Source organism: Spermophilus citellus (assembly GCF_964194105.1).
Source record: "Spermophilus citellus genome assembly, chromosome: 3".
NCBI classification, from domain to species: Eukaryota; Metazoa; Chordata; class Mammalia; order Rodentia; family Sciuridae; genus Spermophilus; species Spermophilus citellus.
In genome coordinates this window covers 82,285,703-82,356,924 of record NC_138184.1, presented here as the reverse complement: position 1 = coordinate 82,356,924, position 71,222 = coordinate 82,285,703, and the positions used below count along the sequence as shown (strand labels likewise).

The following is a 71,222-nucleotide window of genomic DNA, read 5'->3' as shown; positions in this document are numbered from 1 at the left end:
GCCTCGCTTGCCAGCTCTGGCCATGGGCGAGGAGCAAGATGCCCAGCCTCCCGCAGCAGTGACCTCCCTTATCTCTCCCATGTTGGAGCTCTGTTCCAACCCCTCCCCCAGGCTGGGCTGACAGGCTCCTAGTTTGCACTTTTCCCAAGAAGTGTTCACTTTGGGAAGGGTGGCGGGGCCCGAAAGCAGCCACTTCCTTTGACAAATGCCAGTGCTGACAGCTGGACACTGTTTTACAAACCCTGTCCCCCACAGAGCCCCGGGGGGGCACTGGGTATAGCAGGAAGGTGAGGCCATTCTCCAAGGATGGAAACCCGAGTGGGCGTGTGTGGGCGGACTCTGCCCAGAGGACAGTGCATTCCAGGCCTGATGGCCATGGTGGGGTCACGCCTCCATGAGCTGGGGTACCCTCAGGAAGGCTGCACACCTCTCTGAACTTCACTTTCCTCCTCTGTAAAGTAGAGGTAAATATCTTGCTGTCTGTCTTGCTAATTCTCCTCAATGGATCACCACGCTCTGTTCACAATAGCCCACATTTTTCTGTAGGTCAGACCATGAGCGTTGGTTAGCCAAGCCTCTGGAACAGGGTCTCACGAGGCGGACTCAAGGTGCCAGCTGGGGGCTCATCAGAAGATTCCACTATGCCAGGCGCGGTGGCGCACGCCTGTAATCTCAGCTGCTCGGGAGGCTGAGGCAGGAGGATCGTAAGTTCAAAGCCAGCCTCAGCAAAATCGAGGCCCTAAGCAACTCAGTGAGACCCTGTCTCTAAATAAAATACAAAATAGAGCTGGGGATGTGGTTCTGTGTTCGAGTTCCCCTGAGTTCAATTCCCAGTACCCTCTTTAAAAAAAAAATATTTGTGCATAACTGCTCCAAGCTCCTGAGGTGACTGGCAGGATTGTCTCTCACAGGTATTAAACTGGGAACATTCAGTTCCCCGCTGACTGCTGGGTGGAGGCTGCCCTTGAGTCCTTGACACATGAATGTCGCCAACATGACCAGCTTCATCAAAGCCATCAAGGGAGAGGGTCTGCTGGCAAACGGCCGTCATTGTTGTCTGTAATGTAGTCATACCCATATGCTGTTGGTGAGAAGTAAATCTCAGGTCCTACTCATACTCAACGAGGAAAGGACTTACAAGGACATGAGTGCCACCGGGGACCTTCTTGAAGCCTGTTCACCACACTCCTCGGCTCCTTCATTTGGCCTCCAAATTGAGTAAGTACATTGTGGGGGGATTGCTTCCTGTCAAGCCTGGGTTTTGTTTTAATTCTAACATCAGGGTCCCTGCAGGAATCGGGGCACACCTGTTTACTTGATCGGAGCACAAAGTGACAAGTGTTGGAGAAAAGTGCTCTCAGAGGTTTGGTTTATAAATGCACTCAGCTACTCAGGAGGCTGAGGCCGGAGGACAGCAAGTTCAAGGCCAGCCTCAGCAACTTGGACTCTACCTCCAAAATGTCAGTCAAGGCACAGGTAACCCTGCCATCTACTTGGTGCACTGTGATACTCAGTCCTGTGTATTCAACAAGAATGTCTTTATATTTGCAGTGGATGATTCTTTTTTTTTTTTCCGAAAGTCAAATTTTTATTTCAAAGCTTCCTTTTATGGATTCCCCAGTTCTTGTGAAAAACAAACTGGGAACAAAATAGTCCAAGTTCGTTCATTCAATGAACATTCTACCATCTTGTTATGGTGGGTACCCAGGTGCATGCTGGGGACACTTGGAGATGACAATCATTAGTTCCTCTGAGTCTGAATCTGAACCTCAGCTGGCTCCCTTCCCACCACCTGGGCCCCTTCAGTCCTGTTCCTTTCTTCCCCAGCCTAAGCCCCCACCTCTTTTTCAACACAGTATTGGGAGGAAAGGAAGAGTGTTCTGCAGTGCACCCCGGAAGCTCTCCTGCTCTCCCCAAGGAGCGTGCTCCTCCCCCGCCCTGGGCAAGTCATCTGCCACCTCCTCTCTAGGTGGAGCCCGGACTGTCACTCCCCTACTTCAGCAGCTGAAGAGACGACAGGGGAAGCCAAGTAGTGTGTAAGCTGCCTCCTGAGAGGAGCTCGATCGGCCACGGTGGGAGAATGTGGAATGGCGTGGGAGGAAGGGCTACAGGAGCCGCTGCCCCTGGGTTTTGCAGGACCAAGAGCTCTGGAGGAGGATGGTCACCATGAGGGTCGTGCACCAGTGTGAACGTCCTGAGGCCACGGGGCCATGTTTAACAGGATGGAAGAGTTGAGAACATGGGGTGAGCACTGCATCAAGGACCTCCTTGTGGGGGGCTGTCGGGCTTTGCCGCCACCCACAGCGCAGGTCCTCGCGGGCTGAGCCCTTTGCTCCCTGCAGCTGTCCAGCGTCCCTCCATCCCTCCATCCCTGCTCTCGTCCATCTTCCAGGCCAGCAGAGCCTGCTCCTCTGTCAGCTGTGCAGACACTGCCCTCCTCGCCCACTTCTCCCAGCCCACAGACTCCTCTCGGAGCCACCTGCTGCCGCACCCCCTCCCTCCACGCCCCTCACTTCTGTCCTCCCTCGTCATCCTCCAACTGCGCAAGATGCACGAGAGGGAACAAAGCAAGTGCCCTGGCGGCAGGGAGGAGACTGACCACAGGAGCTGCCAACCCCTGACTCTGCAGAGTCCAACACGATGCTCCTCAAACCCAGACACGCCTGGGAGCCACTGGACCAGGGCCTGGCCAAACTGGGGAGTCCAACTCGGGAGGCCCAGGTGGGGCCTGGGATCCTGCACTTCTAGCAGCTCCCGGGTGGTGCTGCCGGCCGGGGACCACACTGAGAAGCCAACCTGGGACACCGCCCAGTTCCCCTCTGCCTGGTCCAAAGGAGGACTTTGGAGGACTCTGAGAAGGGCTTATCTGACAGAGGATCCTGTGGGGGAACTTCGGGGGCCTCTGGAGGGAAGATGGTCATGGCGGGTGGGGTCATCGTGGGTCTCCCCTCCTCGTCCATCTTGGAGAAAGACGCGTATCCTAATGGAGGTTGAGACTCTTTACAAAGAAGCCAAATAACCCGAGTCGGCTTCCCCCCACCCAGGGGTAGAGCTCAGTCTCCCCTTCTGTCGCTCCCTGCAACCTTAAAAATGGGTGGTGGCAACCACTTTCTTCCTGTGAGGGCAGGTGACTGACGGTCATCGCCCCCATCTTCCCGGTAACCCATTGCCCCTGTCTCATGAGTGAACATCACGTCAACCCCAACAGAAGGGCCTCCTGCAAAACCCCTGACCAAGGGACATGACTAAGTACCATGTGGGTGGTTGTGGTCTGGATCTGGATTGTCCCCCAGTGTGTTACGGGCTTTTTTCCCCAGGGGAACTGTAGGAGGTGGAACCTGGCAGGAGGGCGTGGGCCTTGGGAGTATGCCTTGGGGGACTGTATCTTGTCCCTGCCCCTCTCTGCTTGCTGGCTGCCATGAGCTAAGCAGCTCTGCTCCACCCTGCCGCTCTGCCAGGATGATCTGCCTCACCACGAACCCACAGCCATGAGCTAGTGGACTGTGGACAAAAACCTCAAACTGTGAGCCCAAACATTTTTCCTCTAAGCTTTTTCTCAGGTGTTTTGTCATAGCAATGAAAAGCTGACTGACACAGGAGTCCTGGAAGAAACCTTATAACAGCAAAGACAGAACAGGTGTAAAAAGTGGTGTGTCCAACTGAAGACTGCCGTTAACGGGAATGTACTGTGGTTGGGTCTTGGTTTTGGTGACGGTTCCGTGAAAGCTGTTAACGTTAGGGGTGAGGGCTATTGAGGACTCCGTTTTGTCTGTAAATCTAAAATAATTCCCAAATAAAAAGGATACTAAGTAATTGTGGTTGAGAATATGACTTGGAACAAGAATTGCACAAGAGGCGTCTTGGAGTATGAGATGACAGGAAGGAATTAGCACTGTTTAAAATTCAGTCTCCTGCCAACTCTCCTCCAAAATAAGTCCATATAACTAGCAAAATATAGTGGGGAGCAGAAGGAAGGGGTGTGGCAGTCCACCCAGATACCAGGAGGGTGCATATCTGTAAAGAAATTAAGTTTTAAATGATTATCAATCTGCTTATTGTTGCTCTATGCAGGGAATTCTAAACAGTAATAACTGTGGACCTGAAAATTCAACTTTTAACTGTTGAAAATTGAAACCAACCTAAGTCTCGGTCCCAGTGTTGAATGTTGCTGCTTTAATCAGAATATTTGTCGCTAGAAGAGGAGGCTCATGAACTTTATTTTAAAAATAAAGTTTGTTTCTTTTTACAAGTGGCTCCTGAATTGTGCCCAGCCAGACTGCGGCATTTGGTGGCCGATATGGGGATCGAACCCACGACCTTGGCATGGGCGGGTTCAAAAACAGTTAAAAACAGATATTGGTCCTGGTTACACTTCTACCTCTTTTAAAACAATTTTGCTCATCATTTGGCATTACTCATATAACAGGAATTCTATACAATCCACAGGGACAAGACATAGTTGAAAGAGCTCATCAAACTATAGAAATGTACTTATTAAAGCAAAAAGAGGGAATTGGGAAGGGGTATATATCCCCCAAAGATAAACGTAAAATAACACTCTTTACTTTAAATTTTTTAAATTTGGATTCATCAGGGCTTAGTGCTGCGGAAATGCATATGTGTCCAAAAAATGTACATAAGCCCAAGGTACTTTGGAAGGATATTATAACAGGACAATGGAAAGGTCCTGACCCAGTAATTGTCTGGAGTCAGGGGTCTGTTTGTATGTTTCCACAGGGAGAACAGCAGCCAATTTGGATTCCAGAGAGATTAACTAAGGTCCTGACCCAGTGATAGTGTTTTCTCTTTGCTTTCAACTATACAAAGTCTAATCTGGGACAGAAAAGATCCATTCTTTATAGGACATATCAGGGCACATACAGGATTGCCTGGTGCCCTTAGTTTGGGCAATGATTTAGCAGATAAAACTACACATGACATACATATTTTTTCTACACTAGAAGAAGCTACATATTTTCATGAAAAGTTCCATGTCAATGCTAATCCTTTACAAAAGCATTTTAAAATAACTAAGGAACAAGCTAGACAAATAATAAAACAATTTCAAAATTGTGTGACCTTTTTACCACATGTTAATCTTGGAGTCAATCCTAGAGGACTGATACCTAACCATACTTGGCAGATGGGTGTCCCACACTTTCCAGAATTTGGAAAATTAAAATATTTGCATGTTACAGTTGATACTTCTTCTGGATTTTTGATAGGCTCCCTTCATGCCGGAGAAAAAACTAAAGATATTATAGCTCATTGCTTACAAAATTTTGCCACTGTGGGCGTTCCAAAACAGTTAAAAACAGATAATGGTCCAGGAAGCGCAGGATTGGACATCTGTGCCTCCACCAGAACAGTACTAACTCCAGAGATGGGGGTTCAAATCATTCCCACAGGGGTAAAAGGACCTCTTCCCAAAGGAACAGTAGGCTTATTATTGGGACGAAGTTCTTCTACTCTAAAAGGACTTATGATAAGTCCTGGGCTAATTGATCCCGATTATGAAAAGGTGAAATAAAAATTATAGCCAGTTCTCCAAAGGGTATATCAGTAATTTCACCAGGAGATAGAATAGCACAGTTACTAATAATACCCAGCCTACATGATAAATTTTCCAGTCGTACTGTAGAAAGTGGTTCCAAGGGATTAGGCTCCACAGGTGTAGACTGGTCTCTGCTTTCATTAAATTTAGATTCTTGCCTCATGCTAAAACTAAATATTCGAGGACATGAATTTAATGGGCTACTTGATACAGGTGCAGACCTTAGCATCATCTCTCATCAAGAATGGCCCAAACATTGGCCATTACAACAAGCCACTCAAACACTTCGAGGCCTAAGAGTGGCGACTAATCCCCATAGAAGTGCAATGGTATTAGATTGGAAGGATCCTGAAGGATGTGAAGGAACTATACAACCATATGTATTGGATCACCTTCCCGTAAATTTATGGGGATGAGATGTCCTAGATCAATTAGGTTAGACATTAACAAATAACATCAATCAAAATGCGCCCACTGTTATGGCTAGACAAGGTTTTAGGAAAGGAAAAAGATTAGAAAAACAAGAACAAGGTATAGCAGCACCAATACAAATAGATCAAGGAACAGACAGACATGGGTTGGATTTTCAGAACAGTGCTGAGAGCCATAGTCAAGTAGGAATGATGCATGGCATTTTGGTTTGAAAGGTGACCCTGCACAGGTATTAGGGCGGCTCCAGGTTTAGGGTGGATCCTGCTGGAATAGGGCGGCTCCAGGTTTAGGGTGGATCCTGCTGGGAATAGGGCTGCTCCAGGATTAGGGCATATCCTGCTGCCTCAGGTGCCCACTCCTTTAGAGTTCCCGTTGAGTTCTTGAGGGGTTCTAAGAGTATTGGTACACAGAGCCCGGGGGAGGGAGTGTATTTTTCCCAGAATGTGCGTGTAGAGTGTCGGTGAGAGTTCGGGAATAAAGAGTTGCTGTTTGAATCTACAAGGCTTTTGTGGTGGCTCGATTATTTTGTGCCCAGCCAGACTGCGGCACTCAATCATGGTCCGTCCACCAAAAATTCAAATACAAGTAGATCAACTCAAATCACTTAACGACTTTCAAAAGTTATTAGGAGACATAAAGTGGATAAGGCCTTATCTAGGTATAACAACAGGAGAGTTGGGGCCTTTATTTGATATCCTAAAAGGTCCATCAGATCCAAATTCACCCCGAATGTTAATGCATGAAGCAAGAAAGGCATTAAAAATCATTGAAACATATATTGAAAATATGCATTTGGATAGAATTGATATAAGTTTGCCTTTATTATTTATTGTACTACCAACCAAAAATATCCCTACAGGAGTATTTTGGCAAGAAGGTCCATTATTATGGATACATTTATCTTATTCTCCTTATACTATTCTTACTAGGTATCCTGAGGGTGTAGGACAATTAATACTCAAAGGAATAAAAGCAGCAAAGGGACTGTTTGGAATTCCTCCCAATAAAATTATTACTCCATATACTATGGATCAAATTAATGAATTAGCTAATGAGTTAAATACTTGGGCAATAATCATGTGTAAATCTAATGTTTCATTTGATAACCACTTACCATCTAATCCTTTATTGTCTTTTTGGTCATTGCATCCTGTAATTTTTCCAAAAATGACAAGAAAAACACCTGTCATGAATGCTCCAAATATATTCACTGATGGGTCAAATAATGGTACAGCATTGTTTAGTACCCAAACAATCAGCTCAAAATGTAGAGTTTAATGCAGTATTACAAGCTTTTGTGATGTTTAAAGATTCTGTATTTAATTTATTTTCTGATAGTCAGTATATACTTAATGCTATAGTATCCCTTGAAGATGCTGATAGGATTTCCCCTTCCTCTTGTCTGGAGTCGGGGGTCTGTTTATGTGTTTCCACAGGGAGAAGAGCAGCCAATTTGGATTCCAGAAATATTAACTAAAGCGATTTCTACAGACCAAAAAGAAGATGATTTGGCACAAATCCATAACAACTGATATCCAAAACTCCAGTTTGGCTATTCTTACATCTGTGACAGAACCAGGATGCTTTTTTCAATATCTATTTTATTATTACCCTTTCCCACATCATGAAGTTCTATTTTGTTTTTTGAGCTCATACAGACCTAGGTTAATGTTTTGCTGATCAGTTCTATTTTTGACTATAGAGTTTTTTAAACTTTGCAATGGAGATTTCACCTATAAACTGTTATAAGGCCTTTACTATTATGTTATGTGTTGTATGTATTATATTATGTGTGCACACTTGTATTTTGTGTTGTATGTTTGTATGTACGTATGTCCATATATCATATATGATGAGCGCTCATGAAAAAATGGATCCAAATATTTTTTTATTCACGTGATTTAAATGATTTAATTTAAATTGGGTAAACAGCTATTGAGGATTGTTTTAATATGTGAACAAAAAAGGAGGTTAACAGATCTGTTTACTTTCACCTTTCCTTTTCATTATATTTAATAATTCTATTCAAGATAATGTAAATTGTTAAGAAAATTGTTTTCTTTTAGTGCCTTCTGAAATGTTACATAATTTTTTCTTTACCCCTTATTGCCAGAATTCCTATCTTCATCCCAGTGCCAGTGAAGACAAAGATAAAACCAATCTACAGCTTCTGCAATAGGCATCACTGAACTGCTTGCAGAACTTGCCTGGACTATGTATCACTTGTATGCATTGTGAACTCACTTGTATGCATAGTGAACTATCTGTTGGTGCAGCGACTTCTGGTAGTGTTGGGGTATTTTTGCTGATGGTGTCATCAGTGGTACAATTTTTCCAAAAGGAGCCATCAATTGCCTTGGTGTATCCTCCTCCTTTCTGCTTGTCATGGTCATTCAGCTAAAATTTGGGGGCCAACAGAGGTGAGGCAAAAAACCTCACCCTCCCCCCCACTGGTACAAAGACCTATCCACAGGGGTCAGTGTATGCTGAACCAGTAATCAGTGACGGGTAAGATCCAATTGTAATGGTACCAACCTAAGACAGGAGGCTGACACCCTGAGGTCAGCTCATCTGATGACGGGTAAGAACCATATGTAGTATTGGACAACATAAGGCAGGCATGGTCCCTAAGCCACATGCTTGTTGTTTAAACAGAGAGAGGGAGATGTTGAGAGCCACGCCAAAGGGGCCCCAGCAAACTTCCAGCTGCCAGCAAACCTCCAGCTGCCGGATGATGATTGGCTCACAGCAGCCCCAGCAAACTTCTAGCTGCCAACTGATTGGCTCCTCTGTGGTGATGCTCATTGGGTTGTTTCCCCGCCCTTTCAGACCACAGAGCTGCTCATTGAGGGACTTTTTTTGGCTCTGCCCATGTGACCCAGCCAATCGGCCTCAAGAGCAGGAGGAGTGGGGGAGGTTGAGAGGCTTGTGGGAAGCCGGTGGTGGCAGTTGGGCTCTGAAGCTTTTCCTGAAGAGCTGTGTGGTTTGGCTTGTGTGTTCTAAAAATAAAGTTTGTTTCTTTTGACAAGTGGCTCCTGAATTGTTCCCAGCCAGACTGCGGCAGCGCTGTCCCCTGAGAACACCTGGCCCCTGGCGCTCCTCCTCCCTGGTGTGCCAGACTCGGCCATCCCCCAAGAAAGAGGGATGGATGGAGATCTTCAGCCCATAGTCAGCCAGAGGGGAGCAGGTTCCTTCCAAACACCGTGTCTCTCCCTCCCTCTACACACACACACACACACACACACACACACACACACACACACCCCTCTGACACTTTTCTCCATTTTACAAACCCAAAGCTAAGAGTGGCCTGCCAACCCCCCAGATGTCCCATGAGGACGAGATGAAGTCACACTTGCGAAGCACTTAGGCATCGTCGAAGTAAGAGACCCGCCTCACACTGATCCTCCCTGTCCCTATTACCCAGGGCACTCGGGAGCCACGTTGGTGGACCAGCCAGAGTCGGGGCTGGAACTCAGATCTCCTGACTCTATTGCTTTCTTTCTTAATGATGTTGTTTCCAAGGGGGGGGCCTATCAGGTGCAGGGTGGGCTGCCTGGGGCTGGGGGGCTGGAAAGAGCTTCCCAGAGACCTCAGGGGCTCCATGGAGATGTGACTGGTCCTCCCACCTGGGCCTCCCACCCAGGCCTCCCCACACAGGAACTCCTGTGCACTCACCTCCACCCTGCTTTCCTGCCAGCTAACGGTTTCTGCTTGCCTGACTCCAGAGCCATTTTTCTGCCTGAACAGCCCAGAAATCTAAATGTGCGCTGAGTGGGGGGCAGGAAAGATTTTACTTGTGAGAATCCCTCGGGAGTCACGGCTAGGGTAAGAAGAGAAGGGGGGTTTTACCTAGTGGTGACGCCAGGCCCCCTCCATTCACCAAGGGCTCAGAAGATGCCTGTCAGCGGGGGAAAGCCCTCCTCAAAGCCTGGCCAGGAGCTCCCAGTGACTCAGGTGTCTGGAGGGCGAGGTCTGCTCCTGGGCATCCTGGGCACACGTCCCAGTGAGCCAGCACGCTCTGTGGCTCCTGACGGAGGTGGCACGTGTCATGTGCCCCTGCAAGCCATTATCATCAGTGTCACCCACCTGTCTCCAGTGTAAAACCTACTGCCACCAACAGTCTGGAGCTGGGGAAGGCATGTATTTAGTGATTTCCAACAAGTTGGTCCTTTATTGTGGACGCCTGTGCTGGGCCTCCTTAGCCAGAGGAGGGTTGGGTCGGGCCCAGGAGGCTCACAGGGTTCCTGAGGGGGACATGGGAGCCCAGACCTGGAGCCCAGAGCCTCAGGTTCTTATCCAGGGACCAGTGACCTGAGTAGGGGACTTGGCCTGTAGAGTACAATGTGACACCTGGGGGTGGAGCCTCCAGCAAGCGCCTTGCTCACAGCTCAGTGGCCTTCTCTTCCCAGTGCCTTGTCCCTTCCCAGTGCCTCGTCCCCAGGGCCAGCCCGAGGCAGCCTCGCCAGCTGCTGCGGCCTGGGTGATGTTCACAGTCATTTTTATTCTAAGCTGTGTTGAGCCCTGTTCCCCAGACACTGTCAGCCCTGGGTGGCATTTGCTTGTGGGATTTGCATCCTGGGGACACAGCTGCTAGGACCTCCTGCAGTGGGGGTGCCCCGAGTCCTGTGTCTGTCCTGGAGTCGTTTACCACTCGTGTTGGATGGCGAAATGCACTGGTCATCCCTTGCTGCATGACGGACACCCTAGGACCCGCAGCTTCTGCAGTAGCAGGTTCTGTGGTCGGGGCTCGGCAGCCCTGCTGGGTTCTGGCTCAGGCCTCTGCTGGGGCTGCAGTAGGTGCCACCTGGGTCGCAGCCCCTGGAAGGCCCACTAGCACTCAGTGAGGATGTCCCTGCCATGTTCCGAAAGGTACAGCTCATGTGCTTCCTCCTGGTGCTGTCTGGCGAGCAGCCTCTGGGTCTTGTAGGGAGATCAACTTTTGTGTCCCATGACACAGCCCCTCAGACCAGACACGCTCCCCTCCCGAGTGTCCCCTGGGGGAGAACCCCCTACCCTGTGCACACCCCCTGGGTCTGCACAGCAGCTGAGCGCACCCTGACTTATGTGCCGTCTCCCTGGGGGCCACCACCCAGGGTCCCCAGCTCCAAACAAGCCGCTGTTCTCAGAGACCCGCCTTCTGCCTCCACTTCCCAGGGACCATGGCCTCAGAGGCCACTCATTTCCGGGATCCTCAGTTTCCTCACCTGTGCAAGGGGAGAGTCAACCCCGTCTCATGACCTTGCCAAGACTTAACAGAGGGAGGGACTGATGGAGGGAGGGACTTCCCTGGGACTGCTTTGTGTGGAGGGGGATGGGGCGCCATGTGGGACCCCGAGGCCCAACAGTTCCCAGGATGCAGGATCAGCTGCTGCCTGAAAATCTGCGCAGGAGGAGGAAGATCTGCTGCTGGCGGGAGCCCAGGGCTGGGGCACAGTGGTCCCAGCAGAGACTCCCTGGCCTGCTCCCAGGGACAGGAGTACTGACCCCTTCTGCCACACGGCTGAGCCTCCCCACCAAATGGCACCCACTGGATGGAGGCAGGCCCCGTCCAGGGCGAGGAAGCCGCTCCTCTGGGCAGGGGGACCCCGGTCCGGCTCCCCCTCACACTGGCTCCATGACTCTATTCCAGTGACCCCGGTAATGGTGACAACAACCACAACTGTCCAGGGTTTCCTAACTGCCAGAGCATGTGTTTCAGGGCCCAGGCCCAGGGTCACTGGGGCCCCTGTTCAGACTCCAGGCTGTCCCCTGCACCCAGAGCTGTGGTTCTGGAACCAATCCCCAGGGACAGATGCGGGGCTGAGGCTGGGCGGGAGGGGCCATCTGTGCTGATGGCATCTAGATGGGCTCAGGGGGAACAGGAACGATGAGGGTGGACGCGGACCCCAGGCAGGGCCTGGGCCTAGGCAGGAAGTGACCTCACTCATGCAGGGAGGTCAGGGGGGTCAGACTGGGTTGGCCTGGTCCAGAGCGTGGTGTCAGCAGGTCACGCTGGCCGCCTGCAGAGGGGGGTCTGCGTGGGTGACGGAGGCTGGGGACCAGGCAGCCTGGGGCCTCCATGGGGAGTGACTTCCTGTTTATCTAGGGGTCTGTCCCCACTGGCAAAGTGAGGCCGGGAGGCAGGGCCTGGGCCAGGCCGAGGACAGTGTCCAGCATGCCCACTGCCCCCGCGGCTCTGAGCAGGCCTGGTCGGGGCCGGGCTCTCCTTGCTCTGCTCCTGTCTCGGGGTCACTCAGGCCTGGCCTGCGTCCTGCCAGCAGCCCTCACTCGCACTGGGACCCCAGAGAGGAGCCCGGCGCTCTCTGGCCTCCACGACGGGGCTGCCGTCCCCATCGTCCTGCTTCAGCAGTGAGGAGGGGACGAGGGGGCGGTGGCGCTGGGCAGGAGCCACCCTGGGTCCAGTGTCCCCGCTGCGCCCAGGGTCGAGCCAGGCCGCTGAGCAGAGCCCATGCTCGGGAAGCGAGCTGAGCGCCCTGCTCGAGACCCAGGCCACCTTGGACATTGGACAAGGACCGGAACCTCGTCCCCACAAATGTACAGAGCGAGCTGACGAGAGCCCGAGGCGCCCTGGGCTCACCCGGGTCCCCGCCCAGCAGCCCAGATTAGGAAGCAGACGGAAGCGCGGGAACGTCCTGAGCTTTACTCCTCGGCTCGCTGACCGTGGTCACCCCCAATGACAGAGCAATGACCATGACTCCAGGGTGCCCGGGCCTGTGGTCAATGGGCCGGGGTGGCTGCTGGGACTCAGGTGCAGGCTGCGGCCTGGCCATCTCTGCTGGGCAGCGTCTCGCCCGCTGGCCGGCGCTGGTGCGGCCCCAGCACCACAGGAGCTCCCCTCGGGCTGCAGGGGGAGCGGACGCGCTACACGTAGGTGCCCGGCTCTGGGCAAAGCCTGGGGTTGCTTCTGGCCAGGAGTGAGGTTTGTGATGTGTCCACAGCCCTGCTTGGGAGTGGACACTGCTGGCGTTGGTGACAGGTTCGACTTGGAGCCCGAGGACTCAGTTGCTGCTCGGAGGTGTCCCTGGAGGAATCCGGGGTTCCTGATCCCACTGATGTGGACATCTCTGGCTGCATTCTCTGTTAGTCCTTCTGCTAGTCTAACTACTCACTGGACGGACGTAGATGGGAATTCTTGTACGGCAGCCCTGACGGGAGGAAGGACAGAGGTTCCTACCTCTTCAGCCCATGGCTGACCCTTTTATGGGCCACCACCAGGGAGCGAAGTGGCATCCATGTCAGGGGGGCAAGGGAACTGGGTAGGGACCTCCCAGCTGGTGGTGCAGAGTCCTGGCTTCATGTGGCTTGACTCCTGTGGCCTCTGCACCCTGACCTTCCTCTCAGCAGGCAGATGGTTAGGGCCACCTGCCCGCATGGCTGCTCCCACCCCTGCTCCCTGGGCACAGCACAGGTGTGGGCTCAGTGTCACCCGCGAGGCACCTGCCACCAGGATGCCCAGGTGTGGACATCAGGCCCTGGGCCGAGGCTTCATCCCCCTCCACCCTGGACCTGTGAGGTGGGGCACACAGGGGTGGGGGCGCTGTCCCGGTCCGGCCCCTGACCGCCTACCTCTGTGCCAGCTCACAGCTGAAGTGTCTGCTCCTCGCCGTCAAGGTCACTGTCCTCCAGCTGCTCCAGGATCCCGTCCAACACCACAGACCGCTTCTTCTTCGGGGGCTCTGTGGGAGCCCAGATGCATGAGAGGAGGACGTGGGGTCAGGGAGACACAAGTCCAGGAGGACAGAGAGACAGAGGGGACATGCACAGGGAGGAGCAGGGGAGGCGAGGCAGGGGACATGGGGAGGGAAGGAGGGGAGAGGGCAGGCGGCATGAGGAGAGGGAAGGGCAGGCGGCCTCTGGCCCCAGCCTCTCCAGCCTCCACAATCCTGTCCCCTGCCCCCCGTGGGCCTCCTTCCCTCCCCTCCCCGCAGGTCCCAGGCCAGCCAAGCACGGCCAGGGCTGAGGAGAGCAGAAACCACTCCTCTGACTGGAGGCCAGTCGCCAATGGAGTAGGAAGTGGCTGGCACACAGTAGGAGCTCAATAAATGCTGGGTGCACAGCTGCAGAACCCAGGGACCCCAGGGGCGGCTTTGGAGAAGCGGGGACATCTGGCTTGGGCTTTGATGCAGGCTCCCCCTGACGGAGCACCTACTGTGTGCCACAGCCCTGCTCCTCTCATCGGCACACAGTAGGTGTGCAGGGGGTGGAATGAACCAGATGGGAGATCTAAGGCTGTCCAACTAGGAAGTGACAGAGCATGGACCTGACCTCGAGTCACACGTAAGTCATGTCCTCTCTGCTTCTCACGACTCTGGTGCTGGCCAGAGAAGAGCCAGGAGGCCACAGCAGCCGGAGCAGGGGTGCTGGTTCCCTGGCCCTCCATGAAACGGGGTAGGGAAACTGGGCTCTGGGGTTTCTACTCTGTTAGTCCTTCTGCTAGTCTACCCACTCATTGGTGGGCAGCCTTACTCAATTTAAGGCTTTCTTTGTACAGAGGCAGCCTGAAGAGCTTCATGTACTCCCACTCCTCCTCCTCCTCTTGAGTCTGCAGGTGCCTTGTCCCCCCAGAGCCCTGGCCTCCTTCCACACTGGCCTGGGGGCTCCCCAAGGGGGGTGTCACAGTGCTTGGCCCAGGGTGGAACGTCTCGGTGCCCTTCCAGGGGCCCAGGGGGACTGACTGAGCCACCTCCCCCGTCTTACTGTCCGTCACTAAAGGGGACGTGGCCCTTCTTGTCCTCTCCATGCTGTGGTCTCCTTAAGCCCCTGTCACCTTCTCTCTGGGAACCCCAGCCCCTTGGGACCCCTCTGAACATGTGCCCCAGGCACCTGTCACCTAAGAGACCCCACGTCCTCTGGGCATCGACTGAGCTGGCCCAGGCTGCAGCAGGTGCCCACCTGGAGCCCTCGCCCAGCTCCCTGCCCACCCTGCCCACCAACGCAACAGCCTCCTTTGTCCTGTGCACCTCTGCATCCCCAGCCTGCATCTGGCACTGGGTGGGCTCCCGAGTTCCATGGAGTGAGCGAGTGGGCTCAGGTGGGGACACGCTGAGCTGCCCACGGGGAGGCGGAGGAGGGCCTGGCGGCTGCGTCATCACTGTTGACCATGGAGAGGGACAGGGGGCAGGATGCAGTGCTGGCGGCCTCCTCCCCCTCCCTGCCGCTGCTCAAAGCCAGGGCCGCACTGATCGCGAGGTGCACAATGGCCTGTGAGATTGGATCCCTGGGCAGATAACAGGCACCAGGAAATGGTAGGTGACGACACAGTCTGTGGCTGCCGCCCACCCTCACCTGGGACACCCAAGTGTCGGGGCAGGCACTGGCTATACCCATGCAGAACGCACACCGACTGGCACCCGCACCTGCGCCCCCTGCAGCTGCATCAGGTGTCAATATGGAGGGCCCAGCCACGCCCGCCTCGGGACAGTGCTTCCCAAGAGGGACCGCAGGTCTTGAGGACCCAATGCCCGGCCTCTGTGGGGCGCTGCATGACCCAAGAGCCCTGTGTTCTGTGGCTCCTCCCAGGAGGATGGGCAGCAAGAGGGGCCAGTTCAGGAGAAATTGAGGCTAAGGGACTTGTTCTGGGCCAACAGGGGTCCAGAAAAGCCCAGGTACCTGGGCTCCTGCTGTGGTCCTACAGTGACCAGCTGGTGACCAGGGAGCCCAGAGTCCCCAAGCCCCAGCCTCCACATCTGTAAAATGACGAGGAAGAACACGGGCCTCAGCCAGAACCATATCCAACAGAATTCCTAGCACACTGGGCTTCAGGGACAATGAACTAGAGCATGGGGACATGCCCAGCCCAGCCCCGAGGCCTCCCAAGTGCCCTCAGTCCTGGCCACCTCTGTCCCAGCATCGTCCCCACAAGTGCCCTGGTATGGAAGGCCATCATGTGAAACATGGGCAGAAGTGAGACCTGTCCAGCGAGTCCTTCAGCTCTGTACACAGGGGCTGGTGCCCAAGGGCAGAGGCCCCGGAGCCTGCCCTGCATGCCCCCAGCCCACAGCCTCTCCACCCGGGGGACTTTCAGGTGGAGACTAGGGAAGGGCACATGGTGGATCAGACAGGGATGTCTGGACCAAAACTCATTTCTTATTTAGGAATCTGAAGCAACGTAGGTCTCTGGGCACATGCTGGGGGCCCAAAACCCCTTCTGCCCTGCTCTGGCTGTGGGGTGGAGTCTGCTCGAGCCACTGTGCGCTGGGGCCCTGCAGAGTCTGGGGCCCCCAGCTGTGACCACAGAGCCTTTGGGCAGGTGGCAGGGGCAGCAGAACTTGGGGCAGGTTCCCTAGAGCCTGGCCCAAGGCAGCTCAGGAGGCGACGAGGGCAGGATGTGACTAGGGAGGAAGGCAAGTGGGAAGGACTCGGTCCTGCCACCAAGGGCTCTGCCCTGGGTGACACTGTTGGCAGGTCCTCCCGCCTGCTGCTCCTGCCAGGTGCCTGATCTCATCTCAACCTCTGAACAGCTCCCAGGAGGGCGGCCACGCAGTGAGGGAGTAGCAGGGTGACAGTCTGACGAACCTGAGGACTGAGGGGGCAGGGCTCGGGCTCAGGAGCTGGTTTCCCTACTGGGAAATGGGGCTGAGGACAACCCGCAGGCTCTGATGACCACGGGACCCGAGGACAGAAACAGCCCAGTCCCCTAGCCTGGCCCAGCACGCAGGACCACCAGGTCGCCCCTGCACCATCGGGAACCACGGCGCCTGCGTCATGAGCTCTGCACGGTCTGAAGCCAGGAGAAACCGAGGCCCAGGAAGCCAGTGGCCGGGCAGGGGGTGGGGCCGCTCTGCCCAGCCTGCTCCACGGTGTGTGGACTCTGAGCTTCCCACAGCAGTCCCTGAGCCGCCCACAATGACCCCAAGGAAGTGAGGGTCCGCAGGGCCTCTGGCGCCCGTCTGGGCATCACCAAGGCTGGACTACTCACGGGCGGGAGCACAGCGTGGTCAAGTGCAGAGGGCAGAGCCCTGGGGGGCCCAGCCGAGGCCTTTGGGGCCGGGAGCCTGCTGCATGGGCTCCCCCCGAGTCTCCACAGGCTCTGGGCCATGGAGTGGCATGTGGTCCCCACACGGCACCTGGTAAAAACGACAGGCTGGCGGAGGCACAGCGTCCCCACTCAGACCAACCAGGGCCTTCCAGACCCGGGAGGAAGACAAAGGGTGGCAGAGAGGAGCCTTCCCAGCCGGGGTCTGGGTCAGACCAGCTGAAACCCTCAGCCGTCGTGGTGCTGGGGTCCCAGGCAGGACTGCCCTCCTCCTCTCCAGTCTCCCTGCGGGTGTAGGGGACGGTGGCCGCTCCTCCCTCACAGGGCTGCGTGTGGCACAGGGGGACAGGTGCACAGAAGGCGCTGGGTACAGACACAATACCGAGAGCGTGCCACACGGGGGCTGGTGGTTCTTCCTACACCTGGGAGGGCAGCCTGCAGAACCAGCCTGACGCAGAGCACCAGACTGTCCCCCGGTCCTGAGGTCCTCCCCTGGCAGGTGACCTTTGCTGGCTGGTGGCTTTGTCTGAGATCTGGGGCTTTCCTGGAGGAGCCTCAGTCCTTGAGCAGGCTCACAGCGACCCCTGCTGTCCGCCACTGAGAACTGTCTCAAACCACCAGCCAGTGCCACCCAGGAGGCCTGGAGAGGGAGCAGGGAGAGGGAAGGGCCTGGTTCCCAGGTCTGGGAAACTCCACCAGGACAAAGCAGGGAGGGGACCCTGTAATTATGTTCAGGGGATAGTAAGTCCTGGTCTCCTACAATAGGCGAGGAGCTTCAGATCAAAGAAATCCTTCCGCCCTCGGCCACCTGCCTTGTTCCCCTGGATAAGTGTCACCCAGATGCACCAGGGAGCCAAGAGGAACTGTGTTTCCCAGGGACATTATTTTCTGATCAACGCATGCTGTTCTCAGCAGCCTGTGCTGATCCAGCGGGTCTTAAATTGGGCTCTTCAAGAAGCAGAAGCGGTGGAGACACGCAGACGCACACGCCATGGCCCTCACCATACCCACGACCTCAAGCTCCTTCCACATGCAGGGAAATAACCCCCCAAGTCGTGACCCTATCCTGCCAGGCAGGGCACCAGGACCAAGGGAGACCCACTGCCCAGACCAGCTCCAGCCAGTGGAGCCTGGAGATGAGGGAGGGTGGGCGGGAGCAGGAGTGGATCCCCATCCATAGCGGGGCGCCCAGGGCAGTCACACAGGTCACTCCTTGTCTCCTCTTGCACGTGGTCTGCCTTGCCAGACGCTAACTGGTGATTCTAGGGACTTTGCTCTCCTATCTTCATACAGAATGTGACCAACAGAGGCTGAAAGACGGAGGCCTGGGAGGGACACTCTCCATGGTCACCCACACGGTAGACCCTAAGCGCTCTTAGACCCCAGCCAAGCACACAGTGGCCACCCCCACAGATGGCTCTGCTCTGTGCAGCATGGAGCTAGCTGCTAGATTCCCTTAAGACTGGACGGCTGGGTCTTCCTTCAAAATGCGACAGGACCTGGTCTGAAATCCAGGTTCCTCTGTGGAATCACTATGGGCCAGCAGTGTCCCCACAGCCCCCAATCCGCTGGTCGCTGTCCCCTCCCTACCTGGCTCCTGTGCTAGTAGGCGGCGTGGGAAGTAGGTAGTCTGCTGCCTTTCGGGTGGACATCCTGTGAGGAGCCACTAAGCCCAGGGGTCCACTACCGCCTGGACAGGACGACGCCCTGGGAGCTTGGATCAAGAGGCTGGTGTCTGGTGACCCAGCTCCGGGCAGAGCCTCAGCAGAGGTGCCTGGGGTCACCAGCAATGTTGACCCACCTCCTGCAGCTGCTGGGTAGCCAGGGGGACACTGGCTTGCCCCCCTCCCACCTGAGGAAGGATGTTTTGACTTTTCCGAGGTCACAGGAGATGAATCAGCCAGAAGATGACCTCTGAACCCCACAATGCTGACCCATGGGGACAGCCCAGCCAACAGGCGCCCTGCCTAGCCGGCCACGAACCTCCCGCAGCACAGCTCACCTGAAGAGCTTGCGGATCTCCCTGCGGTCAGCCTGGAAGGGGATGTTCCGCACCAGGATGTTGGATGAGGTCTGCTTCGGGGAAGCTGCTTCTTCCGGGCAGAGGTCAGGGCTGGCCTGGAGAGGAGGGGAGGGTACAGGTCACCTTGGCCAACCCTCTAGCTTTCTCCTGGGCCTCACCCTGGGGATGTTGACCACCATGTTGGAAGGACACTCAAGCCGTCCAGGGCAGAAGCCCCAGGTGAGGGCCTGGGCCCCGTCCATGGCCCTGTGTGCATCACCTCAGAGGCCGAGTCCTGAGTGCTGGCGGGCCTTCCAGGGGCTGCGACCCAGGTGGCACCTACTGCAGCCTCAGCAGAGACCTGAGCCAGAACCCAGCAGGGCTGCCAAGCCCCGACCACAGAACCTGCTACTGCAGAAGCTACAGGTCCCAGGGTGTCCGTCACGCAGCAAGGGATGACCAGTGCATTTCGCCATCCAACACGTGTGGCAAACGACTCCAGGCCAGACACAGGACTCGGGGCACCCCCACTGCAGGAGGTCCTAGCAGCTGTGTCCCCAGGATGCAAATCCCACAAGCAAACGCCACCCAGGGCCGACAGCGTCTGGGGAACAGGGCTCAACACAGCTTAGAATAAAAATGACTGTGAACATCAGCCAGGCCGCAGCAGCTGGCGAGGCTGCCTCAGGCTGGCCCTGGGGACGAGGCACTGGGAAGGGACAAGGCACTGGGAAGAGAAGGCCACTGAGCTGTGAGCAAGGCGCTTGCTGGAGGCTCCACCCCCAGGTGTCACATTGTACTCTACAGGCCAAGTCCCCTACTCAGGTCACTGGTCCCTGGATAAGAACCTGAGGCTCTGGGCTCCAGGTCTGGGCTCCCATGTCCCCCTCAGGAACCCTGTGAGCCTCCTGGGCCCGACCCAACCCTCTTCTGGCTAAGGAGGCCCAGCACAGGCGTCCACAATAAAGGACCAACTTGCTGGAAATCACCAAATAAATGCCTTCCCCCAGCTCCAGACTGTTGGTGGCAGTAGGTTTTACACTGGAGACAGGTGGGTGACACTGATGATAATGTCTCGCAGGGGCATATGACACATGCCACCTCCGTCAGGAGCCACAGAGCACGCTGGCTCACTGGGACGTGTGCTCAGGACACCCAGGAGCAGACCTCGCACTCCGGACACCTGGGTCACTGGGCCAACCCATCTGTCTCCACCTGCCACCTGCTGAACCACTGAGGCCTCTCTGGCACCGCTGTCCAGCCCGAGGAAGGCCGTCCCAGAGCACAGAAGGGCGAGGGCCACGGCCTCCAGAGAGGTTTGGCCAACCTCCAGCAGCACGTAATCCCCGGGGTTCAAAGAAGGTGCATGAAACATCCCCCAAGTCACCAGCATTGTCCTAGCTCAGCAGGGAGCAGATGTGGCTACAACTGCCAACCCCAATCAGGAAGAGTCCTAGAGGGCGGGGCAGGCAGGAGGAAGGGACATGGGACATGGAAGGGCTGAGACACCCTCCTACCACTAATGTGGCACTTAGCTGCCCTTCCCAAACTGGTCTGAAATGTTCAAGAACAGGGACGACAGGGGCAGAGCTGTGGGCCCATGGGTCTTGCACTGGAGGCCTGACCCCAGGTGTCAGAATCTCACTTGAGACCAGCTCTTTGCATCAATAATCAAGTCAATCGAGGTCACTGGGGTGGGCCCTAAGCCAGAGTGACCGGTGCCCTTTAAAAGGTGTGTGGGGATCGAACCCAGGACAGGCCTAGGCAGGAAAGCCCCTGTGGGCACAGAGACGCCATCACAGCCAGGGAGGGCTGGACAGGCCGCCCCTCCCCGCCCAGCCCTCGGAAGGAGCCACTGCTGCCAACGCCTGGCCTTGGGCTTCTGGCCTCCAGAACCCTAAGGCAGGCCGACTTTGCCGATGAAGGCCTCAGGCATGGGCCTCTGCTCCAGCACCTGAGCAGACGGAGGCAAGGGACTCTAACTTCTATGCCATAGAAGTGTCTGCTAAAACTCTCGGTGGCTGCCCACCAGGCCACAGTCCAAACTTCTGCCAGGCACACTTCTCAACGGGAGTCTGCCTCCCTTTCCAGGGCACCTCCCGCCTCAGCCTCTGCCACCAGGCTGCTTGGCCTCCCTGCCTCCAGGCCCCAGTCTGACTTGGAGACTGCAGTCCTATGATGGCCCTCCTGGTACAGCCTCCTGCGCTGAAGCCACCAGCTCATATGTCCCCCGGCTACTGCGGGTGCCTTGTGAAAGGGACCGCATCTCCTCTGGTCTACTGTCCTGGGTGCCCACTACCTGGTGGCCCAGGGCCTATGGGGAATGAAGGAGCAGCAGACACTGTGGCCACACGCACAGGCACCCAGGACGGTATCAGGCTGACTCACACTGCACCCCACCAATTCTGCACCCACCAATTCTGCAAGGCCAAGGCTGCTGGACGGGACTGCATGGCTGTGAAAAGGACAAAGGACCGTCCCGGCTCATGCTCTAAGGCCTCAGGGCTGGACAGCACGTGGGCAGAGGACAACTGCGTCAGTACAATGTCCAGGACGGATGGAGGGGCCAGGCGGCCTCTGCCTGCCCACTACCTACTGGCCAAGGAGGTGCAGGATTACTGACGTGGTGGAATGTTCTAGAAGTTCCACATCAGGGTCATTTCCCTTGGAACTGAGGGGAAAGCCTACAATCCATCCTTTTTGCTATGCCTGAGGATTTCCTGGGTGCCAAGGTGTGGGAACAAGGGAGGCCTTGGGTGCTAATGGATGCTGATGGGTGCTGCTGCTGCCCACCACGCACACAGCTCAGGACCACCTGAGGGCCTATGAAGGCTCTGACTCCGAGCCCGGGCCAGGGACCTCTCCAACAGCACGGCAGGGGTCTCCAGGAGAGGAGGGGCTGTTCTGCACAAGCCTGCCAACCCCCCAGGTGTGGTCTCCCAGAACCATGTCCTTCCATGAGAACAGGGTACCTGCTTTGTTCTTCTTCCTGGAGACGGAGCAGCTCCTCACGGCCCCCACTTTGGAGAACACCTGGAAAGAGGAACACGCAGCCCCTGCACTCCCAGGCCTTCCCGCCACCCGCGCAGGCACAGCTCCTTATGGGAACGGGGATCAGGGGGCATGCAGACTGCCACCAGATGCTGCTCCCAGTGCGCTGGCCTGTGCCAGGCCCCCACACCACCCACCCATCCAGTGACCCCGAAGGCATATTCAGATGGGTGGCTGAGGGCCTGGGGACCTCGGCTGCCAGCCAGGCTCTGAGCCACCACGCAGCCCTGCCCAACACTGTCCTCCCAAGTTTGCCCTGTGGAGACCTGGGTCGCTCTGAGGGGGTGAGTGATGGCCAGTCCCCCAGGCCTCCTGAGGCGGCAGCTAGGCTGGTTCTTGCTCCACTTATAGAAGGAAGAACTGGGGCACGGAGCCGTTGAGGGGTTCGCTGCAGAAGCCGGGTGTCAGTCTGGACACTTGGAGCCTACTGACCCCAGGCCTGACCTCACTGCCCTCAGTGCTTAAAGCCAAAATAATTAAACAACAACAACAAAAAAAAACCCTCTAAGTCACATCCCACCCTGTATTTCCCTTTCCCTTCTGTCTCCCTGGGGCCCGGTTGGGGACAGCTCCACGTGGCTCTGTCTGCATCTTGAGGATCAAAGACAGGCAGGCATTCAGTTGCTGAGAGCCATAGCCAAGTCCGAGTGATGCATAGCCATTTTGCCAGTACGGAGTGGTTGAGAGGTGACGCCAGCAGGCCATTGGGATGATGATGGTTATGTAGAGCTGCGTATATTAGAGCACTGCTGTCCGCCTTGGCCTGCTGCTTTGGAGTTCTCCCTACTTTGGAGTTCTCCCAGGGATTCCCGGAGAGTTCCCATTGGTTGGGGAAGTGCTGGAGGAGGGATTTCTGGTTGGAGTGTGGTTCCGTGAGTAGCCGCGTGGCATTCGGAATAGTTCCCAGGGAGCATGTGTGGAGTGTGCTGGTGGATTTCAGAAATAAAGTTTGTTCCTGCTTCAGTGGCTCATGATTTGTGCCCAGCCAGACTGTGGCAATTGGTGGCCCATGTGGGGAAAGTCTGAGGGTAAGTGATAAGGTAAATTGCTCACCCCTGAGGGAAGGCAAGAGAATGGGTGACCATTTCAAAAAACAATGTGTTCTTGTTTTGATTTGTTTTGTTTTTGTTTCAAGGTTCCTATCCCTAGAACTTTCTCAGGCAAACTGGGAAAAATGGTTGGCTCAAGCTTTGAAGTTATTCGCCCCTGAGGAAGAGATAGAAATAGACCACAAATGCACATGTCAAGAAAATAGGAAAATTGATACAACAATTTTTTGTTCCATTTTTGTTTCATTCTGTGTCGGTTTTGTTTTGTGTTATCTTGTTGGGTTGCATTATATTTATAGTAGATTAGAAATTAGTAAAAAACAAACAGAAAGAGTGTTAAGTAAATTGTTAGAGTTTCACACCATGGAGAAAGACATTTTAGATCAAGTAAAAGAGAAGGTCTTTCGAGCTAGTCAGAGGAAGAAAATTTAAAGGAAGAAAGCTTAGAGGAGAAACAGCTATCAGGGGGGAAGCTACAACAGGAGGGCGTAATTCAACCAACAGCTCCACCTAAGGAGACAGATGAGTGGCCCTCAACCCCCATAGTTGATAGATGGGATCCTGAGACATGACCTCAAAGATTAGCATGCCCTGTACTTGAGCAGGCAGGAGGGCAACGAATTCACCGTGCTTTAGATTTCAAAACAGTGAGGCAGTTAAAGGAGGCTGTAACAACCTATGGTCCCCAAGTACCCTTCACTGTAAGCATGGTCAAATCCATTACCAACTTGGACATGACGCCAGCACCCTGGGCTAACGTGTAAATCTGTGCTAAATGGAGGACAATATTTGTTATGGAAGGTTGCCAATGAGGAATTTTGCACGGAGACAGCTAGGCGAAATGCAGCAGCCAGTTACCCTCAAAGAAATCTAGATATGTTGTTAGGAAAAGGACCTTATGAGGGTCAACAGCAACAAATTGAATATGATCCTGGTATATATGCAAATTGCTGCAGACGCAGTTAGGGCATGGAAGACTTTACAAGGACATAGAGATTTACAAGGTCAATTATCTAAGGTAATACAGGGAGCTAATGAACCTTACGCTGAATTTGTAGATAGGCTTATTCAAACAGCTACCAGAGTTTTGGGGGATACAGAATAAGAATGCCATTAATAATACAACTGGTTTATGAGCAAGCAAATCATTGGTGCAGAGAGGTCATTAGACCATGGAAACATGGAGATTTAAAACATATATTAAATTGTGTAGAGACATTAATGAACAAGGGCAAGTCTTGGCAGCTGCAGTACAACAGGCTTTAGATGCCAGGCCAAAAACATGCTACAATTGTGAACAAACAGGACATTTTAAAAGGAATTCCCCCTTAGGAGGAGGGTTTAACAAAGCTAGGTATTAAAGGAGAAGAATACTGGGTATTTGCCCATGATGCCGTAGAGGGAGACATTGGGCTAATGAATGCTGTTCTCAAACCACCATAGAGGGTACTCCATTATCAAAAAACGAACAAGGACCAGGTGTCTATCCACGATACCATGGAGAAAGGCATCGGGCTCCATTGCCAAAAAAACTGACAGGGGGGCCCAATGCTCTGGGGCCCATGACCACAAATATACAGGGCACTGGAGGAACCCAGAAACACCATGGAGGAATTGAGCAACACCATCAGGGTAGTGCCCAGGACACATTATCCATCAGATCTCTCATCAGACAAACCAGGATTGCACATCTGCACCTCTGCCAGAGCAGTACTAACTCCAGAGATGGGAATTCAAATCATTCCCACAGGAGTAAAAGGACCTCTTCCCCAAGGAATAGTAGGCTTATTGTTAGGACACAGTTCTTCTACTCTAAAAGGACTTATGATAAGTCCTGGGGTAATTGATCCCGATTATAAAGGTGAAATAAAAATTATACCTAGTTCTCCAAAGGGTATATCAGTAATTTCACCAGGAGATAGAATAGCACAGTTATTAATAAACCCAGCCTACATGATAAATTTTCCAGTAGTACTATAGAAAGAGGTTCCAGGGGATTAGGCTGCACAGGTATAGATTGGGCTATGCTGTCTTTAAATTTAGATTCTCGCCCAATGCTAAAACTAAATATTCAAGGACATGAATTTAATGGGCTACTGGATACAGGTGCAGAACTTAGCATCATCCCTCGTCAAGAATGGCCAAAACATTGGCCATTACAACAGGCCACTCAAACACTTCGAGGCCTAGGAGTGGTGACTAATCCCCATAGAAGTGCAATGGTATTAGATTGGAAGGATCCTGAAGGATATGAAGGAACTATACAGCCATATGTATTGGATCATCTTCCTAAAAATTTATGGGGATGAGATGTCCTAGATCAATTAGGTTTGACATTAACAAATAACATCAATCCAAATGCTCCCACTATTAGGACTAGTCAAGGTTTTAGGAAAGAAAAAAGATAAGGAGAACAAGAACAAGGTATAGCAGCACCAATTCAAATAGATCAAGGAATACATAGACATGGATTGGGTTTTCAGAAGGGGTCACTGGGACAATAAAAATTACTTGGAAATCAGAAAGGCCAGTATGGGTTCCTCAGTGGCCCCTGACTAAAGAAAAGATACAAGCAGCCCATGATCTGGTCAAACAACAATTAGAGGAGGGACATATACAACCTTCCATATCTCCCTATAATACTCCCATTTTTGTCATTAAAAAGAAATCTGGTAAATGGAGATTATTGCAAGATGTAAGAGCCGTTAATAATGAGATGGTTATTATGGGACCTCTTCAATCAGGGATTCCTCAATTGTCTCCTTTGCCAAAAACCTGGTATGTTTTAGCTATATATATTAAAGATTGTTTTTTTTTTCAACTCCAATTCATCCTGAGGATAGTCCACGTTTTGCATTTACTATCCTTGCACTAAATCATGAATGTCCCGATCAGAGATATGAATGGAAAGTACTCCCTCAAGGGATGGCTAACAGCCCAACTATGTGTCAAATTTATGCTAACAAAGTAATCAAGCCACTTAGAAATCAAAATCCAGAACTACAAATATTTCACTATATGGATGATGTATTATTAGCACATAAAGATAAAAACACATTGCTAGAATGTTATGCCACACTTACAAATTTATTAAAAAAATATAATCTAGAGAGAGCAACAGATAAAATACAATTAAATTTTCCAATTAATTATTTAGGAGTTCTATTATCCTCAACCATGGTCCATCCACCAAAAATTCAAACACAATAGATCAACTCAAATCACTTAACGACTTTCAAAAGTTATTAGGAGAAATAAATTGGATAAGGCCTTATCTAGGCATACCAACAGGAGAGTTGGGACCTTTATTTGATATCCTAAAAGGTCCATCAGATCCAAATTCACCCCGCATGTTAACACCTAAAGCAAGAAAGGCATTAAAAATTATTGAAACATATATGGAAAATATGCATTTGGATAGAATTGATATAAATTTGCCTTTATTACTTATTGTAATACCAACAAAAAATATTCCTACAGGAGTATTTTGGCAAGAAGGTCCATTATTGTGGATACATTTATCTTATTCTCCTTATACTATTCTTACTAGGTATCCTGAGGCTGTAGGACAATTAATACTCAAAGGAATAAAAGCAGCAAAGGAGTGTTGGGAATTTCTCCCAATAAAATTATTACTCCATATACTATGGATCAAATTGATGAGTTAGCTAATGAGTTAAATACTTGGGCAATAATCATGTGTAAATCTAATGTTTCATTTGATAATCACTTACCATCTAATCCTTTATTGTCTTTTTGGTCTTCGCATCCTGTAGTTTTTCCAAAAATGACAAGAAAAATACCTATCATGAATTCTCCAAATATATTCACTGATGTGTCAAATAATGGTACAGCAGCAGTAGTTACCCCTGATAAAATTTTTACATTTTAGTACCCAAACAATCAGCTAAAAAGGTAGAGGTTAATGCAGTTTTACAAGCTTTTGTGATGTTTAATGATTCTGTATTTAATTTATTTTCTGATAGTCAATATATAGTTAATGCTATTAATTCCCTTGAAGATGCTGGTAGGATTTCCCCTTCCTCTACTGTTTTTTCTTTGTTTTCCACTATACAAAGTCTAATATGGGACAGAAAAGATCCATTCTTTATAGGACATATCAGGGCACATACAGGATTGCCTGGAGCCCTTATTTGGGCAATGATTTAGCAGATAAAACTACACATGATATACATATTTTCTCTACACTAGAAGAAGCTACAAATTTTCATAAAAGGTTCCATATCAATCTGATACTTTACAAAAGCATTTTAAAATAACTAAGGAACAAGCCAGACAAATAATAAAACAATGTCAAAATTGTGTGACCTTTTTACCACAAGTTAATCTTGGAGTTAATCCTAGAGGACTGATACCTAACCATATTTGGCAGATGGACATCACACACTTGCCAAAATTTGGAAAATTAAAATATTTGCATGTTACAGTTGAGATACTTCTTCCGGATTTTTGATGGGCTCCGTTCATGCAGGAGAAAAAACTAAAGATATTATAGGTCATTGCTTACAAATTTTTGTCACTGTGGGTGTTCCAAAACAGTTAAAAACAGATTATGGTTCTGGTTATACTTCTACCTCTTTTAAACAATTTTGCTCATCATTTGGCATTACTCATATAACAGGAATTCCATACAATCCACAGGGACAAAGCATAGTTGAAAGAGCTCATCAAACTATTAAAATGTACTTATTAAAGCAAAAAGAGGGAATTGGAAAGGGGTATATATCCCCCAAAGATAAACTTAAAATAAACCTTTTTACTCTAAACTTTTTAAATTTGGATTCATCAAAGCTTAGTCCTGCAGAAAGGCATATGTGTCCAAAAAGTGTACATAAGCCTAAGGTACTTTGGAAGGATATTCTAACAGGACAATGGAAAGGTCCTGACCCAGTGATTGTCTGGAGTCGGGGTTCTGTTTGTGTGTTTCCACAGGGAGAACAGCAGCTGATTTGGATTCCAGAGAGACTAACCAAAGCAATTTCTACAGACCAAAAAGAAGATGATTTGACTCAAATCCATAATAGCTGATATCCAGAGCTCCAGCTTGGCTATTCTTACCTCTGCGACAGTGATTCTCCCACACATGGAGGCTAATGAATAGTGAACACCATTAAAGCCTATTTCAAATGTAAAAAACCTTGAGGCTTGCTTGTGGGAATACTTTCAGACCCATATGCAAGTTACAGGAAAAAGGATGGGATATCCAAATAAGAGTCAAACCCAAGTGGTAACCAGGATGCTTTTTTCAATATCTATTTTATTATTGACTTTTCCCACATCATGAAGTTCTATTTTATTTTTTGAGCTCATACAGACCTAGGTTAATGTTTTTCTGACCAGTTTTATTTTTTGACTGTGGAGTTTTTAAACATTGCAATGGAGATTTCACCTGTGTAAAGCTACAAGGCCTTTACTCTTGTCTTCTGTGTTGTATGTTATATGTGCACACTTGTGTTTTGTGTTGTATGTCTGTATGTGCGTATGTCCATATATCATATATGAGGAGAGCTCATGAAAAAATGGATCCGAATTTTTTTTATTCACGTGATTTCAATGGTTTAATTTAAATTGGGTAAACAGCTGTTGAGGATTGTATTAATATGTGAATAAAAAAGGAGGTTAACAGATCTGTGTGTTTACTTTCACCTTTCCTTTTCATTATGTTTAATAATTTTATTCACAATAATGTAAATTGTTCAGAAAATTGTTTTCTTAGTACCTGTTGGAATGTTACATAATTTTTTAGCCATCATTGCCAGAATTCCTATCTTCATCCCAGTGCCCGTGAAGACAAAGATAAAACCAAACTGCAGCTTCTTCGATAGCTATCACAGTAAACTGTATAAACTGATGCATCAATGAATAGTAACTCAACAAGTAATGCTCAATCAAGGAGTTGATTTCTTTGGGAGGAAATGGACATATTGATGGATTCCTCTGCTTTGAACTGCTTGCAGAACTTGCCTGGACTATGTATCTCTTGTATGCATTGTGAACTATCTGTTGGTGTAGCTAATTGTGGTAGTGCTGGCTTATCTTTGCAGATGGTGTCACCGGTGGTACAATTTTTCCAAAGGAGCCGTCAATTGGCTTGGTGTCGTGGCATTTCTGTATCCTCCTCCCTTCTGCTAGTGATAGTCTAACATTTGGGGGCCAACAGAGGTGAGGCAAAGAACCTCACCCTCCCACTGACACCAAGGCCAAATTTGGGGGCCAACAGAGGTGAGGCAAAGAAACTCACCCCCCCACACTGGTGCATAGGCCTATCCACAGTATGGCTGAATGCTGGACCGGTAGTCAGTGACGGGTATGATCCAATTGCAATGGTACCAACCTAAGACAGGAGGCTGACGCCTTAAGGTCAGGTCATCCGATGACGGGTAAGGGCCATATGTAGTAGTGGACAGCCTAACAGGCACGGTCCCTAAGCCACATTGCTTGTTAATTAAACAGAAGGGGCGAGATGCTGAGAGCCATAGCCGAGTCCGAATGATGCATGGCGTTTTTGCCAGTATGGAGTGGTTGAGAGGTGACACCAGCAGGCCGTTGGGATGATGATGGTTATGTAGAGCTGCGTATATTAGAGCACTGCTGTCCGCCTCGGCCTGCTGCTTTGGAGTTCTCGCTACTTTGGAGTTCTCGCGGGGATTCCCGGAGAATTCCCATTGGTTAGGGAAGTGCCAGAGGAGGGATTTCTGGTTGGAGTGTGGTTCCGTGAGTAGCCGCGTGGCATTCGGAATAGTTCCCGGGGAGCATGTGTGGAGTATGCTGGTGGATTTCAGAAATAAAGTTTGTTCCTGCTTCAGTGGCTCATGATTTGTGCCCAGCCAGACTGCGGCACTCAGTACCGTCCACCAGGCCAATGACGGGGAGCAGGAGGAGTGGGGACCCCAAGGCACACACTCGTAGCAGGCAGGAGCATCAAGCATGGGGCCCTGTACTGCAGGGTCTCACTGTCCCAGTCAGACCTTCAAACCACCCAATGGGAAGCTTCTACTCATGTCTCATGAACTAAGCACAGACAGAATGCAGGACACACCCACTGGCAGCAGTGAGGCCAGGATCCAGGCCTGAAGGACTGACCCCAATCACAGCTCTACACTCAGGTGCTTCTAATGAGCTCTGTGACCTCAGGATAGTGAAGCAGTCTCTCTGAAGCTGAGTCTACAATCTGAACTAGATGATCCTGGCTGGACCTTCAGCTCCAGGGCCTTTAATACTGAGGATGCTCTTGAGCTGCTGTTTGCGCACCTCTGGGAAACGCTGATCCCTGATGTCCCACACCACGCCAGGAGAGACCGTGACACCACAAGGACCACAGCTGGCCCGAGAGACTCAAGGCCACCTGCCTGAGACACGGCTAGCTGTACCTCTAGAGGCCAAGTCAGGCGTGGATGTCGGTGGCTGAGAGGCGGACTGTGGCACACAGGCACATCCAGGGCTCAGGCTTCATGACAATCAGGCGTAGAATGTGCGCGCTGCCCCCTCCTGGCTCCCGCGGCCACCGGCAGGACTGTTATCAGTCGCCAGCAGCTTTCCAGGACCCCCCCACCTGAGCCCTTTATCTGGAGGTGAGGGTCTTGGAGGTGGGGAGATAACATGGCCGCCCCCTTGGATACCAGAACAGAGAGCGGAGCAGAGCTGCCAGAGCTGCCCTCCTGCCCCGCCCAGCCCAAGACATGGCAGGTCCCCCTCCTGTCATCCTGGGGAAGATGACATCTGGAACAAGGGGCAGAGAGCGGGTGGGTAGCAGCAGGGGAGAAGGCACAGCTCAGGGGACCAGGACGGGGGGCTGTGTAGGCAACATGGTCAGAAGAGAAAGACGGGCTCAGGGCGCTGACCCAGGAGGTGACGTGAGCCAGCGGGTGGACGTTGCACCACGTCCTGGAGCAGATCCAGGCTGAGGCCTCCTCTGTCAGCCAGTGAGCAGAAGCCAGCCCCTCCAAGTGGCTGGACACTGTCAGGACACTCAACACGGACCTGAGGACAGGGGACAGGACCTCAAAACCAACCGGGGAACCGGGGACAGAGGAACATTCTGACAGGGTCTGGACACGGGTGCCAAGAAGCCATTGTTCATGCTCTAGAGCCCGTATGCCCCCAGGGCCCACCTCTGACACCACCTGTGACCAGCCGAGAGATGCTGGGGACAGTCATGCCACGCCTGTCTTGGTCACCATGGGCAGCAGCCACCGGTTAGACAGGTGTTCCCACCACGTGGGGCTGTCGGTGGCCAGCAGGCTGCATCTCCCGCGTCCTCAGGAGGGTGCGTGGGCACCACTCTCTCTGTCAAGGTCAGAAACAGCCTGAGAGGAGGCAGCCGGCCCAGTCCCAGAGCGGGGGCCAAGGACAGCACTGCCCACGTCACCAACATGGCGGCCAGTTCCCCAGCAGTGGCTCCTGAGTGGAAGGATGTGGAGGGCAGGCCAGCAGGCAGGGAGCAGGTGCCACTCTGCCCTCTGGCACTCCCGGGGCCTGACACTCCACAGGGTGCCGTGGTCAACAAGGCAGATGCTGCTGTGAAGTGGACCCTCTATTAGGAACAAACTCAGGCAGCAGCCAGCCGCGAGGGGCGGTCACCTCACGCGGCACAGACGGCCAGTCCTGAAGACCCACGGGGAGCGGACATGAGCCGCGGGCATGGCGGAAGGCCTGTGCTCAGAGAAGGCCGCGGAATCCAACTGACACTGGCTGACCAGAGACGACGACTCCTCTACTTTTTTTATGAAAAAAAAAACCATAAAACACTTTAATTTTTTGTAAATATATGGGAACAACCAGGATGGTAAACAAGAGATGGTCTATCTTTAAGAGGAAAATCCTTATCTTAGTAAACTGAGCAACTGGAAGCCCTGTGTGTGGGAGGTGGGCCGAAGGTAAAATTTTAACAACTGGGTCAAACAACCCAGTCCTCAGAACCTCCCTCCAGGTGTCTATTCTAAGACATGGTCGTGGTCTCCAGACTACGGTGGTTCCATGGGAAGCTGCCTGTCTCCTAGGGGCAGCTGGGGGACGGGGAGGGTCTCAGGTTTTGGCATCCTGACGGGGCGAGGGCCAGGGCCAAGCCATGACCTGCAGTGTGCACCACAGTCCTGAAGGAAAACCTCATCCTGCCTCCAATGCCCCACTGTGAGGGGGTACCCAGGGGGCTGGCACCCCTGTGGCTGGGGACACACATTGGTCTTTCCTTTCCTGCCTGTGCAGTCGCTGGACACCAGAGGGCGCTGAGGCACTCCAAGAACATGGCCCCCAGCCCCTCAGCCACCTATGGAGCTCTGGGCTTTCATGGGCTCTTCTGGGTATGAAGAGATCTAGGATTTCTTCCCTTAACCGTTAGCTGACAAACTAAAAATCTGCTACATTACATTGCACTCGTAATTCTTGTTTTTTTTATGAGAGAGAGAGAGAATGAGAATTTCAATATTTATTTTTCAGTTTTTGGCGGATACAACATCTTTGTTTTGTATGTGGTGCTGAGGATCGAACCTGGGCAGCATGCATGCCAGGCGAGCACGCTACTGCTTGAGCCACATCCGCAGCCCAGCACTCGTAATTCTGATCTTTTTTTTTTTTTTGGTACCAGGAACTGCATTCAGGGGTGCTTCACCACTGAGCCCCAGCCCAGCCCTAGTTTGTATTGTATTTAGAGACAGGGTCTCACTGAGGCTGCCTTGGAACTCAGGATCCTCCTGCCTCAGCCTCCTGAGCTGCTGGGGTGACAGGCATAGGCCTCATCACCCTGCTCTGATGCTGTTTTTCAGGGCTGTTTTAACACCTGCGTAATCAGAGACCGAGACCCGCTGGTCTGTGGATGAACAAAGCCCTAAAGCAGTGGTCTGCTGAACAGCTCCTGGCTCTCCGCCCACCCCTCGCCTGCCCTCCCAAGACATTGACCTGTTCTTACCGGTTTCTGGCTCCACCATGTTCTTTTCTGCAGATGCTTCTTGGGGCTCTTTCCCCTGTGGGGCTGTGCTGGAGAAGACGCCAACTGGAGCCCACTCGAGATACAGGGGGACGTGGTGGAACTGCAGAGGCAAAGATGCCAACACTGTGGGTCCCTGTCACGGGACACAGCTGAGAGGGACTCAGTCCCATGTGCAGATGACGCGCTCCAGGGTCGAGAAGATGGGTGCTCGGCAGGGCAGAGGAACCAGGAGACTCGCAGCCCAGAACCCCAAGTGCTCTGGGTGCCTGAGGAAAACACTCGGGCCCAGGCTGAGAGGCAAAGGCCATGTCTCTGTCGCCTTGACCTGCGATGGGTTCCAGGTGCCCTGTGCGCTTTCTCTAGTCAGAGGATGAAATGGGGACTGTGACAAGGGGAAGAACTGCTGGCACAGGGCAGCTCCAGGGGAAGTCAGCGGGTCGCAAAGCCAAGAGCGTTCGTGTTGCCGTTCAGAGGCGACCTGTGTGCCAGGGGTTTCTTAAAAAAGGTTGAGACAGCCACTGCTAATAGCCACCTCAGTAGAAGGCCCCTGGGTAGCTACAGGGCAGGGTGGGAGGGAGACTTGTCAACTTACAGCCTTTGGGACTCTTCAAATTTCATACTGCATTCAAGCCTCAAAGATTAATTATGCCCAAGGGAAAAAAAAAACAAGCAGCCGGGCACAGTGGTGCATACCTGTAATTCCAGTGGCTTGGGAGGCTGAGGCAGGAGGATAGGAAGTTTGAGGTTAACAAGTTTGAGGCCAGTCTCTGCAACTTGGCAAAGCCTTAAACAACTTAGTGAGACCCTGTCTCAAAATAAAATATAAAAAAGGGCTGGGGGCATAGCTCAGTGGGTAAACATCCCTGGTTCAATCCCTGGTATAAAAAGAAAAAAGAAAAAGAAAAAAATGTGCCCGGGAGGGAGAGGGAGCAGCCTGGGGGTCTGACAGTTGGCGGTGCCACTTAGGAGCTGTGTGACTTTGGGTCACTGGGCCTCAGTCGAGGCTGATGACGGGAGCGGTCAGTGAAGAAAACACTTGTCAGAGTCAAAGGGGAGGCTGTGCCCGGACGTGCCTTTGCCATCGTCCACTCTGGTGATGGGGACTCCTTCCTGAAGCAGCGGGGAAGGAAGGGGCGGCTGCAGTCCAGACATGGCTCCTGTACGAGCCACCAGAGACACCGTGGTCTCGCAGGCCAGGCTCTCACCAAGCCCTGATGGTGCAGTGGGCAGGGCCCCAGCTGGGAACCCCCCAGGGCTGGAGGGTCCAGGAAGGCCTGCCTGCGTGTGACCGGGGACCACGGCCTGCAAAACACCAAGGAGCCTGGCAGACAAATGACCTGTGGTGGGTGAAAGGTGGCTCCCCAAGAGATGGCCATCTAGACCCCCAAGACCTATCAGTGCATCCCCTGCAAGTACCATCAAGACCCAAGATGGTCCGGGGTTATCTGGGTGGGCTGTAAGCCCAGGAGAGGGATCTGGGACCAAGAAGAAGGCCACGTAAAGACGGGGCAGGGACGGGAGTGGCGCTGGGAGCTGACGGACGCCGGGAGCCTAGCAGTGGGCAAAGGCAGGACAGGTCCTCCCCAGAGCCCTTGGAAGCCCTGGCCACACCTTGCTGTTGGACGCCTGCCTGCCTGCCAGCTCTGTGACGGGTGCACTGTGTGGTCTTAGGCCACCTGGCTCACGGCCACCTGTCATGGAGCCCTAGAGGCCCCTGTGCTGCAGATACACACATGTGCACACACGGACGGCCCTGCACACAGGACGGGCCGTAGCTCACCACAGGCACGGACAGCGCCACAGCCAACCAGGGAGACCCAAGTCGGGGCAGGAACGGAAGGCCAAGGACGGCTGGAGCTGGACAGGGAACGCGGGTGCTTCCTGCAGCACCCTCAGGGAGGGCAGGGGTGCGGGACCAGCACCAAGGTGGAGCCAGGCCGAGCCCATGCTGGGCAGTGGGCACACCAGCTCCCGGGCCCTCTCCCCGCTGCAGCTCCCAGCGGCCTACCTTGGAATAGGCCAGGTGTCGGAAGGCCTTGTGGGTCTCCAGGGGCTCCAGGAACTCCACGATGGCAGTGATGCCACCCTCGGGCAGCAGCACACGGCCCAGGCTTCCGAAACTGCCAAAGGTCTCCTGCAGCTCAGCCGCCAGGGTGCCTGCTGGGAGGTTCTTGGCCAGAATCACAGTCTTGCTTCGTTCTGCTGCCGCCTTCAGGGAGGAGAGGCCACGTGAGGGACGGCAGCAGGGCTCTTCAGCTGGACACTGGCACTGACCTGGTGGCCTCTAGTCAAGGTGTGCACCTAGGGGCTCAGTGGCCAGGCACCTGGGAGGATCCAGGAGGCGCCACCCGCTGACTCTACAGCCAACAGGCAGCTCCACTGAGGGTGAAGGCCTAGGGTGCCCAGTGAGACCCCTGGGGTCGAATCCCAGCCCCAGCTGAGTCACCAGATCCTGACAGTGAGTGACCACAGCCCCGCTGGACCTCCCAGGCGCCCTGCGCTGGGCAGTAATTGAGGTCGGCACCTCAGTGTAGAGGGCTCTTCCTGGCACTGGGGACCACCTGCAGACACAGGCGTGGGAAGCAGAAGCAGCGAGGAGCCCATGCCCCCAGGAGCAGCCACCAGCCCCAGGAGCTGGCTGTCCCTGTCCTTGGGAGGGGCAACTCTGAGGTTGAGCCCTTGGTTTGGATCCAGTCACCACAGGACCCCCCCACACCCACAGCCTCCCCTGGGCCGTCCCCAGCTCTGGAGCAGCAGCAGTCAACTCCCCAGAGGTGGGGTCAGCAGGGCAGCGGGCACCCACCTGGCTGAAAGAGTCCAGGCAGACGCCATCATCGATGAGGAAGAGCCACACTTCTTGGACCAGCTGAGTCTCCCAGAGGGCCACACTTACGGCCACCCTGCCCTTGGTCTCCTGTGGGGAGAGGAGAGGAGGCCCGGCCCGTCAGGCAGGGCCTAGCCAGTTGGGCAGGCCCAGTGGGGAGGGGATTCAGGGTGCTGTCGCCCACCTGCATTGAGGTGGGGCCCATGCTCTGGCGCTACACCAACTCTCTGCCCTCCGCAGCCACGCATCGCTGCCCACCCTCCAGCTCGTCCCTTCCCGCAGTGGGCAGGTCTCTGTGAGGCTCCTCTTGCAGCCCTGGGGCTTCTGCATGTACTGACCTTGACCCCATTACAGGCAGTCCTTGCTTCTGTCACCTCCCCACCCGCCCACTTTCCTGCCACAGCCCCCCAAACCCTCCTCTCTTCCTTTGCCTCCTCTAGGTGGCACTACAAGGTGGCACCTCTGTCCTGGCACTGCTGAGCCCCAGTGCTCAGAGAGCACGGGCGGGGCCTGAGCCCCTCTGGCTGTCGCTCCAACTCAGGCCAGGCTGCCCTCCCCAGCCCACAAGCCACAAGCCACCACACGACCAGACACCTGAAGTGTGGCATGTTCAGATCCAGGTCGTGCTACCCACAAAATACAGTGGATTGATGGAAAGAAGGGAGGAACCACAGTGTGGCTTTTTACGTTGCTCACGTCAAAGTGACGAGGCTCTAGACGTCAAGTTGAAGACGGTGTCTCATTAAGACTAGTTTTGCCAGTTTCTTTGTACACACGTGGCCACTGGGGCGCTCACAATTACACACGGGGCCGGCCTTCTACCTCCAATGGTCAGCGCTGACCCGAGTGCCGTGAGGGAGGGTAAAGGACAATGGAGAAAGCAGCTAATGGGCAGAACCAAGGGACGTCCTTTACCAAGTGCTGAAAAATACTTCAGGGTTTGCTTGAATCGACCCCAGCAGAGGGCGACCATGGACAGTATTTGGAAGGAAGTCTGTGGACTCAACACACAAGACACTCGGGCTCACTCACGTGGTCGAACACTTGGCTCTTGGTGGCACTGTACTTCTGCGCGACGGCATCGGCCACGGCATTGGGCCCCATGAACAGTGTGTTCCAGTTGTGGGAGCTGAGGGTAGGCAGAACGGGTCAGGCTGGGACCCACAGAGGCCTCTCGCAGACACCAAAACTGCCATGAGCCTCGCCGGCCTTCCCCGCCCCCTGCCAGCTCTCCTGTCCTGGGCGAGCACCCGGCCTGCAGTGAGGACGCAAACCCAAGCCCCGACAAGTGTCGGCATCTGCCCTGTGCCAGGGACCCAGCCCTTGGTGACACCTCAGAACCTATGCTGACACAGTCCCGCTCTCCTGATGCGCAGTGGGGCACTGAGGCCCTGAAGGCCCCACCCGACAGAGGGAAAGGGCCCGGGCGGCAGAGCCTGGAGGGGTGCAGGGGCCACGCAGGGCGGACGAGGACCTGGAGCTGCGGGCTTTGTCCTCGGACGCCTTCTTCTTCTTGTAGGACGAGCCGGGGACGTCCACGTCCTCACTGGCTTCCTTCCTGATGGTGGACGGCAGCACATGCAGCATCCTGCCCTGAGTGGACAGAGCAGGAGGTGAGCGGAGCCCCGCCCTCCATCATGTCCCCTCGTCATAAGCCAGCTGGACTCACCACTAAGCCCTGATGGGAGACGGGGACGGCAGACAGAAAGCCACGTGGTCACTCTCCGTCCAGCTGAGGCTGGGGGCACCCGACACAGCCACGCCAAGGGGACTGTACCCTCTGTGAGCACCCCACGGCCCCAACTCCCCCAGCGGGACCCTGCACAAGGACACTGTGAGCTGCACACGGCAGGGGCCAGTCTGGCCCAGTGCCCGTGAGACCAATAAGCCATGAACAGATGGATGGAGGAGCACTGGAGGTGGCCTGGCCCGGGCCTGGGCACACCGCACGGGGACACTGGGGGAGCAGCAGCTCCCTGGTTCCTCAGGGCCACCCACACACCCCAGCAAGCTCCCCTTTCATAGCATCTTCCCTTCAAGTAGCTCACATGGCTGGCCACCATGGGTCCTGGGAACCAGAACGTGGACGCGCGCCTGCTCATACAGCCGCCTGGCTTGGCCTTCTCCGTCGCCAGGCTCAGTGACCCGGTGCCCACAAGCCACCTCACCTGGAACACCTGTCCGTCCACGGCCGCGTAGGCCTTCACCGCGTGCTCAGGGAACATGAAGGTGACAAAGGCGAAGCCCTTGGGCTTCCTGGTCAGGCTGTCGATGGGGTAGTGGAGCTCCGACAGGGGACCTGAGGACAGGGGAGGCGTCAGCCTGCTGGAGCTGGAGCTGGGCCTGAGCTCAGGGTGAGAAAGGGCCGGGCACTAAGGGGTCGGCCACACGAACACAGAACAGCTGCACTGTGCCAGCCACCAGGCCCAAGGTCAAGGGCGTCATTTCACAGTCCCTCGTGCCTAATAAGTGGGGGAGGAGGGGCACCTGGCTCCATCCCCGTCACGTGCAGCCTGCCCTGGCCTGGTCACCTCACCCACTCAGGCCTCCTGCCTGTGAATGGCACAACAGTCCCCAAGCAAAGGGTGGCCTCGAAGGTCCAAGAGTCAGTGTGTGGTTACTACCCAGCACCGGCTACACTTAGTGCCGCAGGAGTGTTTGTGACTCTGTCCTACTCAGAGGACACTGTCTGCAGTGGACACTCTGAACACCAGGGTGTGACCACGTCCCCTCTGTGGGTCTTCCTCTTCCCAAATGGGCACTTGGAGCCTATGGACAATCCCCCTACTGTCCTGCGCAGCACTGCTGTGTGGCCAGGGCACCTGCCTGTGTGGGAGGACCTGGGGAGCAGGACAGCATGGCCAGACCTTCAGGTCCCGTGTGGGACCTCCGTGGACGTCACGCTGTCTCTGATGCTCCACGTCCAGGCCAGCCTCCCAAGAGACAGGGGCTCGGACAGCATTTCCAGACGGTGCCCCACGAGCCACCCCTCCCCACAGACTCTGCCCCGTGTGGCGGAGCGGGACCACAGGCCTGCAAGTTTCCAGTCCAAGAAGTAACGACCGAGGCAAGAACAAAGAGCCCTGGCTGTGGCCTCCTCTCTGAAGCTCGTTTGGATGGAAGACGAGAAAGGACAGCCTTCCCAGGCAGAGGAGCACTGCGGGCACTGGGGGCTGTGCGGCCGCTGGATCCCAACACTGAGCAGCCAAGGAAGCCTAGGAAAACGCCTCCACCTCTCCAGCTCGGTGCTTGGAGAGAGAGTGAGAATCCCAGCTCTGTGGGCGTCGTGGCTGTGCCTGTAATCCCAGCGGCTTGGGAGGCTGAGGCAGGAGGATCAAGGCCAGCCTTGTTGACCTACCAAGACCCCGTCTCAAAAAAAATAAATAAATAAAAAGGACTGGGATGCAGCTCAGTGGTACAATGTCCCTTGGTCCAATCCCCAGAACCATTAAGAAAAAAAGAAAAAAGAGAAAATCCAAGTTCAAGTTCAGAGAGAAAAAGATGTCCTGCATCTGCAGCAGGGAGGGACAGCAAGCCCTGTTCTAAGATGAGGAGACCCCAGCTGGGGCCACTGCCCAAGGCCAAGAGCTAGAGGGAGGTGGAGGGGGCTGCCCAGGGCTGGGGGCTACCCAAGAGCAGGTCCTACCATAGGTGGAGAAGAGCTTCTCCAGGTCCTCCTCTGTGCTCGTGTAGGGCAGGTTACGCACAAAGAGTCTTCCGGAGTCGGCCAGGTCCTCCTCCTCTTCGTTCTCCCCGAGTGTCCGGCCTTGCCAGGGCTGTGCGCTCTTCTGCAGGGGCCCCTTGGCCATAGGGACTTGTTTCTCCCTGAACCCCTTGATGTGGCTTCCACCTGCACGAGCAGAGGGGTCAGGGCTCCGGGGAGGCCCAGACCTTGCCAGAGGCCTGGCTGGTGACCCAGGCCTCTCACTGCTGCCCGCCAGATGCTCCGGCCAAGGAGGGCCACGGCCAGCACCATGCTCCTGGGCCCTATGTGGCCTGCCATGTGGCCTCAGCCCTCGGGAGCCACAGGGACATATGCTCTGGGCTCTGGCCCTCTCTCAGGCACTGCTGGTGGCTCTGTCTTGGGAAAGGCTGCTGTGACAGCCACCCTGGACAATCGCCTGCTCGCGCGCCTCCCAAGGGCTCAGGGATCGCCTGCCTCCGCCTGCACCACAGCACTCAGTCAATACCTTCCGCCTGACTCACTGGCAGGACTCCTGGGGACCCCTGTCTTCCCCACACACTTGCCCCAGGAGGCGTCCATGCCACAGATGGGTTGAGGACCACGTCCCAGCTCAGGAACGGTGCACCTGCTGCACCTCCACCAACCCTGTGCCCTAGGCAGGCCTGCTGCTCACCCGAGGCTGCACATGCCCCTGAGGCCCGGCGGCCACCCTGGGGAAGACCTGCCTCCTCCTCCCCGGCCCTCGCCTCATACCCTGCCTGCCTGACGCTGTCCCAGGGCCGTGTGCCCATCACCTACTCCAGCACCACCTGCCTCTCTGCAGCCTGTTTGCTGCTGGACCCTCAGTGCTCAGAGCGTGTAGCAGGAGGGGACGCTCAGCACATGCACCTAAGCCAGGGCCCACGCAGGAGCCAGGGAGCCCGGGACGCAGTGCTGCGCCTCCTTACCCATGTACTCCCGGTTGCACTTCAGGGCTCTCTTCACCTCCTCTTCGCTGCTGAAATCCATGAAGACGTACCCTGAGACGGGACCATAACAAGGTAACTCCCAGCCCTGCCAACGCTTGGAGTCAGAGGATGTGGGCACCTGGCTAGGTGCAGAAAGCGGGAGCCACCACGGCACAGGCTGACCGCCCACCTGGCCACCTTTTGGAGGAGCACTCAGCACCCGCCTGGCATTGCGGGTGAAGGCGCAAAAACCAGGCCCCTTCTGCCTCCCTCCCAGCCTCACCCCTTCCCTGACCATGTTCTGCAGAGAAGAAATGCTCACGATGGCCTCTGTGACCCAGCCCAGCACTGGAGGGTCACCTCCACATCACCCTGCAGGTAGCTGTGGGTGACTACACAGCAACAAGCAGGTGCAGAAGCCTCCACAGCCTCCACCTCACTGGGCCTTGACCCGTGAAGCTGCCGAGCAGCATCCCGTCTACACCACCACAGTCTCCCCCAGACTCCCCCTAAGCCCACACAAGCAAAAGCCTCCACTGCCTCCAAATGCCAGCAACCCTCCCTGCACTGGCCAGCGGGCCTTTCTAAACCCGAGGCTGTCCTAAGCCCCGAGCCTCCACTGGGCCCAGGCTCCCCCTTTTACTGCAGCCCCAGGGCCCAGCCCAGCTTCCGCCCCCACACTTCTACCTGGGTCGTTTGTTGCCCTCAACAGTGTCATGCTCAGGTGCTGGCTCTCTCCAGCGCCAGGGCCTCCAAGATGCTGTCCCTGAGCCCAACAAGGCAGGTACCTTCCTCCTGGCTCCCTGCCTGGTCTCTGAGGCATCATGAACTGGTGGCCCCGCCACCAGCACCAACAGCTGCACTCCGAGCGTGCCCAGTGCTCACACCGTCAGGGGCTGACCCTGACCCCTCCCAAATGCATGGCAGGTCTGACCCCTTATGCAGACAAGGAAAGGATGCCGAGTTCCTGTCCCAGGTCACAGGGCTCCTAAGTGGCTGGCTGGGCTGTGAACCTGGGCAGGGGCTCTGTCCCCCGCCCCTCACACTGCCCTCTGCTGAGCTCCAGGAGTAACAGCTGCCTGAACCATCATCCTGGTGAGCTGGGTGGGAGAGCTGGGGAGGGACGAGACCCGACACAGCAAGGGCACTGGACCACCCCGACACAGGAGCACCTTTCTCCTTGGGTGCCAGCTCGGCCAGACCTGACCACTCTGCCCAGGTGGCCTCTTCCTGCCAAGGCACTCCAACCACAGGGTCCAGACACCCAGTGGCCAGAGAGCCTTAGTATGGTTCTCTGAGATGTGGCTATTCTGCTACTGGTCTTCTACGGCTTTCTGGCCTAGCTGGCCACTGGGCTGGGCAGGTGCCCACCTCTCCTAGATCCACCTTCTTCCAGCCATGCTCACTGCCTCAAGACAGCCAGACCCAGGGCTCCAAGGCCAGGGGAGGAGGCTCACAGCCCGGAGCAGACATCTGGGGAGATGTGGTCTGGGACAACACCACGCATGCACAGAGAGGTAGAGCACTGCCCGCTGGCAGAGCCGCCCATGGACTTAGCCCAGCAAACCCAGACCTGCGGGCATCTACCTGAACAGAACAGGGGAACTTACTAGAACAGTGGAGGAGAAAATTCTGACAGTATACGCCAGGCTGCCAGAGGCAAGGATGACACAGATCTGCGTCCTGAACAGTTAGCCACATCCACAGAACTGAGGACCCCAATGGGGAGAAGGACAAGGCTGCTTTGGGACCTCCCCAACCATGTGGCCAGCCCTCCCCCGCACATCCGCCCAGCTCCCAGGCCTTACCCGTCTTGTTCCCGAGCGCATTTCTCACTATTCGAATGGCCACTGGTTTCAGGGGCGCCAGGAATTCCAGGACATTTTTCTGCAAGGACAAGTTTTGCCCCTTATCAGTCCCCCAAGAAACCATGCAACCTGATAAAGAGATAAGGAGCAAAGTGTTGGATCAGAAAAGATAACCAAGTGATCACGATTTTTCTCCTTCCTTTAAGTCACACTCGTCTCTCCTCCACCATAAAGAAAAACTGGGAAATAAAAACTGAAGAAGAAACAAATAATGTAATAAAAAATAATAACATTAACAGCAGCGTTTTAAGGCATTACATCTGGTCTTTTGTTCCTAAGGAGTTGTTTTTTTGTTTTTTTGTTTTTTTAAATACTTGGGGTTAAAGCTGGCTTTTCTTACTTCTCTTTAAAGCATGGATATTTGTCTACGTTAATCACAGTGACAAACCTAAAGTTCCATTGTAGGGAGGCCCCCAATTCTTAACTACTCCCTTCTCTGGACATGTGTGAGATTTAAACACATCTTTAAAAATATGTGAACATTCAGGGTGTGAAATTATAACAAATACTAAAAAGTACAAATCAGGAAACCAAACTGGTTCCTAATTCCGAGGCCAGCTCACTTTTCCTGGCTCCTTCTGTAAAACAAAAGCCGCAGATCCATTTCCCATCTGGGCACTGAGGGAAGCCCTTGAGGCCCCGCCCTGACGTGGCTTGTCCTACAAGGTAACAGAAGGACAGAAGGACACATCCAGGCGCTCCAGGTCAGTGGAAGAAGCCCAGCCAAGTTCTGAGCTTTCACATTACTGCATCCAAGTTTGCAATTACCAGATTCTTTCCAAACCGTCCCCTGCCCAGAGGAAAGCCAGCATGGTGGGTCACACACAGTTAGGTTCCTCTGGGGATGAAGCCATGTCCTGCTCCACACCTGGCCTTTTCTACTGGCCGTGGCACCTTGGGGGTCTTCCCTATCATCATGTTCTTTTCTGTGATACGTCATCTTACACCATTTTCATGTGTCCCTGTGAATTAACCCAGGTTTAACCTGGCACTGGTGACATTTTGGGCTAGTGACTCTTTGTTGTGGGGGCTGTCCTGTGTCTGGCAGGGCTTACACAGCACACCTGGTCTCTGTTCACTAGAGGCCAGCAGCCCTCCACAGATGTCACCATCAAGAGCACCTCTGACCATGGCCAGATGTTGTGCAGGGGTAGACCACTCCCCTCCGAGAACTACGGACACACCACTTCCCCAGAAATGGAGCTTCAGGGTTGATGTGGGTTTTGGTTCTTATCAATGACTGCAAATCAACACGCTGAGTTATAAATAATAACAGGAAGGCTGCAAGAACGTTTCCGCATTCAGGCTCTGGTGTGCAGGGATTCACCTGGGGGCAAAGCCCTGCCAGGCACCAGCTCCGCAAAGGCCTGGATGTCCGTAATGTTGCCAGGCAGCTCCACGCGGCCCTCTAAAAGGCAAGAAAATGTTTATTGCCAAACATGAACGATGTGTACCATTTTGGCAAGTGAAAAATGTGAACTCCAGTTTTGATTTTGTTTTTTGATAATCATGACAGAATCCAAACATGTGCACTGGCCACCCGAGTTCTTTTTCTTTGAAAACCTTCTGTTCTTTGTGTTATTTTTCTGTTGGGTCATAAATCCTTCATAAAAATCTCTCTGTAAATTAGAGACACTAGACTCCTGCCTCTGTTAGGCATGAACCACTGTGACTTCACGACAGCTGCTGGCTTCCAGAGCTCTGGGCTGGTAGGTAGGTAATCAACCCATTTTTTTTTCTTTTTTCCCACGAAACTTTACAAATTGCTTAGAAAGAAACTTTTTCAGCTCAAATCCTTGATGTATCTGAACCTGATTTTATCAGGAGGAGTAGGGCAGAGGTTCATCTTTTCTTCAAAAACAGTTAACTAGCCGGGCACACTGGGCAGGCCAGTAATCCCAGTGGCTCTGGAGGATGAGGTAGGAGGATCACAAGTTCAAAGCCAGCCTCAGCGACTTACTGAGACCCTGTCTCAAAACAAAAAAAGGGATGAGGATGTGGCTCAGTAGTTACATGCCTTGGGGTTCAATACTGGTACCCCCCCAAAAAAAACTGACCCCTAATTACAAGGAATTGCTTCAGTATTTCTAACAGCATAAATTGTAAGTAGCTCCCACATCCACTTTAGGAGATCAGGAAAGTGTACCAAAGCATCTCCTGAGGAAGGAAGACTACACAACAAGGCAGTGGTGGGCAGCAAGCGCGGTCCTGCTGCAGGGACGCTGCAAACCAAAATGGGAATGAGAAACCAGACCAGTGTCAGTGCACAGGAAAAAGCATCTAAGAAGGCATGTCCCCAAAGTACCAGTGGTTGCCACTGGGTGGGACACAGGAATGCTGAGCAGGGTTGCCCACTGTGCCAAGGACAGTTGGCACCTCCAGCTCTAGTCCTTAGACCTGCAGTAACCTTACCTGCACCCTGGCACCCCACCTGGCTACACCCCAGCTCGCAGCTCAGTGTGGACGGTAACCCACGTGGTCATCCCAGTTGTAGGTGACTTTCAGGTTCTGTCACGTAGCTGTGTCCTTTAGAATTTCCTGTAGTGAGCTTCTCTGACTGTCACAGGAGGAAAATGAAAACAGGCGCCTCTGCTGGCGCAGACCTAGAGCTGGCTAGCTGCAGCCCGTGCTCTGACTGGCCTGCGGCCTGTTTCTGGAAATAGTGTTGAGCCGGGCTGCAGCAATACCTACACCTTCACCTGTGTCCGAGACGGCTGCCCCTACGGGAGCAGAGTGAGGGCTCCCAACAGAGACCTCACTGACCACTCGGCCTTCCCCAGGCCCCAAGCCATTTTTTTTAGTTGTAGGCAGCCATCTCCTTTCCTTCCCTGAAGTCATCTGTCAGCCTCTGGGCCTCATATTCCTTCTTGCTCTGGACACTAAGATACTAATGGCCTCAGGCAACAGAAGCTCCCCTCCCACCCCCATCTGTGCCCGCAGGTGATCTTCCTGTCCTCAGAGCACCTACCTCTGTGACACTGAACGGGGCTCCCCGTAGCTTCACGGTGTGGGCCGTGGTGGGTTCCTTCTGGTTTGCTGGTTTCTCTGTCTGAACAAAGAGAAACGACCACAGTGGATTCCCTGGGGCAGCGGTGGCAGGGGACAGACTGGGACATGGCAGCTCTAGGAGTGGAGGCTACAGGGTAGCACGAGAGTGCTGCATCTGTGCCCGCCACAGGCTCAGGGTCCAGGCACAGGTGGAGGTGGCAGCTGCGGGTCTCCATTTGCCTCTGAGGGCTGCAGCCAGGGCTCAGGGCACCCTGGCGGGGAGAGCAGCGCCCCAGGCCATCGAAGGGCAGGGGAGATGGAAGGAGCCCCGGGGCAGAGACCTTGCTATCACTGATGTCTGCTGGACCAGTGACACACAGGTGCTGCAAGGAGGTCCCTTCCAGATGAGGATCAGAGAGGCCTGTGGGGCTGCAGCACCCTCGAGGCCCAGCAGTCACACAGGGTCAGAGCTGAGACTGAACCCCTCGCCCTCTGATCTCCCTGGACAGGGAAAGGGTGGGCATTAGAAAGGAGGGTGAAGAAGAGCAAGGGGAAGAGGAGGAGGCAGACGGAGCCCCTTCCTCTTGTTGGAGCTTCCACCGAAGGGACTGGGATGCACGCACGTCCAATGCCCTGTGTCTGGAGGAGTGGACTCCGGGTGGGAGTCGCGTCCACCTTTACAATCTCAACCTTAGAGCCTGACAGACCCGCGCCTGGGGCCTGACCTGTCACTTCCCTTCTCTGGGCCTCAGTTTTCTTACCTATAAAATGGAGGCAGGAGAATGCCTGCTGAGTGACTGTGACAGCATCCAGTGACAGCAGGTTTGTCCATCAACGAGGAGCCCACCCATACCTGCCTGCCTTGTGACTGAACACCAAGTAACCCAGCCGCCATCACCTCACTCGTGCCCAGAGCCCCGGCAGGCCACCCCTCTCGTGTAGCAGGCAATGAGCCCAGAGGATCGGGGAGTGTGTGACGGGTTGCTGGGCTCTCCTCCACGTCACACCCCCAGCCGTGGGGCCACAACCCCAGACAGGCACACAACCCCCGCTGTCCCTCCTGCAGGCACATACCTGGGCTCCGGGCTCCTGCGGCCTCCCCCTCTCAGGCAGGGTCCCTGGGCTCCCTTGCTCCAGCTGGTCGGGGGCGGCAGGGGACTCCTCTTCCTCGCTGCCTCTGTCACAGTTTACGGCTTCGTCCTCGCTTTCCTCCTCCTCTGAGGAAGAGGACTCGGCTGCCACCACCTTGGACTTCAGGTACTCCATGTCCGACAGCCCCGGCTGGGCAGCCGCCTTAGCTTCCAGGCCTTGCTCTGCTGAGAGGGCAGGGAGCGGGGAGGAGGTCACCCTCCTTAGCAGCGAGAGACTTGGGCAGCACAGGGCTGGAAACTTGGGGGGTAGCCTGTGGACCACACTCACCACAATCAGGGCCCTGGTGCCCAGCGGCCCAATAAACCCTCTGATAGGCACCATGAGAGGGCGAAGCTCCCGTGCCACACACAGCTCCATGGCTCCCTGCCGCCTGCCAGGCTCTCCCCTGGACGGCCCCTCCCAGTCATCAGTCACCTTCCCAATTGTGTCATGTACACTAAGGGGCTTCACGTGCCACAGAAAGCACTTACACAGCAGAACCGTTTCTACAGTGAACCCTTTACGGTACCCACCCATCATCTCACAGGGCCACCCACATAACCCTGGTGGGAGCCACGCTATCATCCACTTAGGCAGCAAACACCCCAAACATTAGGACCTCACCCCAGTCCAGCTCCAGGGCTTGGCCCCTGGCTTCCTCACCTGCTATCTGCTACCCTGTGGGAAGCACACAGGTGTGAACGGCTTACAGGGGACACCTGGTGATACGCTAGCTGTTGAGGGGTGCTACAGAGACAACCGGGAGGGAGGAGTGTGTCTGCGCAGCTGTCACGACTGTCCTTCTAGCCTCACACCCCCACCCATGAGTTCTGGACGCTGAGCATGGAGCCCCAGCCCCTCCACTCCAGGCCTGTGTGAGCTCCTTGGGCCCCACCCTCCCTGCCCCAGTGCCCAGAGCCAGTCTGCCCTGCAGCTGCGCGCTCCCCTGTCCTGAGCCCCTGTGATGCTGTGCCCTGGTCTGCGACCCCCTCTGCCCCCGGCTATGTGTCCCACCATGTCCCACAAGTCCTCCAGGTCGCAGCTTAGCACAGAAACCCTGCCAGGTGCAAAGGTGACGCTAAGTACACATCCTCTGCCCTCAGCCAGCCTGACCAACCCCCAACCAGAGCTGCCACCCCATACTGCAGCCAGTCACTAGCCACCAGGTGCCCCAGCACGCTGAGCCTGAGAGGACAAAGGCTCACCCACCCCACAAGGCCTTCCCCGGCAGTTCCCTCCCAAGCTCTCCTGCTTCCTCTCCGTAGCGGCTGTGACCCCATGATGCGTCCCTGGGTGCTCATCTGTTTACTCCTCTCCTCTCACCACAATGACAGCTGACAGCACCACGGGGCAGGATTCCTGTCTATGGCTCAGCACTACATCCCCAGAGCCCAGCACGCGGCATGCAATCAGCGAACTCTGCCGACTGAAAAGCAAGTGACTAGGAGCAGTCACGGCAGACCTTCTTGCAGGTGACCTCATCTCCCCACTAGAAAGCTCCCGAGCCATGTCTGGACAGCCCCAGGCCTGGTGTCTGAGGGAGGGGCAGCCAGTGCCTGCCAGCAGGTGTTGGTGGGCCACAGGGCTGCAGCTGAGGGACACAGGTGCACAGGCACAATGCCCAAGCCTCAACTCCTGGCTCCTCCTCGGCGGCCTCCTCCTCGGCCTCCTCCTCAATCTCCTGCCCAGAATCGGAGTCAAAGTTCAGGTAGTCACTGGTCGGCTTGCTCTTCCCCTTTGGGAACTCAGTGTCCAGGGCACCATTTGCCCAAGTGGCCACCTGTGTCCGCTTCTGGTGAACCGACAGGAACTCCTGGAACTCGGTGTCTTCCTTCAGCTGGGGGCACCGGAGGCAGGCATCAGGGACACAGGAGAAGAGGCAGAGGGGACTCAGTGAGGCTTAGCCCTCCAAACTCCCAGCCGGGAGAGCATCCTCCTCATCTCTGGTGGACCCCGAGTCCACAGGGACACGGCAGGACACTCGAGGTGTGGGCTCTGCTTTCTGGACCAGCCTGCACCCCTCCAACCAGCTGCCCCCGCCCTCTCGGTCAACAGGACAGACTCACCTGCTCCAGTTCACGTGGGGCCTTTTTCTTCTTGTCATCCTAAAAACAGAGGCAGAGGATGAGGGCCACATGGGAGGGGGAGGGCAGATGGAACACAGGCCCGGTGCTGGCGCGGTCACCTGCATACCTTCTTAATTTCCGGGGGGCAGAGCCTTGTGAGGGCTGCTCAGGCTGCCTTGGTCTCTGGGCATGTTTGCTCCAGGCTGGGGGCTTTGTTGGATCCCCAAAGGACTTACAGAACTCTACCTGCATGAGAAAGGGCGATTGTCACACCTGCTGTGACAGCCACAGTCCTGAGGGTCCTGTCCTTCAGCACCTGGAAACCTGGGCTTTACAGACAGGCAGCTGCCACTAGTAGAGCATAAGCAGAGGACTACCACCCCGCCTTGGCTTTGTCCTCCGCGAAGGCACCACACTAGCTACCGTCTACTGGGGAGTTCAACGCAGCACCCGAGTGCCCTGTGAGGACCGTGGACACGCTGAGCCTCCGAGCAGCGGGCAGTGAAGCCACAGCTATCCCCAATTCAAGACCAGAAAACTGGAGCACAGAGATGTGAAGCAACTTGCCCCAGGTGACCCAGGCCCTCAGGGACAGAGACTGGGGACTCAGGACCATCCATGCCAAATGGTGGCTCTGAGGATGGAATGAGATGATGTAGGCCAGTGATCAGCAAGGGCGGGTGCAGGGGACGCCTGTGCTCCTATGATCACTGGTGACCAAGAGGCAAGCTCCGCTGGTCTGGGAGAACCTCCCAGTTAACGGGAGATGGGGGGTGGGGGTGGGGGGCCCGGGGCCAGGAATGTGCTGAGGATGAAGCCTGAGCCAGACCTCTCCAGACCAAAGCCTCCAACGCACTCTCAGAGGTGACCCTGGTGAGGGCCGGTCCTGCTGGGAGCCTGGAGTGACAACTCCCAGACAGTTAAGGACGCCCTGGTCACCCACCACCCTCCCCAAAGAAAGAGCCTGCCATTTGGTCACATCCTGGCTGCGTGGACTTCCACAGCAGTCCCTTAAGTCTATGGTGAAGGTCAAAAGGCTGTGACTCCAACTCCTGTCACCAAAGATGAACCACCAGAGCCTGGGTGACCCCGCAGGCCACCACGCTCACACCACACAGAGTGAGAGGTGAGGCCATGTGTCGCCTCGGCTCTATGCTGCTCCATCTTGGCTTTTCCCTTCTCAGCAAAAGGCTGGGGATGTTTTATCATGTCAATGAACACCTGTGAGTGACCCTTGTGGGACCTCCTCCTCCAGGAAACTTTCCTGACCCCTCCCTGGCCAGGGTGGGTCCTGCTCAGTTCTCCCAGGGTCCCTGACCCAGTGACCACCCTGAACTCAGCACCTGCGTCTGCCAGCGCTCCTGAGGACAGGGACTGGTGGCTCCTGAGTGCCTGCTGTCGGGCAGTGAAGGACACACACCTGTGGCTCAAGTGCCCTCCTGGCTGGCAGCACAGGTGCCACCGAGGCTCCAGAAGGCCTGTTCTTCCGCGTGACTCCCGCACTGAGCCAGAGCCCGGGGCGGGCCCAGCAGCAGTCTGACTGGCTCCGGGAGAGTCTTACACACAGAAGAGCGGGAACCGCTGAGGCAGGCCAAAGGCCTCAGGGCCTAAAAAGGACAGCCTTGGGACCCAAGTGTCGCTGACAGGTGGAGCGGCGGGTGACACTCTGGACAGGCAGGCAGGGGTGTTGAGAGCCACAGCCGAAGGGGCCCCAGCAAACTTCCAGCTGCCAGCTGATGATTGGCTCACAGTGGCCCCAGAAACTTCTAGCTGATTGGCTCCTCTGCGGTGATGCTCATTGGGCTGTTTCCCTGCCCTTTCAGACTACGGAGCTGCTCAATGGGGGACTTTTTTTGGCTCCGCCCACGCAACCCAGCCAATTGGCCTCAAGAGCAGGAGGAGGGTTGGAGGTTGAGAGGCTTGTGGGAGGCTATGGTGGCAGTTGGGCTCTGAAGGTTTTTCCTGAGGAGCTGTGTGGTGTGGTGTGTGTGTTCTAAAAATAAAGTTCGTTTCTTTTGACAAGTGGCTCCTGAATTGTGCCCAGCCAGACTGCGGGGGGGGGGGGGGCACTCACTGTGATCCGGGACGTGTCAATAAAGCTCTTGTTGAAGTGGTTCAGCGCAGCCTGGGCCTCCTCCTCGGACTTGAAGCCGATGAAGCCAAACTTGCGGAACTTGCCATCTTTGGTGAACTTGAGGCTGCAGTCGGTCAGCATGCCGAAGGCGGTGAAGAGCTGCCTGAACCGCTCCTCCTTCATCTGGAACAGAAGGTGGGAGGAGCTGGCGAGTCCTTCAGCAAGGGACAAATGGCTAGAAACCTGGGGCTCCAGGACTCTAGGGGCGACCAGAGACGAGGAGGTGGCAGTGTGCTGTGCCAGTCAGGTCAGGTCCCTGAAAGAATGAACAAGGCTCGTTGTTGGAGAAAATGCCCGTTTATTGAGGAACTGCTCTGCATATTTATACAGCCAGGGGTGGTTTGACAGTTATGACAGTTTAACGGTTGAAGGGTTTGACAGTTGGCATGGGGTGCTTTCTGATTGGTGTGTAAGGATCGTGTGAGACACAGGGCTAGTCTGATTGGTGGGTAAGGATCATGTGAGCCAGCAGGGCTAGTCTGATTGGTGGTAAGGGTCATGTGAGCCAGCAGGGCTCACCATTGGAGGGCTCTTCTGGGGGATGGGGAAATTCTTTTTGAGCCCTGATGACTCCCAACAGTCCAGGCTCTTACACTGGAGCCATGCCCTCAAGCAAGCCCTCCTCACTTCACTGGTGAAGAAATGAGACTCACGAGGGCCACAGGATGTCTCGGTGCTCTGTGTGGCTGCTACAAGGTTAGGAACAAGGACAGAATCATCATCATGCCGCTGCCCAGTAGCCACTTCAAAGGGGTGGGCAGAAGGAGGGCCAGATGGAGTACGCACGCTCTGTTGTTCACAGACTCCCCAAGGATGCCCGCACCCTAGCCCCCCAGATGCTGCTTACACACCAGACATGGCACACGGGATTTTCCATGTGATTCAATTAGGAACCCTGAGATGAGGAGAGGACCCTGCATTACCCAGGTCCGAAGTAATCAGGAACATCAGAGTCAGAGAAGGAGATGTAATGAGGGAAACAGAGGGAGAGAAACTGGAAGATGCTCCGCAGCACTCTGCAGACTGAAGTTGAAGGGTGTGGCCTGGAGCCACTCAGGGCAGGCAGCCTCCAGAAGCAGAAAAAGTGAAGGAACAGGTTCTCCCCTGCAGCCTCCAGAGGATGGCTGTTGAGAGCCACAGCCAAAGGGGCCCCAGCAAACTTCCAGCTGCCAGCAAACTTCCAGCTGCCAGCTGATGATTGGTTCACAGCGGGCCCCAGCAACATCTAGCTGATTGGCTCCTCTGCAGTGATGTTCATTGGGCTGTTTCCCCGCCCTTCAGACTGCCAGCTGATGATTGGCTCACAGCGGCCCCAGCAACATCTAGCTGATTGGCTCCTCTGCGGTGATGTTCATTGGGCTGTTTCCCTGCCCTTTCAGACCACGGAGCTGCTCATTGGGGGACTTCTTTGGCTCCGCCCACGCGACCCAGCCAATCGGCCTCAAGAGCAGGAGGATTGTGGGAGGTGGTGAGGCTTGTGTGGGTGAGAGGCTTATGGGAAGCCGGTGGTGGCAGTTGGGCTCTGAGGGTTTTTTCCTGAGGAGCTGTTTTGTTTGGCGTTTGTAGTTCTAAAAATAAAGTTAGTTTCTTTTGACAAGTGGCTCCTGAATTGTGCCCAGCCAGACTGCGGCAGATGGCAGCCCTGCTGACACCTTAAGATCTCTGACCTCCAAAACTGTGGGAATCAATATGCACTGTCTCACCTCAGGAAGTGTGGCCACCTGTTATGGCAGCCATGGAAATGTGACAGAACTTGGTCCCACAATCCCCATGGTCCCAGGACCACCCTCACAGCTCAGCGACTTTTCCCAGCAGAGGAGATTCGTGTGGCTGGTAGCGGGACCAAGAGGCACAGGGGCAGCCACAACAACCAAACAAGCTTGAAATAAGAGGAGCCCATAGGCGTTCGCTGCCCAGCAGGAAGAAATCTCCAGAGGAGCTGGATAATAACTCCGAGCTCATCCAAATCTCACAATCACCAAGTTAGGGACTTTTAGGCACATTTTAGAGAAGAGAAAATGGGATCCTCAGAGGATAAATGACCTGCCCAAGGTCTACAGAATGGAGAGCTCTGTCAGCTCAGATTACAAAAGTGAACTCACTCCCCCACTGCACGGGGACACCTCGCTGAAGTCTGACCCATCATTCTGCTGCTGTGGCGACCGCGGAGCGCCCCTTCACTCTCAGGGTGCTCCTATACCGCCTTCCACAGGAAGCCTCTCTGAGACCCTGCAGCCTCCGCAAGGATGGCAGCCCCGCTGACCCTGTGGGTCAGTAACCAAAGCCCCCTGTGCTCCCGCAGCACCGGCTCACACTTCAATCCCTGCATCTTAATCTGTTTCCCCTGCAAACTCCATGAAAGCAGGGACCAAGTCTTGTCCACTTCAGTCTACACTGTCAGCAACCCCAGAAGTACTCAGGATCCAATGTTTATCTGTTGGAAGATAATTAAGACAAGGGCACGCAATCATGCTAAGCGAGACGGGAGGTGCAGTGGTCAGAACTGCTCATTCCAGACAGACGCCATTTCAATTCTGTCACTGTTGTATAAGTTATCACAAGTGAGTGACTTCAGGCTGATCACTTTACCTTGATGTGCCCTGGTTTCTTCACTTTTAAAATGGGTATAGAAGCCGACTTGCAGGGTTGTGTGAGGAGTAAATGAATTACTTCACCTAACACATCTGAACAGCGCCTAGCACACAGTAAACTCTTCAAGGGCTCACTACTATTGTTAATGCTTGTTGTTAATTCTTTCATCCATCAGGCAAGATGAATGATGAAAACATCTCTAGCAATTAGAGAAATGCAAATCAAAACTACTCTAAGACTTCATTTCGCTCCAGCCAGAATGGCTGCTATTAAGAATACACACACCAATAAGTGTTGGTGAGGATGTGGGGGGAAAGGCACACTCATACATTGCTGGTGGAACTGCAAATTGGTGCAGCCAATATGGAAAGCAGTGTGGACATTCCTTGGAAAACTTGGAATGGAACCACTATTTGACCCAGCTATCCCACTCCTTGGTCTATACCCAAAGGACTTAAAAACAGCATACTACAGGGACACAGCCACATCAATGTTTATAGCGGCACAATTCACAATAGCTAAACTGTGTACCCAACCTAGATGCCCTTCAATAGATGAACAGATAAAGAAAATGTGTTATATATACACAATGGAATATTACCCAGCAATAAAAGAGAATAAAATCGTGGCATTTACAGGAATATGGATGGAGTTGGAGAATATCATGCTAAGTGAAGTTAGCCAATACCAAAAAAAAAAATGCGGACTGTTTTCTCTGATATAAGGCAGCTGATTCATAGTGGAGTAGGATCATGGGAGGATTAGATGAACTCTAGATAGGGCAAAGGGGTGGGGGGGATGGAGAGGGGGCATGAGCTTAGAAATAATGGTGGAATGTGATGGACATCATTTTATAAAATACAGGTACGGAGACAACAATGATGTGAATATACTTTGTATACAACCAGAGATGTAAAAAATAGGGCTGTATATGTATCATATGAATTGTAATGCATTCTGCTGTCACATGTAACAAATTAGAATAATAAGATGAACAATGGGAGAGGAAGCTACATTGAGATGCAAAATGAAACTAGGAGGGAAAAGAAGGGTGGCCATGCTGAAACTCTCATCCAACTAAGTGAAACATCAGGAGACACTGTTTAGAGCTGATGGATAGCTGGGAGCCAGCACACACCTGTAATCCCAGTGCCATGGAAGGCTGAGGCAGGAGGATCCAGAGTTCAAAGCTAGGCTCAGCAATTTAGTGAGGCACTAAGCAACTCAGTGGGACCCTGTCTCTAAATGAAATACAAAATAGGGCTGGCGATGGGTTCAGTGGTCGAGTACCCATGAATTCAATCCCTGGTACCAACAAAAAGCTGATAGATGGATCAGTAATACACATCTTAAAAGTATACCACTTCAGGTAAAGAGCAGGATAGTTAAAAACAAGAATATTTAGAAGAATCGATTATGTAAAGTCCTCATCTTTCATAGTACAGGGAATCGGCAGATGGGTCCCTGTGATAAACTATAGGGGTGAGCAAAGTACCTGAGTATGTAGAGAAGCCTCTGGGGAGTCCTTCTAAAAAGAAACCACTTGAAGATGGATATTCTCAGAAAGACTTTGCTTCTCATTTTACATACCATGGTCCAGCTTTGATTTTTTTAAATTGTGTGGCATAAACGCCTCCCACATGACAAAGAGAAAAAAACAAAACTAAAAAAAAAAAAAAAAAAAAAAAAACACAATAAAAACGAAAAGGCTCCTAACATTCTCTGTCTAGGGAAAGAGACACCGAGGATGGAGGCAGGAGTTCAGAAGACACTCTCACACCATCCAAAAGGCTGGCTTGGTATTTGGGGCATGCTTTCCTGGCCACACCTGTGGTGTGGGTGCTCTCTATCCAAGAAAAACGACAATGATACAGGAACGACGACCCACTTGGGTACACCGCAGCCGGAAACATCACCACAACCATCCACCTGCAGGATTTCGCTAGGAGCCTACCATGGGCTGGGTTCTGTGCTAGGCGGGGATAAAGGGCTTAAAGGGTCCCATTTTCAGATTCCCAACACCAGGCTCTCTCCTCACCCCATTCGGGAGGTTCTTTATGATCAGTCGCGACGTGGCACCAGGTTCCTCTGTTCTGATTCCAGCACCTCTGGACAGTAACTGCCCATGACAACTTTCAAGCTGTCCCATGGGCGCCGCCACCTTCAACAAATCAGAGCAAAGTCACGTGGCCCTGCTCTCGGCCGGCCCACTTAGAAGTGGGCGTGGCCAAAGCCTGACCTGCCTGAGGAGGTCACACCAATAAGAGGCGGGCCTGTGTGCTTGCATTCTGCCCAGGTGCAGGTTCTGAAGAGGCTCCGGGAGAGCGCAATGCCATGGTCCTGTCGGCAGGGGGCGCCAGATTCCAACCTCTGCAGGGGTTGCGGGGGATCTGCGCTAGTTGGAGCGCTAAGCAGGGGATGTGGTTTTGTGTCCCTTTCTTATTGTACTTTACCGTGGATTTTTAAGACAGCCCTGAGAATGAGGGCTAGACTAAGGATCCCTGCCTCCCTTTGGGAGGTGGAGAAAAAGCCTTACTAAGCACTGCAGGGAAAATGGTAGAATGTGCATTTTGGGAACAGTCCCATTTTGCAGGCAGGACATGGGGGACCTGAGGAGTGAAGCTACTACACAGAAAATCGGAGATTTGGTTGTGATTGTCGTTGACAGCTTTATCGAGGTACAATCCACTTCCTACAATTCACCCACTTAACATGTACAACTCAATGGTCTTTAGTATATTTGCCAAGTTTTGCAGCCACCACCATCACTGTCAATATTAAAATGTCTGTATCCCCTCCCCCCAGAGGAAACCTGCACCCCTTAGTTGTCACGGGCCAATTCCTCCTCCCTCCAGGCCCTGGCAACCACAGATCGACTTTCTGTCTCCCCGGAGTTGCCCCCTCTGGACATTCCACGCAAATGGAATCGGGCAACACTGGACACAAAACCACATCCCCTGCTTAGCGCTCCAAGTAGAGCAGATCCTGTGTAACCCCCTGCAGAGGTTTGTGACAGGCTTCCTTCATTTAGCATCATGCTTTCCAGATTCATCCGCGAGCAAGGTGAGTTGGTGCTTCCCTCTGATGCCTGCTGGCTAATATCTCATGGGCAGATAAAGAGAATTTCATCACCCAGTCCTCTGCTGATGGACATCTGGGCTGTTTCCACCTGTGGCTATTGTGGATAACGCCGGCTATGAGCTTTCAAGTGTTTGTGTGCAAGTGTGTCTTCGTTTCTCAGGGTGTATTCCTGGGAGGGGCATCGCCAAGCCACACAGCAGCTGCACCTGTAACCGCTCTATCAGTGGCATTTGAAGGTTCCTGTTTCCCCATCTCTTCTCACACTTCTTACTAGGTCTCGACCCATTCTGGCCACCTTAATGGGGGTAAAGCCACGTCTCCCTGTGGTTTGGGTTCGCAGGTCCCTGTTGACTCCTGTTCTTGAGCATCTATTTGTGAACTTTGGGCCGTTTGTGTATCTTTCTGAAGCAACCCCTGTCCCCATTCTCCAAGACCAGCTCAGACGTAGTGTCCTTGAACCCATCTCTTCCTCCCTGAGTCCCAGATGCACAGAGCTCATGCATCTACTGTAGCATAAGCACACAGATATTGATACCAGGAACATACTTAGCTGATTCCAGGGTACAGATGGGACCATGTGGTCTTCCCACCTCAAGGTGCCCAAGGGGCCCAAACATATCTGTCTTTGCAAAATGTTGCAGCAGGCACCAGGAGAAGGTGTCCCTTCCAAAGATACCTCCTCATCCTGGCCCCTGGCACCTGTGACTGTCAACTTGTTTGAAAGAAGAGTCTTTGCCCATGTGATGAAGGATCTCAAAATGAGAGGGTCCTGTGTCATTGGAGTGGATGTTGATCTAGTGACAAGTGTCCCTATGAGAGACACAAGAAGTCAGTCGTGCAAAGACAGAAGCAGAGGTATGGGAGTCCGAGAAGGGTCTGGGAGTCCCCTGCCCAGTCCTGTTTTCCTCCTACTTCCTGTTTCCTGTTGCAGCCTCCCATAGACTGAGCCAGCCAGAGACCAGAGACATGGTCGGAGCACCAGGCGCACACAGGTAGCTTATGGGTGCAGAGCAGGGTGGAGGAGCAGGTCAGTTCTCGGGAGACTGACCACTAGAGAGCGAGCAGCACCCAGGATAGCCTTGAAGCCAAGTGCTAACTAGTGTGTGACAAGTGCTGTCACTCAGTTGGACAGAGGAGCATGGGGTGCAGTCTCCCCCTGTTCCCCCCGTTCCTGTGAGCTAGGGCCACCGTGCATTTAGGAACAGTCCTCTGTGGGTCGAGGTTGGGAGGTCGGATCCTCCTGTGTCCAGCGAGGGCACATCTGCCCCTCCCCTCCCCTCCTTTCTGGGTGACCTTTGGTGTGGCCCTGGTGGTGGGTACATCGCCCCATCTCAGCCTTGTCTCGTGCTCACAGAAGCCCCATCAGGATGGTGGCCACATCACCATGGTGGCTAGCATGGTCCTAATGAGCACATTTTAACTGACCATCCAGGCTCTAAATGGAGTCACCACAAGGGGTTCTAGAAGGTGGGACTCTGCCCTGTGAATTTGGGAGGGGACCAGGAAGCAGGAGTGTGGCTGGAGGGACACACCCTTCATACTAAGAATTTTGTTATTTTAATTTTTTTCACTCCAAGCCCCCAAAGACAGCACGCACAGCCATGTGGCAGCCACACCGTCTCTGTGTCTTTAAGTGAAAGGACTGTGGGGCCCACTGGTTCCCTGGAGCTACTGTAACAAATTACCTGTAACCGGGCAGCTTAAAGTAACAGAAATTGTTCTCTGGCAGTTCTGGAGTCCAGGAATCCCAAAATGAAGCTGTAGGCAGAGCCATGCTGTCTGAAGGCTCTGGGGGAGGCTCCCTTGCCTCTTCCAGCCTCTGGGACCCCAGGGCTCCTTGGCTTGTGACTGCATGGCTCCAGGCCCCATGTCTGTCTTCTTATGGCCCCTCCTCTTTGATGTCTGAGTCCACCCTATGTCCCTCCTCACCTCTGATGACACACCTGCCACTGGGCAGAGGATGCTTTAAATCCAGGACGATCTCATCTCAAGACCCACAGTTAGTCTGGATGCAGTGGCTCATGCCTGTCATCCCAGTGGCTTGGGAGGCTGAGGCAGGAGGATTGTAAGTTAAAAGTCAGCCTCAACCAAAGCGAGGTCCTGAGCAACTCAGTGAGACCCTGTCTCTAAATAAAATACAAAATAGGGCTGGGGATGGGGCTCAGTGGTCAAGTGATCTTGAGTTCAATCCCTGGTACCAAAAAAAAATAAAATAAAATAAACCCTCAATTACATCTGTAAAGCCGTTTTTCCAAATAAGGTGACATCATCAGTCTGGGGATTAGGGTTGGGGAAGGCCAGACCTCACCCTGCCTCTGACCTCCATGGATGTCTGTTCAGTTTAAACTCACACGTGTAACAACGCACCCTCAACAACCCATGCTAGACAACAAGTATCTACTTCAAAACAGCAAAACAGCCAGAGAGAGAGAGGATTTTACATGTTCCCAACACCAAGAAATGGTAAATGTCTGAGGTGGTACCTAAGCCAGTTATCTGATGGTGACCCCCTCAAAAAGCACAATTATCATGAGTCAATTAAATTTTTGTTTAAATTTAAAAACATACCCTCCACCCTGGAAATTATGTTGGGGGTCCTTGTTTTGAGATTGTTCATTTATTCAACAGCTATTTCTATTTATTGATGTCTTTAATTAAATGATCATGGTGGGGGGTGGGGGGGTTCTGTGCCTGTGGCCCTGTCAAGATGCCTTTTGGGGGTGGCTCCAAGGCATGAGCCTTGGATGAGAGGTCAGATGGGGGCTGCCCACCGGCCCTGGCTGGCTTCATATGTTTTTTTATATCCTCATGAATGGCCTTTATTAAAACCTATGACTAAATATAGCCTTCCCCAAAGACATTCGCAAATCAGAAGGTGTTTTAAAGGTATTAAAAGAAAATGGAATGCTCTTTACGGATCTCCAGGTCCCCAGGCCTGCCCGGGAAATGTGGCCACCACATGTGGGGAGGAGAGGGCCATTCAGAGGCTCCGTGTTCCCGGGCCCTTCATAAGCGCACGCGTTATTGGACGTTATTATTAGCCCTCCTGGTCTCCTGACTCCTGTTCTGTCTCTGCAAGTACAATCCAGGGGTCCCTGGACCCCACCAGGACTGTGCCTAGGGACTGCGTCAACCAGGGAGGTCTGACGAGCTCCTGCCATGGCGGGGTGACCTCCAGGCTGTGAGAAGTCAGGGCTGGTCCCCAAGGGAACTACGTCCCACCCAGGGAAAGGCCCATGGGGGGGAGATGTTCCCAGGCCTGGACTCTTGGCGTCCTGCACAGGTTGGTGGGTCTCAGGCCAAATGAATGGGATCAACATCCCCCAGAAACCTGGGACTGTCCCGAGACCCCTCCCGCATCCTCAGCCTGTCTACTCCATGGGCCAGTTCCATCACCCACCCCTTCTTCCCCTGTCCCCACCGTCCTAACCTGGTCCTGCACCCTGTGGGTGACCCCGGGGTGCTGCAGGTTTAGTGGCTGAGAACCACACTCGTCACAGTCTTCAGTTCTCTGGGGAAGGGGGTCCGAGTCAGGGGGTGGGCAGGCTGCCTCCCTCTGGGGGCCCCAGGACGGGTCTGCTCCCACCTTTCAGACCAAGTGGTCAAGGTCAACGTCAATCGTGACCAGGCACAGTGACCGCACGTGGCCCTGGTTTGACGTCACATCAATGGCATCTGAGCCTCTGTGACATCTTGCCCAAGACCATCATCAGGTCCACCCATGAGAACACCAACGGCACCGTGAGGGACACTCCAGAAAACCTACCAGCACTCCCCAGAGCTGTCAGTGTCGTGAACAACGAGGGACAACTGCGAACCCGTCCCAGCTAGGAGGAGCCCACGGAGACCCGGGGACTCGTAATGTTGGATCCTGGGACAGATAAAGGACGCGGGGTAAAAGCTAAGGAAATCTGAATGATGCCAGACCTTAGTGATTGAGGATGCGTCCACGCTGGTTGACTGTGACTAAGAACCAGAGCAGAGCTAAGGACACTGCACGGGGGTGGCGTGCCGGAACTGTCCGCACCGTTCCCACGACTTTCCTTGTCAATCTAAAACCTACTCAAAAGTAGAGTTTGCGCGACGTTTTTAGAAGATATTTTAAATGCAGGGAAGGAGGGGCGCAGGCGGTCTGTGGGCCTAGACGTGGACGGACCCCAGGAGCGCTCTGCGTGGCCATGGGGGCGGGCTTTGTACCTTGCCTTAGCTTGTTTACTGACTGTTTGGCTGATGAGTCTTTGGCTGTGATGTCATCTTGTCCCCAAGGACAAACTGCATGACTTTAAGGGGTGTCGGCCTGGGCTCTCTTAGGTCAACAACTTCCCAGGGGGCCAGGGAACTCACACAGGAGACCAGGTGTGACCCGTCTCGGCCACACTCGTGTGATCAGGAGGCAGCTGAGCCTTGACCTCCCCATAGGCGCAGCCAGGGCTGAACCATGGAGATGGTGGGGCCCTCTTGATCGTGGCAGGAAACCATGAATGTCCACCAGGAACTGCAGAAACCACAGACCGTCCATCACACAGGGTGGGGCTGGGGAAAGGCCCAACTCATTCTCTCTCTCTCACTTTGTGGTACCAGGGACTGAACCCAGGGGTGCTCCACCACTGAACCACATCCCTGGCCCTTTTCATTTTTTTTTTTTTTAATTTTGAGAAACAGGGTCTTATCAGGATGCTTAAAGCCTTGCTAAATTGCTGAGGCTGGCTTTGAACCTGCGATCCTCCTGCCTCAGCCTCCCGAGCTGCAGGGATTGCGGGTGTGCACCGCTGCGTCCAGCTAAGCCAAACTCATTCGAAGAAGATGAGCTGGTTGCGTCTTGTCCTGGGCTCTGGAGGCTGCAAATCCCCGTGCGTCTGTGACCCTGGCTGCCTGTGGTGAGTCCGTTTCTTGACTGTAGCCTCGAGGTGCAGCCACTGCCCGCTGCCCTCCACCTACTCCACAGATCCCGCCCACGGGCAGCAGCTTCCTCTCAAGTTATTTGAGCCCCAGGTCCTCAGACCACAGAGCGGCCGTTGGTGGAACACGTCCCCTTACGACCATCACCACCTTCACACGTGAGCGAATCTGCTCATTCATTGGGTGACTGTGAGAACCTGTCCTGTGCAGCCAGGGCCAGCCACTGAGCACGAGGTGGCGATCGGACAGACAAGGCCCTGCCTCCATGGGGTCCTATCTAGTGGATGAGACTGAAGTTAAGACACACCCTTAAGGTTGTCACTGAACACATTCCCTGTGGGGCAAGCGCTTTGTTAGAAGAGAAGGCAGCTGTGACGTCAAGGTCACATCTAAGGTCTGCTCCTAGATGTGCCCTCCTGCCCCCTGGCTTTTCTTTAAGAATAAATAGTGCCACCAACTACCCGCCTGTCCTCTCCCCTTGTGCTGGCCGAGGTGAACCCTAAAACACCATGATGTGAACTAGCTAATCCTGAGATCTTCAAGGACAGGGAGCCCTGGAAAGGATGTAGGTAGACACAGGAAGTGGGGAGATCTGGGTTCAAATTGCAATGCTGACATTTCGTGCTGTGGGACCTTGGGTAAGTCAGTCACCTTCTCTGAACCTCTTGCCTCATTTATAAAGCAGGATCACTGACACCCACTTTCGGGGTGGTGGCGAGGATTAGAGATGATATATTCGTACCGTACAGTATAATACCCATAACAGCAACCACAAAATCATATTTTGTTGGGTCACAAAAAACTCTCAAAACAACCCAGTGATATAGGGACAATTATTACAGATGAAGACACTCAGCAGAGAGATGAAATGACTTCCCTGAGCTCATGGAGCTGGGAGTAGCAGGCGAGGGTTTGGAGCCTGCATCCTAGCTGCCATGGACCGGGCCAGCTCGATGCCTCTTTGCTTGCTTTACGGTTTGTTTTCCACTGTCCCCAACTCATGTTCCCTGTTGCTTAGTGACCAGGAGGCATCTGGGCTCAGACCACCTTTGCTCCTGCTAGAAAATTGCCCGCAGTTCTACATCTTGGCCAGCAGGTGGGGGCAGAGGACCACTGATAAGCCGGGGCGCAGGGAGGCTCCCTGAGGCTGAGCCTCCTTCCCAACCTGGCCAGGTGCATAGTGGTGAGGTGTATTCCAGATTTTGCCGCTGCAGGGAGACAGAACCCTGCTTTCTCGCCAGAAGGACCCAGCTCTGCCGGGGGCCAGCCCCGGCGGGGTCCAGGGAGTCCCGAAGGAGGAGTGGCGTCGGCGAAATGATGAGACAGGAGTCGTTCCCTTTGAGCAATCTTCAGAGAGAGAGCTAAAGCTGCTTTTCTCTGGGTCCCCCTTTTATTACAATTTTTCTCATCATTATAGATTCACAATACGTCATTGATTATATAACTTAAAACTTTGCCAAGACATGACATTTCCTTAACCATGATTGAGAGCACACCGATCTACATTCTTCCAGGATATGACCCCCAGCCATACAATCATCAAAGTACAGATTCATCAATAAAACATGTCACCAATTTACATCCTTCAGATTTTCCCAAGATTTACTATTTTTCCCAAGATGTTATTTCCTTATTAACTAATGTCAAACTACGTAACCAGACTCTAAGTCTCCTAATTAATCATTAACCTAAAGTACACCTGCACTTTATTTTTAATCTAAAATTCCCATCTAAAAAAGTCCCTTTAAATCTTATATTTAAAATGTCCTAAAGTTTATGAATCATCCTTAAAGTATATCAGAAACCTATATAACTAAAGACTTAATAATTTCTAAACTTAAGAATCTAAATAATATTTTTAACATTATTCTAAAACTGTGTCTTATAAAGCTATTTTAATTAATTTCTAAATTTATTTTCATAAAACTGGTTGAGCTGCTTTCTCAGAGAGTTTCTTTTGTTTCTCAGTCAAGGTACACTAGTTCTCAAAGAATTTGTTTCTCAGTCAAGGTACGCTAGTTCTCAAAGAGTTTGTTTTTCAGAGGATGATTGTTGTCTGTTATTAGGTTTGTCCACAATGTACTAAGATAGAAGAATAGCCTTTTATTTTGTCCTTGATATGCTGAGGGGTGGGTAGCAGAACAGCTTCCAAGGCATGAACTACCTGTTCTGTTCTAGCCATCTGAAATTTAATTGTTTGGCATTTAACATACTCATGCCTCCTGTGAGAAACATAAGCATGAAAATGCAAAGTCCCAATTACATAAAAAAGGGTCTCATGGTTTCGGTTACCCACCAACCAGTGTGGCTTTGCCAGCATTCATCCTCACTGTGACCCTGTCAAGACAGTGGGAGAGCGGCTTTGCCAACACTTTTTCTCACTGTGACCCTGTCAAGACAGCGAGTGGGGGATCGCCTTCACCACAGCTCAACGCAGCGCCAGGCTATAGAGTTGGTCAACATTTCTGCGTCCACACATAGATTTGAACCTGTAAGTTGGAGAAGCCAAAGGCAGCTGAGTGCAGGGGTCTCCAGAGGGAGGTCCGGTGGGGAGGGGGACAGGGGAGGTGCTGGGCAGGGTCCCAGGCAGGGAAGCAGCCCCTGGGGCTCTTCAGGGACTTGGCTGGAGAGATGGCCCCCAGAGGTGCAGGCAGCCTAAGGGAAAGCCAAGGCCCTGCAACAGGGGAGCCCGAGAAGTGGCCCCCATAGGCTGTCCACACCCTAAAAATTGTGTTGTCAAGAAGCCAAGGGTCCTGAGTTGGGATCGTCCTGGATCTCCCAGGTGGGCCCTGGGATTGGCCCACACAGAGGAGTGGGGGATCGGGTGGTGGGGCCACAGCCCCAGAGATGGCGGGAGCCCCCCGAAATGGGAAGACGCAAAGGATGGTCCCTCCTGAGGCCTTCAGAGGAAGTGTAGCCCTGTGACCTGTAAAACTGAGAGCGCCCAGGGCCCAGGGAGGATCCCAGGGAAGTGCAGTGGCCATCTCTAGTGCTGAGGTGGGGAGGGGAGGGCCTGGCTCCGGAGCCCAGAGGGGGCGTGTACAGGGCACTATCTGGCACAGCTGGGACCCTCAGAGATGCCACCATCCTGAGGTGGCCCTGCAGGGGAGACATGCAGCAAATATCCCAACCAAGGGGCTTCCCGTCCTGTGACCCCATGTGGGGGTCTCCTTTTGGTTGTGCCCATGGACGCCAGAGGACGGAACCACTCTGGCATCTACTAGGTGCCATGCCGGATGGAGAAGATTCAGGAGGGAGGGCGGGGCATGGAAAGGGAAGGGGTGCTGCTCTCCCCCTCCCCAACTCTCTCTGGTGTCACTCCACCTCTCTGAGCCTTGGTTTGATCACCCACAAAATGTACTACCTACCTTGACTATTTGTGTAGGGGGTTGAACTGTGTTCTCCCCAGAGAGACCTGGCAGTCCTGACTCACAGTATCTGTGGATTTGTCCTGATTGAGAGATAGGGTCTTTGCAGATGTAGTCAAATTCAGATAGGTTGGTATTGGATGAAGGGGGTTCTAGTCCAATATGGCTGCTGTTCTTATAAGAGACGCTCGGGGGGACACCTTGTGGCAGCAGAGGCATGGAGTGGAGCCATGCATTCATGCCCTTGGTGAGGAGGGTCAAGGACCACCAGCAACTGAGGAAATGGAGAAAGACACAGAACAGATCCTCCCAGAGCCTTCAGAGGGAGCACGGCTCTGCTGACTCCTTGGTTTTGGACTTCAGGCCCCCAGAACCGTGGGAGAATACATTTCCATTGTTAAGTCCCCTAGATTGTGGTACTTTCTTTATAGCAGCTCTAAAGAGAGAACACCCGGGGTTCTAGTTACAAAGGCTGTGTGAGGAATTATCCCCAAAGCCATGACATCAGTCAGCTTTCTGATGCTGTGACAAGATACCTGAGAAAAGCCACTCAGAGGAGGAAAGGTGGATTTTGTCTCATGGGTTCAAAGGTTTCAGTTCCACATTCGGCCCTGGCTCCATTGCTTCCCGACTGCAGAGAAGCAGAGCATCATGGAGGAAGGGCGAGGGGGAGGAAGGCTGCTTACCCCTAGGCAGCCCAGAGCAGAGAGTGAAAGAAAGGGGCAAGGGAAAAGATTCAGCCCCAAGGCCATGTCCCCAGGGACCCACCCACTCCTAGCCCTGGTGATCCAGTCACACCCACAGCCCCACCTCTGAACACTGCCACATTGGTGACCACAGGAGCCTCAGGGGACAGTCTGGATCCCGATGGTGACCCTGGCTCAAGCATCCATTTGTATGCTCAGGGACGCACTTGGGCAGAGGTGGTCCCGGGGTCACAAGAGCAGACGTCCTTGGTCAGGTGTCCTGATGTCCTGATGACTTCTCCACGTGGTTTCTTGGGGCTCCCCGGGCAGGAGCTGGCCTCTGGGGAGCAGGTGCCAGGAGCGCAGTGAGGGGGGGTGGGCCGCCAGGCCCCAGGAGCGCCAGCATCCCGCCCCCTCAGGGTTCAGCAGATTTCCTTCCCGCTCAATGTTCCTATGTGCTGTTCTTTGGGGGGGGGGGCATTCATAAGCATCATTTTTTTTTTCTTGGTTAAGCTGCGGGATTTGAGTTTCTGGGAACTTGAGGCACGTTCAGAGGGGGAGGGGAGGCGGACAACCCCTCTCCCTCCCCCTCCAGCCAGGCCCTGCTTGTGGGGGGGGGGGGGGAGGCCAGCCTCTGTCCACAGCCTCCCTGGCTTCTCTCTGGCCACAGGAGCATGCCACCAACATGCCAGCCATGCTGTGGAGGTACGGGTCCAACTGTCTGCCTGAGAGGGGACAGCAGGGACTGAACTGTGTCCCCACTGCATTCCTAGTGGCCCCCAGTGTGGCTGTATTAGGGACTTTATGGAGGTAATTAAGGTGAAATGAGGACATAAGTCCTGATCCAGTACGACTGGTGTCCTCATAAGAGGGGGGAGAGACACAGGGTGGTTCAAGATGGAGGACACTCTGTGCTGCTCCAGCCAACTTCTCCGCATTGCAGATGGGAAGGAGGAGGCAAGGAGGAGGAGCAGGAGCCCTTGCTGCTGGTCAGACACCCACAGAGGCATCTTTAGGATCCCAGCAAGGTATACCTGCTTACCATTGGCCAGGACTCAGCCACATGACCCTATAGCCGCAAGGCATGCTGGGAAATGTAGTTCCCCAGGCAGACAGAGAGGGCTCCCCCCCACCCTGACCCCAGGACCTGAAGGAGGAGGTGGTGGTTATGGAGGAGGCTGCCGCAGGGTACTCCAGGAAACGGGGACACGGTTGAGGAGGCCAGGAGGAAAAGGGGACTTTGTCCACCCACAGCCTTCGGGGCCACACCCAATGCTGTGCCGGAATTACTAGGTGGGAGAAAGCATCTGCGGTACCAGGTGGGAAACTGAGGCAAAGGTGGCACCATCTATCTGTCCTTGGATGACCCCAATGTGTGGCTGTGTGTCCCCCCCCCCCCAGCCGCCCCCTGTGATCTCACTTCATGACCTTCTCAACTCTACCAGGCAGGAAAGCTTACCCTTTTTCTTCTTTGTTATTTTTATGACTACCCTTTTCTGATAAGAAGCTGTTCAGAGAGGTAGGGGCAATACCTGTGGTCACACAGCAGCTGCTGCTGCTGCTCATTACACTCGCAAGGGAGGTGGTATGTTTACAGAGGGCGCCATGTGCTGAGGTATGTTCTAAGCACTTTAAAGTATTGCCTCAGCTCATTTAGGGAGAGATTTATCATTTTCATTTTATGGATGAGGAGACCGAGACTCAGAGAGGGGAGTAACTCACAGGGGGTCATGGGGCTAGCCCGTAGGGCTGCCGTCTGTAACACGTCAGTTACAGGGTTACTCTGCCTTTCCAGTAAGCACAGCCAAAGGTCTTGTCATTCAGAGATTTGTTAGCTTCCTGCCTTACCCCAGGCATGATCCCATTTACACCCATGATAGCTACTGACTTCAAGAACTATGATCATGTCTATTTTACAGATGAAGAAAGTGATGCCCAGAGAGGTTGAGTGACTTGCCCAAGGTCATGCAGCTGGAAAGTGGCGGAGCCGGGACTTGAACCAGGACCCTCTGACATTGGAGCTTGGGCTATTGCTTTCACTTTGGTCTCCAATCATGGCATGCTGGAGTGAGGCCTGGGGTGAGGTGCCAAGCCCAGAGGGCATGAGAGAGACAGGCCCAGCCTGCCTCCTTCCCAGGTCCTCTCTGCCCTGGGACTCGGCCTCACTCACAAGTACACAGCTGCCAGGGATCAAAGTCCTCTCCAAGATGTATTTGCTGTGAGTTCTAAACAAACGGATGTTACCATGTAGCTAAGAGAAACACTGGAGGACACCGTGTCCAAACGCCAGCAGTCCTTTAAAGTCCTGTGATTGATCAGCCCCTCCCTGGTCTCATGCTCTCAGGGGCCATGGTGGAGGGAGGGAGGGGGGAGGCTGCAGGTTGGGAGCGTGGAGGCAGGGCCGTGGGCCACTCAGGGGGCGCCTCCAGACGCCCCGCCACCTCTCCCGCGTCCGTCAGTGTTGAGAGAACAGCCCTGCTGACCACGAGCCATAACCTCCAACACACACACAAGTGACAAGCAAGTGCTGTCTGGAATGGTCACACGGGGAGCTCATGGGCACTGCCCTTTAAGCCAAGCCATTCGTTTGAGGGCACAGAGATGGCAACCAGGGGAGCTAGGTCTGTTCAGCATTCAGCAAATGTGGATAGATCAGGGTGGTGGGCGGTTACTGTGTGACAAAGGCATGGGCAGGCAGAGGGGAGACTCAGCCGTCGCGGCACGGAGACCAGATCTTTATGGGGAGGGTCCCTCTGATTGTGTTAAAGTTGGTTTGGGGGGTATTGCTCCGGCCTGCTGGCCGACAGACTGCTGACTGCCAGGATTGATGTTTACTTGACGGTTTCAAGACAGAGAGTGACAGAAGAGAAACCAGGATATCTATGAATTGGGCTTTCTTTTTTCTTTGCTCTTCTATTCCAAAGGCTTGGAATGGTTTGTGTAATGTTTGACTGGGGGAAATAGAAACATAAAGTGGGTTTTCTTCAGCATATTTCAATGTCCAAGCATCTATGGTGGGAAGATATGGGATAATCACCTTGAAACACTTGCCGAAGTATGCACAAGTATGCACCCCGGTATGCACAAGTGCTCAGTAAGGACTGTCACGATTCTCAGCCACCAGGTGTAGCTCTCAGCTGTGGGCCCCAGGTAGCCAGTGTGCACACCCCATTCAGGGCTAAAGTCAGGGTTGGGACCTTTGTCTGTACTTCTGGATGTAGTGGTGCACTCCTGTAATCCCAGTGGCCCAGGAGGCTGAGGCAGGAGCATCGCAAGTTTGAGGCCAGCCTCGGCAACTTAGTGAGACCCTGTCTCAAAATAAAATATAAAAAAGGCTGGGGGTGCAGCTCCATGGTAGGGCACCCCTGGGTTCAACACCCCAGTACTGGGGAGGGGGAGCTTGTAGGTGTCCATGAGATTGTGCTTGTCATTCTGTGCTGTCTAGTATGTCAACTCATGTCCCACATCTTCAAGACATTCAATTTTTATTTGACAATTTTAAAGGAAGCTAAGCATGAAGGAGGAGTGAATGTATTTTGAATTCTGTCCTCACCATTCTATCCCCCATTTTCCCATTTTTTTTTTTTTTTTTTGTACCAGGGTTTGAGCTCAGGGGCAGTCAACCACTGAGCCACGTCCCCAGCCCTATTTTGTATTTTATTTAGAGACAGGGTCTCCCTGAGTTGATTAGGGCTTTGCCCTTGCTGAGGCTGGCTTTGAACTTGCAATCCTCCTGTCTCAGCTGGTAAAAGTTTAACAATCGTTTTCCATGGGACAGAGTATGTTCTGGGGAGAGGGAATTCCTGTTGTATTAGTTTTGTGTGTGTGTGGTTTTTTTTTTTTTTTTTTTTTTTTTTTTTTTTTTTTGCTTCTGTGACCAAAAGACCCTACAAGAACAACTTAGAGGAGGAAAAGTTTATTTGGGGCTCATTGTTTTCAGAGGTCTCAGTCAATAGACAGCTGACTCCATTGCTCTGTGCCAGGGGAAGAGTTTGGTGGAGGAGAACAGCTCAGGACATGACAGTCGGGGGGCAGAGAGAGCTCTGCTCAACAAGGACATTATCCCCCCACAGGCAACCCCAGGGATCTGCCTCCTCCAGCCACACCCTCCCTGCCTAGGGTGACCCCAGCTAATCCATGCCCCTGGATTCACAGGCTGACTAGGTTAAGGCTCTCGGAACCCCATCATTTCACCTCTGAACCTTCTTGCCTTGTCAGACACACGAGCTTCTGGGGGGACACCTCACATCTGAACCACAACACCTGCTGTATAGCTATCGCCAGTTTCCAGGGTACCAACGCTCTTGCTAGGGCCAGTTTCCTGCATGTGCGAGGCAGGTGCTCAACCACGAAGCTGCAATCTTATGCCTTAATGGATAATTTTTATAATCGTGGTCACATTCTACCACTGACTCAGGATATTTCTGAGCAATGATCTCCAGGGAGAAGCTGGTGTGTGCGGGTCCCAGCACCCACAGTTCCTGGTTCTTCTTGTCTCCATTTCTGTACCTGGCAAACCCAGGACAATCCCACTTTCCACAACTCTTGTTGCAAATAACACTGCAAAGAGCTGGGAAGAGAGCAGACACCCCAGCAAGGCGGCCACATGATCCCAGGGCTGGTGGGGTGGGGGAAGACCAGCCCTTCAGCACACCATAAATCCCCCTTTTGCCCATGGGGAGGAGAGACGAGGTGGGGTTTCCACCATCCAGTCAGGTTGCAGGTGTGGGGCTCCTGGCATATGCCAGCTTTGTATCTGGCCATCCGTCACCTCCAGGAGTGTTTACCTGGTTACATCACATCTGTTGGAAAGTGGGTATCCAAGTAGGCACGCGTTTACATTTTTCTCAAATAAAAAAAAATACATTAATAAAAATCACATACCTTAATTGTCCAAAATTGAGGTAAACCTGTGTCTGGAAACCAGTAAACATTGAATACATCTTAGGTGTTGTGATTTGACAGTCTGCTTATAAATTGAGTCAAATTAACATACAACAGATCGACCACTGTATTCACCCCCACTGTATCTGTTTTTCTCTGCCCTCTGTTCTTCTGTATTTTAAAAATAAAAGCTCACTAGGTTATCTTGTGTATGTTGTTGCATGCTCTGCTTTTTTTTTAAAAAAAATTAATTTAGTTGTAGCAGGAAATTTGTCTCTGGAGCACCTGTGAGATGCTGGGGTCACGTCAATGGTGGGAATCATCCCCAGGAGCCAGGCTGCCACCTGCTTCCTCGTTCACCTCTGACATGGTGCTGCATGACCTGACATGAGGCCAGGGCCCCTGGATCTAGCTGCAGCATGTCCTGGGCTGAGCACCCATTTCTCTGCCATGACCCCATCCTTCTGAGACCTGCAGCATCGGGAAGGCCCCAGAGCCCAGCTAGCTGCCTTGCACCACTGCCGCAGTCTTGGCTGGGCACAGAATCACGAGCCACCACACAGCTTTGTAGATTCAAACAGCAATTCTTTATTCCCGAACTCACACCGGCCTCCACACACGTTCTGGGGCAATCCCAGTTCCGCTGCCACCCAATTCACCTACTCCAATGAGGCTTTTTTCCCAAAGTGCTCTCTGAATCTCATGAGAACTCAACGGCAGCTCAGGCAGGAGGAACGCCCTAATTCCAGCAGCAATAATCCTCAACCTCCAACTTCCCTAAAACCCTTGTCTTAAACCGGGAACGCCCTAAACCCAAGGACCGGGATACTTCCTCAAACCTGATCAGCTCTAAACCCGGATCCGCCTTGGACTTTGAGCAAGGTCACCTTACATGCAATGTCAACAGCGAAATCATTAACATGGGGTACGCTAGCAAGGAAATTTTGATGTGTCATTTCTACTTGGTAATGGCCCTCAGCACACCACCCAGCGGAGCCCCGCCCAGCAAGGCTCCTTGTCACATCCTGTGTCTGTCCCACCAGGCTCTGCCCTCTCC

General features: G+C 53.6%; 1 protein-coding gene across 1 annotated transcript; it reads right to left on the bottom strand.

Moving 5' to 3' along the window:
* Positions 1 to 15,016: 15,016 nt before the first annotated feature.
* LOC308645226 (putative RNA-binding protein 19) lies at positions 15,017 to 55,396 on the bottom strand (the record flags this gene model as incomplete). Its single annotated transcript, XM_081287304.1, is given in 22 exon segments — positions 15,017 to 15,206; positions 18,967 to 19,045; positions 19,048 to 19,082; positions 21,382 to 21,421; positions 21,939 to 22,064; positions 32,992 to 33,112; positions 35,021 to 35,221; positions 35,816 to 35,926; positions 36,869 to 36,965; positions 37,311 to 37,429; positions 38,005 to 38,135; positions 39,483 to 39,686; positions 40,469 to 40,540; positions 42,277 to 42,355; positions 45,305 to 45,385; positions 46,399 to 46,635; positions 48,095 to 48,292; positions 48,522 to 48,560; positions 48,649 to 48,654; positions 48,657 to 48,767; positions 50,596 to 50,778; positions 55,286 to 55,396. Coding segments are annotated over 22 exon segments (2,571 nt in total).
* Positions 55,397 to 71,222: the final 15,826 nt, after the last annotated feature.